At 42.8% G+C, this 55,557-nt stretch overlaps 5 protein-coding genes and 1 long non-coding RNA gene across 8 annotated transcripts in view; 2 read left to right on the forward strand and 4 right to left on the reverse strand.

The window, feature by feature from the left end:
• Nucleotides 1-2,702: 2,702 nt before the first annotated feature.
• Nucleotides 2,703-13,133, reverse strand: jmjd6 (jumonji domain containing 6, arginine demethylase and lysine hydroxylase). The gene is made up of 6 exons (XM_086290325.1): nt 12,689-13,133; nt 11,493-11,881; nt 10,106-10,392; nt 6,770-6,905; nt 6,474-6,612; nt 2,703-5,211 (listed from the first exon to the last, which is right to left on the reverse strand). Exons 1-6 carry the CDS (start codon nt 12,815-12,817, stop codon nt 5,080-5,082), a joined length of 1,212 nt encoding a protein of 403 aa, XP_086146451.1. The 5' UTR covers nt 12,818-13,133; the 3' UTR covers nt 2,703-5,079.
• On the forward strand, nt 12,711-16,744 carry mettl23 (methyltransferase 23, arginine). 2 transcript variants are annotated; one of them, XM_086290329.1, is made up of 5 exons: nt 12,711-13,172; nt 14,256-14,360; nt 14,717-14,954; nt 15,501-15,585; nt 16,358-16,744. In XM_086290329.1, the coding sequence occupies exons 2-5, from the start codon at nt 14,277-14,279 to the stop codon at nt 16,551-16,553; spliced, it is 603 nt and encodes a 200-aa protein (XP_086146455.1). In that variant the 5' UTR covers nt 12,711-13,172; nt 14,256-14,276; the 3' UTR covers nt 16,554-16,744. The 2 variants fall into 2 exon arrangements, with proteins under 2 accessions (XP_086146455.1, XP_086146454.1); XM_086290328.1 differs by lacking the exon at nt 12,711-13,172 and adding an exon at nt 13,247-13,513.
• On the reverse strand, nt 16,078-31,831 carry LOC147333257 (GTPase IMAP family member 4-like). 2 transcript variants are annotated; one of them, XM_086290327.1, is made up of 4 exons: nt 23,746-23,812; nt 23,289-23,374; nt 22,380-22,694; nt 16,078-21,146 (listed from the first exon to the last, which is right to left on the reverse strand). In XM_086290327.1, exon 4 carries the CDS (start codon nt 21,079-21,081, stop codon nt 20,317-20,319), a length of 765 nt encoding a protein of 254 aa, XP_086146453.1. In that variant the 5' UTR covers nt 21,082-21,146; nt 22,380-22,694; nt 23,289-23,374; nt 23,746-23,812; the 3' UTR covers nt 16,078-20,316. The 2 variants fall into 2 exon arrangements, with proteins under 2 accessions (XP_086146453.1, XP_086146452.1); XM_086290326.1 differs by lacking the exons at nt 22,380-22,694; nt 23,289-23,374; nt 23,746-23,812 and adding exons at nt 30,104-30,255; nt 31,716-31,831.
• LOC147333258 (uncharacterized) lies at nt 25,563-29,467 on the reverse strand. The gene is made up of 3 exons (XR_015128948.1): nt 28,980-29,467; nt 28,803-28,860; nt 25,563-28,654 (listed from the first exon to the last, which is right to left on the reverse strand). It is a non-coding gene; the product is annotated as an uncharacterized LOC147333258 (long non-coding RNA).
• Nucleotides 31,832-33,023: 1,192 nt separating the features above from the next.
• On the reverse strand, nt 33,024-34,481 carry LOC147333259 (GTPase IMAP family member 4-like). The gene has a single exon (XM_086290761.1). The coding sequence runs from the start codon at nt 34,464-34,466 to the stop codon at nt 33,684-33,686; it is 783 nt and encodes a 260-aa protein (XP_086146887.1). The 5' UTR covers nt 34,467-34,481; the 3' UTR covers nt 33,024-33,683.
• Nucleotides 34,482-48,628: 14,147 nt separating this feature from the next.
• The window catches only part of LOC147333260 (uncharacterized), an 8,044-nt gene continuing 1,115 nt past the window's right edge, over nt 48,629-55,557 (forward strand). The window contains exons 1-2 of the mRNA XM_086290762.1: nt 48,629-48,758; nt 50,307-50,388. Coding sequence (XP_086146888.1) covers nt 50,312-50,388 — 77 coding nt within the window. The 5' untranslated portion in view covers nt 48,629-48,758; nt 50,307-50,311. The remainder of the gene's footprint in view (nt 48,759-50,306; nt 50,389-55,557) is intronic.

The following is a 55,557-nucleotide window of genomic DNA, read 5'->3' on the forward strand; positions in this document are numbered from 1 at the left end:
GATAGGCCACCTCTGGACACACCCCTGCCTCAGCAGGTGGTCCCTATCAGCTAATTTGTCCCATGTGCAGCCAGTCCACAGTGGACAAAAACCATGTCACATAAAACACTAAAAACCATGCAAACAAAACGACACCCACAAACAAACACCAAAATCAGAACAAAAACAATATACAAGATAAATACAAATTTCCACTGTGTGACATGTACAGAAGAAATTTCTCTGTGCGATGAAATTCTTCCTTTGCTGTCCACACACACAAGTTTGGTAGGGTTGAAGGAACAAACTGAGGATAAAAATAAGACAAGTTATTAGGATAAAATAAGGATAAAAATAGTAAAAGACATGTAAATGAAGACAAGTGAGGTATGCAGTTGTCAATGTAAAGGCATGTACAAAGGAGCTTAGAGTGCAAATTGCAGTTGAGGTAGGTTCAAGAGTCTGATGGCTGTGGGGAAGGAGGAGTAGCTTTCACACTCCTAAACCAGAGGCGGAGCCAGACATTTGAAACACCCGGGGCTTAGCCCTAAAGGGTAGTATGCATGTGGGATTTTTAAATTTTTTTTGGGGGGGGGGGGGGGTAGAAATGACTGAAGGATTAATTGGCTCTGTTTTGAGTTTTGTTCAAAAAAGAATGACTTCATGTAGGGAAAAATATATATCACATGTGCAGGACACCTTAAACTAGTTTTTTAATTAAGCAGCAAGAAAGAACAAAGTCTGGCTGTATCAAGACACGAGGACTAAACTCCGATTCAACCAGACCCAGAACTGATCCGGAAATAAAACAGGACTACAACAGTTCAAAATCAGGACTACTGAGGATTTAACCAAGACAGAACCAGAATCAGAACTAGATGATAGTAGCACTAAAAATCATCATAGACCTGCACTACACTTATTTTTTAATTCTACCAAAGTACAATATTTAGATTGAGAAAAGTTTATATAATTATTTATCCTCGTTGTGCAAACAAGCTGCAGAACTTAATAAATATAGAGTTTGAAAAATAACAAACCTAAAAAGAAACACTAGGTACGAGACACATGAGGACCTGTGATACGCTGATACTTTTGGTAAACAACCATTTGACTAACATGTGTGTCTCACCTGCTCTTGTTCATCTGTTCTGTCCTCATTCTCCATCTCAATCTCTGTTCCTCTCTCCCTCTTTGTGCTGACAATCATCAAATATACAGATATTTACAAACTCTTCAGATAAAAACACTTTTTTAATTGTAACATCAAATCAGACTAAATGTTTATTTTTTTAGATTAATATAAAAACATATTTGTTAACTTTAAGAGTAAAGAGAGAAACTATCTGTATCTCTTAATTGTAAATGGCACCAAATTGTATTCAAACTGAGCCACACTTATGGAGCTCCACAGTTCTGTTCCTGGTGTTTTGTTGACATCTCTTGATTTTCCCATGTCACAGAAACAGGCTCTGTGTTTTGCCTTATATGCATCCACAGCTGTGCCACCAGTTTACTCACATGGACTCTACTAACCTATCAGAAGCTTCTTCAGCTCAGGATGGAATCGTCTGCAGTTTCTTATTAATTAACAATAAACTTAGTGTACATGTACTCCTAAATTTGATGAAAGTGATAATAAATAGACAGCTCTGTCTCTCTTTATTCTGACATTTAACTAATTCGAAAGATATTTCAATATTTATCTAAAATAAAAGTTTACTCTAAATTGATGTTGTACAGTAAAAATGTTTTCTCCATAAAGAGTAAATATCTGGTTACAAATGTGAATATCCTGCTGTGTACTGAAACCCCTCTTGTTTTGCATAGAAATATACTGAACAACATACAAAGCATAATATATAAAATAACATTTACCTGAGTTTTTTCTTTGAAAGAACCCTCTAATGTCCATTCTTATATTTCAGTACATAACTGAAACCGATTTAGTCGGGGAGGGTAAGAACTGAAAATATGAAATAAACACACGTAAGCTAAGACTCTAAAAAAATAGCATTTGTTCGGCTTTTCATTTCGCCATTTGTTGATTCACTTGAAGAGCGAGTAACGTAATATTGGTCAAGTGATCAGTTTGATATCAATCTTTCGTGATTCACCGTCATATTTACATTATTTGTACGGTACGAATGATTTGCTTTGGTACCTGGTCAAACTTAAGCTCTCCTCTGTCTGCCTGGCTCCGTCTCTACAACAGCACACTCACAGGCAGCAGCTGCCCCGCCCCCTCGCTCAGTCGCTTAGTGTCTGAGCTTGGATCATACCAATATCATACCTCTTCTTCCTCATGTCCACTATCATCTCCTTTGTTTTATCAGTGTTGAGGGTGAGGTTGTCCTCACACCATGACAGACGGGCCACCTCTCTCCTATAAGCCGCCTCGTCCCCACCAGTGATGCGACCGATCACTGCAGTGTCATCTGCAAACTTCAGTATGATGCGCAGGGTGTAGAGGGTGGGGCTGAGGACGCAACCCTGTGGAAGTGTTTGTGGTAATGCTGGCTGAAGTCCTGTTGCGATCCTGACACGGTTCTGTAGCCGGTCACAGAGCGTGGAGCGCAGCGTGAAAAGTAAATGAATGTGAAGGTTTTCAGTCATGCAGGTCATCGTAGTCTAAGGAGCTCCTTAGAAAAGTAAATGAACTTTATTTCAGTGATTTTTCAGCTGAAATCAGTTTTTACAGGAACAGAAAAAATGAGACGATGTTTCAATCATAGAAAACTTTTATTGAGCAACAATGAACTCAATCACACATCTGAGCTTCTCGTCATCGACACAGAACGCACACCTTCACTTAAAGGCACCGTGTGACGGCGTCACAGAGCAGCAGCGTGCCTTTGAGAACAGGTAAAACAGCGCCCCCTACAGTCAGTCACAGCACTGTCAGGCACTTTAACGCGACAGGTCGGCAGGAAGCGAACGCACAGGTGCAGCCGGCGATCTGACTCTGGTTTATTGTGTTTGATGACAGGAGATTAAACAGATCTGGGCTTTAATGAGACGTTTCTCTGATTGTTTAGAAAAAACATTTGATGAGGAAATAAAACATCTTTAGTTTCATTTCTGTTTGGTGATGTTTATATTTCGTGTCCAGTGTAGTGACAGGTCGCCCGACAAAGACTCAGAATAAAAGTTCCCTCCAGCCTGCAGTCACCTGCTGTGCTGGGGTGGCAGACATCTTTGCTTCTCCTGAACGTTTAAAAACCTCAGCAGCTCCAGACTTGCAGACAAATATCAGACTGCATGATTACAGATTACTCATTAAACCGAACAGTGACCGGGTCGAGATTTCTAAAGGTTTTTTTAATGGATTTTTGGTACTTGGAGCGTCACTGCTGTCATGGTGAAGAAGACAAACCTCTAAAAAAATATATACATAAATAAAAACTCTCTCACTTTGCTCTGAGGCGACAAACTCAGGACAGGCTGGAGGACACGTTGCATCACTGGGGCGAAACGTCCCTTTAAACAGCCGCACGCGAGCCCGTTTTCACTGTTACGATACGATTTTAGTTGCTGTGGTCAGAAAGTTTATGAATAATTCAAATGAAGCCTCAGCTGATACTCAACAACAAACTAACAGGCTCCTCCCACACGCCACCGCCGTCCACGACCTCTCGGCTGTTCGTCTCTTGATTTTGGCACAAAGTAGAAACATCAGCTGAGAGCTGCAGAGGTCCTGCTCTAATGTCATTAGTCTGTTTGGTTCGAACAGGAAGTGTCAGACAGCAGGCAGGAAGTCTCCGTCTGGCACGTTAAGGCGCTAAGTTGACACCTCCATGACTTCAGCGTCAGGTGGAGAGGAGAGGACCGGGCCTCGGGTCACATCTGGTTCTTAAGACAGTTTGCAAACAAACGAACAGAAACGAAGCGCCGACCTGAGACGTGGACGCCGCCACCCTCGTCTCTCCAGATAACAGGAAACAGCTGAGACAGAACGCTGACCCAGTTTCAGCTCGTGCACGTAGGCAGAAACGAGAGGGTGTGAGGAACATCCCAGCCTGTGGACGTTTATCTAAAACATTCATTAACGGTGTGATCTGAGCCCACGCTAACGGACGAGGTTCAACACTGTCAGAACAAAATACGTTTATCTAGGACGTGTTTAAAAGCGCCGCTCACGTCCTTCAATCAGGAAACTGTTTAAAAGGCATCACATCAGAAACTCATCGACCGCATCAGCGCACGAAAGCCAACACCAAAGGACCACCAGCTAACCGTGATGCGCTCTTATTTTGAAAGCTGAGTCCTTACCAACTAGCTAGGCCTGTCACTTCCTGTCTTGCTGTTGTGGTCGTTTTCGACTTCTTTCAGCTGCTTCTCCAGAGACGATCTCGCCCCACAGCTGCACTCCACCTCCTCCATCATGGACCGCAGGTGCCTGTTCTTCCCTCAGGCTCCTCTGAGGGGAAGCTGGGTGGGGGGTGGGTCACCTGCGCACACCTGCGCACACCTGCAGCAGGTGGAGAGTGGGAGTCTGTCCATGAGATAAGAGCTCACTGGAGAGGCAGCTGATTACTACATGTTTCATAAAAGGACATCGAGATCGGTTTGTGTCACGCTGCGTTCGGATCAATCGGGATTTTTAGAAACTTTCTCTGCTACAAACTCAAACTGCAAATGTTCTGTTATAAAAATATTCCACTGGAACCTTTGTGAAAACGTCAGGGGGACAATTACAGTCCCTTTAAGACAGCGGCTCCGGAGGCGTTCCCATGTACACCGCCCAAAGCACCAAAGAGCTCAGATTCACGTAGACGACCAGCGAGTCAACGGCGAGAAACCGGAGACGCTATCAGAGTTTGAAAAGCAGAAAACTGACATTGAAGTTGGAGAAATGGTGGAAAAGCTGAAGTGCCGGTGAAATCCTGCTCAAAGTGTGACGCCCGCCGGCAGTTCGTTTACAGTTAAACACGCCCCTCAAAAGCCGTCCAGCTCCATAAACGCCTCTTCACAGCCTCATCCTTACAGAAGCTACAGAGAAAAGCACAGTGGTGGCAGGTCTCCTCCTCCTCAGGGTTTCACACCTTCAGCGAGACGAGAAGCAGCTGGAGCCGTAGAGTCACCGCCGCCGGGCGGAGGTCATCGTGACGAGCTCCTCTCCTTGCTGACGCAGTCATCCTGGCTGCTCGTGTCTCCGTTGGCCGCCGTGCCACAGGTGCGTCTCTTCTTCCTTCGGTGAGACATGGCGTCGCCCTCAGAGCCCGACCCCGCCTGTGGGAGGAGACAGAGTGCACATGCTCAGACGGGTTCCACAGTGGCGACAAACTACAAGTACGAGTTTTTAACGTTTTCCAGAGAAAGTTTGTGTGTTTCCTGTTAGTCTGACGTTCACCTTTTATAAAAATGGAGTATTTGTCAGGGACAACTTTAAGGCGTGCGTGCACTCCCACAGACGCACCTCGTCACTGCATCAGTAAGAACCCTGCTGCCAGCTCAGGTGTGATGTGACAGCTGGGATCAATATAAGCCAGGACTGTACCTGAGCGATCACACTTTATATCCTGCAGCCAGGTGCCGGATCTCATTTCGGCATTCACCTACGTCTGCTGCTGCGAATATTTAAAAACACTCTGCAGGACGACCGCCCTCAGTGATTTGGATTTTCCTCCTTGGTCTAAAACTTAAACGCTTCACATAAACGTGGAAGATGAGGAGTGATATCGTTTCACAGGTGTTTCAGAACAACATCTGGAGCAAAAGTACTGTTGGACGCTTTGTCTCTTACAGCTCCACATACAGTAATCATTACCTTCTTCTAAACAGCTTCCAAGACCACCACTCCCCCTGCTGGTGGTGGTGAGTATTACATACAATAAACAGGAGAACACGTGTTAGCATAAATGTAGCTTCATAATTGTTTTTATAATTTATGAGATTATAAACTAAGGAGCACTCGTCTGCCCAGCTGGTGATGCAGCTGTGAGAAACGATGAGGCCACACGCAGCCCAGCCTGGAGTCTCTACAGGTTTGTCTATAATTCTGTGCAAAAGCCTCAGACTCTTCTCCTGCTCTCTGAAGGTCTTTGGCCGCTTTTTCACTCATTTTCAGTCCAGTCGTTGTACCTGAGCATTTTCAGACGATTGTTTGTTTGTAAAGCCTCCGAACTCGAGAATGAACCAGAGCCGAGTCTACACATAACAGACAGAACCAGTTTCATAGACAAAAAGGCAGAAACATCCGAAGAAGAGCTTGGAATAATCTGGAGAACTATTCCCGAAGATCCTTACAGAGATGAGAGTTCAGACCGAGCTGACGGTCAAATATTCAAAGCTCATCAGAACTATACACTCTGTATTGTGTTTACTGCATTTCCATGTTTCAGTAACTTGGTGCACATTTTCCTAACAAAATATGTAAAGAACTGAGGTCCAAGACTTCTGCACAGCACTGCACAGACATCTCTGTACACCTTCATATACACCTCCACTGCCTCCATCACAGGAAGTGTGTGTGTATGTGTGTCAGCACATACGTCAGAGTCTGAGTCTGACGAGCTGGAGGACGAGGACGATGACGAGTCACTGGAGCTGTCCGATGCGATGCCCGTGGACTCCTGCAGGTCCACTTTGTCTGCCAGCACCGCCAGGTCGGGCCGCTCCTGCTTCAGGATCCTGAAACAACAAAAGCAGCCACCGTTAGCGCAGCCTGCGAGAAGTCCTCACTCTACCAGCTACAGTTCACATTCTAGTCCACCCTAAAACTCAGACTGGGACCACAAAGAGATAATTCACATCTAAAGATGTCGTCCTCCTCCTGACCCGTCCTTACCGGTACCACTTCCTGGAGAGTTTGGGACGTCCTCGAACCGTTTTGTGCCACACGATGGGGAAGTTAACTGAGCTGGCAAAGTTCTGAGTGACGGCGATTGTCGTGTCCAGGTTGAGGACCACGTGCCACCATCCGCCTACAGAAAGACGAAAAAATGGTTCAACACCAAAAAGCAAAAAGATCTGAACAACCCGAACGTGGCTCTGCTCGATATCAGCTGCCCCACTGGGACATCGACCTGTTTCCACAGAAGTCCGACTGTCTTACAAACCAGAATCGACGACATTACCGACATAGCCGTTAAATGCACTGGGTGTCGGTTCGGCTCATCAGGTAGAGCAGGCGAGGCAAACACACTACACTCGAGCTGAGCTTCCACCTTTCTGCTCATCTCCGTCTCATTAAATTCAGTGTGTTTGGCACTTTGGTGAGGTGACACAACGGTCAGTGGGGACCTTTCAGGGCGATGTGGGCGCTAACAGACAGCACCTCCCTCCTGTCTCTGTGCTGTCTGTTAGGTAGGACTAAAACCTGGAGCGGTGCCCAAGGAGCAGCTGAGGGTTTAATCCGTGCTCATCACCATCAGCTCTGTCGGCATTACGTGAATGTAGGTCAGTGCGTTCTGAAAGGTCGGCGCCGCTGTCTGGTCACGGCTGGGTCAGCGAGCATTCCCACTCATCCACTGTAAACACTGAACACCAGCCTAGAGTCACTGACCGTCAGTGACATCACTGTCATCAGCACATGCGAGTTCCTGGATGGAACTGAAAGGCTGACAGTGCTCAAAACACGAAGCTTAGCTGCCCGACCAGTGCCTGTGCAAAATACAACAGCTGTGGATGAACGACATTTTATTCACCTTGATCTGCTGTGTCTGTTTGAGCGACTGTTCCATGTACAAGTTTTTCTTTCCCACGGTCACCAAAGTGAGGGTTTCTCTGAATTACTGTCGTCCTTCACCTGTGCCTGTAAAGCACCTGACTGTTCTTATGATTTGGTGCTACAGTACAAAAACACTGAATTAAAACAAAGACCCCCACATACTCATATACAGGTCATTTAACTGTAATAAGAATAAACATGACTCACATGCATACAGATTAAAAGATGGATTGAATAATGAAGCCAGTATGGAAGCGAATTCTTTTTAATGGAGGAAGCAAAACCCTGACGAGACGTCAGAAGTGCTAAACAAAAACCAATCAGATGCTCTGAACGTGTTCGAGTCAGTTTTACTTGTAAAGCATCAAATCACAAGAACAGTCACCTCAAGGTGCTTTATATCGTACAGCGGGATGCAGAAGTTTGGGCAGCCTTGTTCATAGTCATTATTTTCCTGTATAAATCGTTGGTACAATAAAAACATGTCAGTTAAATATATCATAGACACACACAGTGATATTTGAGAAGTGAAATGAAGCTTATTGGATTTACAGAAAGTGTGCAAGAATTGTTTAAACAAAATCAGGCAGGTGCATAAGTTTGGGCACTGTTGTCATTTTATTGATTCCAAACCTTTAGGACTGATTATTGGAACTCAAATTGGCTCGGTAAGCTCAGTGACCCCTGACCTACATGCACAGGTGAATCCAATAATGAGAAACAGTATTTAAGGGGGTCAATTGTAAGTTTCCCTCTTTTAATTTCCTCTGAAGAGTAGCAACATGGGGGTCTCAGAACAACTGTCAAATGACCTGAAGACAAAGATTGTTCAGCATCGTGGTGGGAAGGACACAGAAAGCTGCCTCAGAGATTCAAGCCGTCTGTCTCTACAGTTAGGAACATATCGAGACAATGGAAGACCACAGGCTTAGCTCAAGTTAAGGCTCGAAGTGACAGACCAAGAAACATCTCAGATAGACAGAAGTGACGGTGAGAACAGTCAGAGTCGACCCACAGACCTGCACCAAAGACCTGCAACATCATGTTGCAGCAGATGGAGTCGCTGTGCATCGTTCTAACATTCGGTGCACTTTACACAAGGAGATGCTGCATGTGAGAGTGATGCAGAGGAAGCCTTTGCTCCGCCCACAGCACAAACAGAGCTGCTTGAGGTTTGCTGAAGCACATTTGGACAAACCAGCTTCATTCTGGAATAAGCTGCTGTGGACTGATGAAACTACAACTGAGTTATTTGGGCATAACAAGCGGCGTTATGCACGGAGGAAACAGAACACAGCAGTCCAAGAACAACACCTGCTGCCTCCAGTAAAATATGGTGGTGGCTCCATCATGCTGTGGGGCTGTGTGGCCAGTGCAGGGACACATGGATTTCACTCAGTATCAGCAGATTCTGGAGACCAATGTCCAGGAATCAGTGACAAAGCTGAAGCTGCGCCGGGGCTGGACCTTTCAACAAGACAACGACCCGAGACACTGCTCAAAATCCACTGAAGCTTTCATGCAGAGGAACAAGTACAACGTTCTGGAACGTTCATCTCAGCCCAGACCTGAATATTATTGAAGATCTGTGGTGTGAGTCAAAGAGAGCTGTTCATGCTCGGAAGCCATCAAACCTGAATGAACGAGAGATGTTGTGTAAAGAGGAATCGTCCAAAATACCTTCAACCACAATCCAGACTCTCAGTGGAACCGACAGGAAGCATTTAGAGGCTGGAATTTCTGCAAAAGGCAGATCTGCTAAATATTGATTTCATTTATTTTTTTTGTGGAGCCCAAATTTATGCAGCTGCCTGATTTTGTTTAAACAATTCTTGCACACTTTCTGTAAATCCAATAAACTTCATTTCACTTCTCAAATATCACTGTGTGTGTCTCCTCTATGATATATTTAACTGACATGTTTTATTGTAACAACCAACGATTTATACAGGAAAATAATGACTATGAACAAGGCTGCCCAAACTTCTGCATCCCACTGTATCTATAATAATTCAGAGTAAACCCAACAGTCATGTGACCCCCTATGAGCAGCACTTTGGCGACAGTGGGAAGGAAAAACTCCCTTTAACAGGAAGAAACCTCCGGCAGAACCAGGCTCAGGGAGGGGCGGCTAACAGGTTGGGAGTTAGAGGGTTTAAACAGCATAACAGCAGCATGTAAACACACCGACACCACTTTGTAGGATTGACTGATCTTTCTGTATATTTTCTGCGTTTTGTTTTTGTTGATAATCTGAATTAGCCCTGCGACAGACTGGCGACCTGTCCAGGATGTACCCGCCTTTCACCCCATGTTAGATGTGATAGGCTCCAGCCCCCCTCCGTGACCCTGACAAGGACAAGCCAAAGAGAATGGACGGACGGATAAACTGAATTAAAAATGAATCAAGAGCATCCCTACGGACAGAAGCCATCACAGCACATCCTCACTGACCGGGCACGAACACCGTCTCCCCGGGTCTCTGCAGGATCTCCAGCGGTCTGAACTCTGCGGGCCAGGTGGGCTGCTGCGTGCGGGGATAAACCACGCTGAACCAGGTGACCGCCTCATCCTGCTGGTTGCCGCCGTCCTCTCTCGTCACTTTGATCAGCTCCCGTGGCGTGTTGGTGGGGAACAGACACCATCGCTTGTGTCCCTGAACCAGAGCGTTCCAGGCGCTGGTGCCCAGCGGGTCAATGTGGATGCCGGTGCCGGACCGGGCCGGGCCCATCACAAACCATCTGTGGGGGAAATTAAGCGAATGAAATCAGACGTCACAAGCTCAGAGAAACTAAAGATTGGCAGTAGCTCATGACTGCTACAACACTCCTTAAACTCCAGGCCTCTGGGGCCAGTGTCCTGCAGGTTTTAAAGCCTGGTTCAACACACCGGAATCAAATGATTAGTTCATTACCAGGTCATTGAATCAGCTGTGTTGGATCAAGGACACATCTAAAACCGGCCCTTGAGGCCTGGAGTTCGCTCACCCCTGCCTTAAACTTTCCCCCGCTTCCTGTTCCAATTTCCAATCTCAACTCAAGCTTTATTTAATAAGACCTGAAACCATAAACTCATCAGGAAAGTCATTGCAGAGGTCAGACACATTTTCTCAGACTATAACCACAGGAGTCGTTCCTGCTGGACCTGAGACAGAATGCAGGTTTGAGCCCCTCGGACCTGGACTCGTGCTGGATGCAAGAAGCTACCTCCTCTGTCTTTTTCTAATCACTTTGCCTCAGTGGAAAACGTCATGAGGTCAGGGAAAGGGCTGAAGTTATCCCGGCTTCAGAAAGTGACTGTGGATGATGCCGTCCTCCTCAGGATGCACTACAAAGCCCTCCTCTTTCATCTTTCACACATCAGTTCTTCCTGCTTTGCTTCATTCAAACTGAAAAATATTTCATTAAAAAATCCTAACCTTTGTAAAAGCAAACAAACTGAACTGAAGGTGTCCTGCTGAGCCGAGAAGCCTTCACATGAAATATAAGTGAAAGAGGAAATAGGCTGGAGAGGCCCAGTTTGCGCTCTGCTGTAGAAGGTAATAAAAGAACAGCTGTGGTTTCGGCTGCAGGTGCTTCACGGCCAATTATAGAAGTTAAAGACGCTGATTATTTTAGAGTTTAATCTGCCTCCAGCAATCAAGAGGGTTAATGTGGGTACTGGGACGACATATTGGTGAAATCTGAGGGCTCAAAAGCCAAATGAAACCGAACAAATCAAAAATATCAAATAATCCATCAAGAGGTCAAATTACAGCCAATAGAGATCTGACCAATCAGCTGATCAAATGAAGAGCGAGTGCTCCTGATTGGATAGAGACGGAGCAGATAAGACCACTCACCTGTAGGGCGGCCTGCGCTTCTCTCCTGCAAACTGGAAGAGGTCGTCCCTGAAGAAGACGGGAACATCGTAGTCCTCCAGCAGCTTCTGCCGCTTGGCGTGTTCACCGTAGCTGCTGTCAAAGATGTAGAGCGGGCTGTCGTCACGGGTGGACTCCAGGTACTCCACGTAGTACTTCATCTTCATCTTCACTGAGTAACCGTCATTATCCTCACCACACTTGAACTTCTGGTTGCGGTATTTGCGTTTTAAGCGCTCCAGCGTCCATTTTTCCCGTGCGGGCCAGGTCTCCTGACAGTTAAGGAGGACGACGGGCTTGTAGGGGCGCTCGAAGCGCTCGATGAACTCCTCTGTGGTCAGATGGAGGGTGTCCACGCGCTCCACACTGTCCTGAAACACAGCACAGAGTGCGTTACATATTACCATTATATGTCTTTTATAACAGCTGTAATGCCACTCCCGAACGTCACACAGCTGCAGCTCAGTTTGGTGTTTTCCTGCTTTTCATGAGATCAAACTGTGAAACCTTCCCATGTTTAAATCCTGCACATCGTTAAAATTTTAACATTTAATGGAGGGAAAACACTTCCTGTGGACCTGAGACAAATAAAGAGTATTTGTGCCCAATATACTTCATTCTATTTTGTATCATGAATATTTTACTATTTATCTTTGATGTATTAATCTTTTTACATTATATTACGGGGTCGTTATTATAACACGGTTATTTTAGGTCATTACCAGTGTATTGTCTTTTACTGTGTTTTGTGTTTCATCGTTTTCGGTTGCAGTGGCCACTAAATGTCTGAATTACAGTTTGTAAAAGTGCTTTATGAATAAAGTTTGGTCGAAACTTTGATCGATTTTTCTTCGCAAGTACTTTTATAAAATGTTAACAAAGTTTATTAAGAGAATATAACCGTCTGCTTCTGTGATACACCTGCTGTACTTCCAGCACCTTAAGTATGTGTTATTGATACTACCCCCGGCTATCAGCACTTTTACTTCGCCTGTTCCTCCACATTCGTGTTGGCTCTCGGGTGTTATATGTGTGATGAAGACAGACGGACATTAACAGGAGCTCATATCAAACATCTCACGTGCCGGCGGCGCGAGCAGCGGCGACGTCTCCCACATTGTGTACGTGACAAGCTGCACTCCCCTGTTAGCCACTGTTAGCTTAGCATCAACAGTTACCTTCACAGTACGGTGCGACAGGTCGAAGGTCTCATGGTAGCCGTGTTTTATCCAGTCTAGCGAGTCCTTCAGTTCGGGTCTGGCGCTGCGTTTCGCCTCTTTGATCCTCTTCTTGCTCTTGTGGTTCATTCCTCCGCCCGGCGTGTTTATCTTTGCTCAGCTAGCTGTCAAGCTAACCCGGTGATACCGCACAAACACATCCAACAGCCTGCGCTCTCACCCGGCTAACTGCGCTGTTCTCACACCTTCTCCGGGTTTCTCTGATAAAACGACACAGCCACCCGCCGGGTGTGTGATAAACACGTCCTCCGATGTGAGATGGTGGATGAGACAGAACTCTTAAAACCTGCCGGGCGGATAAAGTTTGATAAACAGCTAACAGGAGCAGCTAGCTGTTAGCTGTGTGACACAATGCTTTCGCAACTGATTACGCAATTAGCCACCGCCCCTCTGGTAGTTCATTGGCTACATAAGCTACCGGAAGGTAAGTGTCAATTGGTTGGGCAGTCGAGTGAACCTTCCCGCCCGTGATTTTCATTGGCTGTTTTAACGCCCTCCTTTCTGTTTTGGTCTGCGCGGAACTAGTTTCCAATGTGGCGTTAGCTGTGGCATGAGGTTTTCAGGGATAATAAAAATATGGGTTTTATACCTAAAAACAAAGAACTGGACTGATGGCAGGTAGATGTAACAAGGTCAGGTAAAAGCGTGTATGCTTACAGGATGGCCGACAGTGGAACCGAAACGCCGAGCATAGCTTATAAAGTGTTCACGTTTGAAGACGAGAGGAAAAACGCACGGGAGTCCCTCTGTGTCTCCATACCCGAGGTCTGTTCAAACCTGTAAATGTAACATTATACCGAGTGTATAGCAACAGAAAATACACTCAGAGTGAGAAACTAATGCTTCATTATAAATTAAATTCGTTGTTGTGCTGTTTAGAAATCGACGTGTTAGCTCCTTAAAAGTTGTCAAATTTAAGTTTTGTACAAATCGAGACTATTGTCACATTTTAAAATCCTCGATTTAATACAGCATACAGGCAATACACAAGCATATTTGTGTTTAAGTAAAATTTATAACCATTTAACCGGCGTGCTGTTGAATCACGCTTCATTGAAATTAACCATAGGTACATAAATAATACATAAGTTTTAATACGATACCTTCGAGTCCTCTGTTTTATTCGGCCTAATATATTTATTTTTGTAAACTGGACCATCATTGCTGATTTTCCTGGTTTCCTCCATCAGTTATATCACAGTAAGTGGAAGGCAGGAGGTAAATAAATGAATCCATAAAGTCAGGTTTCTGTGCGCACACGTTGGATTGACTCATTTGTGATTTGAAAAGCCAGAAACTCTAAAAGCCTTGAGTTTCTTAGATGTGGAATCAATTAGGACTACAGCTTTCTGTCACTTTAACAACTGATTAGTTCATTTTCTCAACTTATTATCATTACTGGCCAACCGGATATCAGAGGATAACAGTTAACAGATGACTAAAGCCCATGAGATGTCTGCATGTGTTAATTTTGTTCCACAAAACCAAAATTCTTTTGGTGCCTCAGGTCCTCGACCCGCAGTTCGGCATGTATGTGTGGCCGTGTGCGGTGGTGCTGGCTCAGTATCTGTGGATACACAGAGAGGAGCTGAGAGGGAAGAAGATGCTGGAGGTGAGCAGGAGCACACATTCAGACTCACACATGTGGAGATAGGTTACACTGATCCAAAGCATCGCAGAGCTGTCAACGATCCGTCTGAGGAGTCATTTGATGTGCAAACATAGATCAGTGGAACCGAATGAGGGTTCGAGGTTATTTTGATAAGACAAACCTTAAATTAATATTTCAGTGAAGACAGTTTAGTTTAAGGGGTTTAATTAATATGAGTAAAATCACTTTAGGTGCCAAATATAAACCTGAGACTATTAGTAGTGTGTAAGCCACTCTCGTCAGCATCAGAGAAACACGTGGTTTAAAGCGAACCAGCTGCAAAGCTGCCTAAAGGAGTCGCGTTAACGCTGTTTCAGCTCAGCGCAGGCGTGAGTCTGCCCGGCGTGGTTGCGGCGCGGTGCGGTGCCGTGGTGATCCTGTCAGATGCCGCTGACAGACCGGCGTGTTTGGAGAACTGCAGGCGCAGCTGCGAAGCCAACGACCTCAGCGACGTGCCGGTGGTGGGTGTCAGCTGGGGTGAGATCTCCCCGGACCTCGTCCTGCTCCCCGAGCTGGACGTCATCCTGGGCTCAGACGTCTTCTACGATCCCGAAGGTTCGCAGCACATTTTCCTGTCAGAAAGCAAAACAAAGTATTCAGACGCCGTCACGCTTTCAAACCTGATTGATAGAAATTTTCTAAAAATGTGTTTTTGATTTTGACAATGTTATAGTTGACTTGCATGTAGGTCAAAGGTCAGCTGCATAGTTTGGTCTCCAAAAGTTGATTCTGTTCATCTGGACGTAGCGTAGACATCATAGTTTGGTATTTCTTCATTATTTATATGTAGTTTTAAATTGTTCGGTTGATATTTCAGTGAAGCTGGGCGTGTTTGTAAGTCAGGTGTGAAACAGCTCAGTCACCTCCTGGACTGAGTCGACCGTCTGTGTTATCAGGGAAGAACAAAGTGCAGTTATTAATATTACTCCACTGTTTATAAAGTGCTCTGCTCCTGTATCAGCTTCTCTAAAATCACACTCGTATCTGACTGGACTGTTTTTCTTTGAGGACGTTTAGAAATGTGAAATATATTTCCACCAGGATGTAAAACGATTGTACAAACATTGTTTATGGAGGATGACGAGTTGTTGCCTGTTACAGATTTTGAAGACGTCCTTGTGACCGTTTTTTTCCTGCTGAGAAAAAACCCCAAAGCCGAGTTCTGGACGACGTACCAAGTACGAAGGTACGACTGCTCCTCTGTTTCAGTCTGTGGACGAAAACCTTCACCACTCTGATCACTACACGAGCCTCAGACCCAGTCTGTGCGATTTCAGTGATCAGAAAGTGGCATGAGATTAAAAATTGTTCTTTAAAAAATGATTATAATAATTTTAATTTAAAACTACCATTTGAATCATTTTAATGTATTTAGATATTTATTTTAAATAATTTGTTCTTCCACAGCCCACCAGGGGGCAGCAGCTCAGGAATCACTGATGTAAACAATCACATTTTTCATTTTCATCTTTTTCAATACAAAAAGAAGAAAACTGAAGCTGCTAAACTTTAATGTGGAAAAGTTTTTCCTTCTGTAGTGTAACAGTCACGTAAGGAGCTCTGAGAGACGAAGCACACGCTAACACCCAAAATGTGATCTCATTCATGATAATGTGCGCTCCAGGAACATCCTTCATTACACCAACAAAAATGACCATATTTACTCTTTTTTATTCTTTTTACTCCATTTTGTAAATACAATTATATTTCATTAAAATGTGCAAAATAACATAAAGTCACCGGACTAATCGTACATAATCATGAAAATAAACACTCGGTTGCAGTTATTTAGTGTTTTGTGTTGAAAAAGTCCTATTTTGGTTAAGAAGGAGCCAAAGGAGGTGTCACAAAGTCAGACACGTAGCCTGAGGGTTCGATACCGGATCTCTTCTTCAACTGATGACAAAGAGCTGCAGCGGAGCAAACAGAGTTCACAGCTTCTTCTTCGTGTGTTTCAGCGCCGACTGGTCGATCGAGGTGCTGCTGCACAGGTGGAACCTGAGCTGCATCGAGGTTCAGCTCGACCAGTTTGATGCCGACACACCTGAGCTGGCCGGGTCTAATCTGCCCGGCAACCACAGCATCCAGATGATGAAAATCACCCTGAAGACAGAGGATGCTGGACAGAAGGCCGTCCACAGAGCTTCACCATAACCTCAACCACACCAGCAGCACCCAGGCTAACCAGTGACTCATGGTGTCTGGTCAGACCTGCTGTCAGGGCTGCTTTTCCAGTCCTGACAGGCTGAAGCTGGAGGCTGTGCTTCCTGCTGTGAGCAGCAGAGGGCAGCGTTTCACCGAACTTGACACCTGAGGTCACAATGATTAAACTTCCTCGTAAGCGAGCCATTCCTGCGTGTGGTTTCTTTGTCTTATTCATGAGTTTAACTCTAAATTCACTCATTTTAGTGCAGCAGCTGGTTTTGCAGTTTACACACACGTGTGTGAATGATTCTGGTGGATTGCTTAATCTCACCCTCACTAATACAGATGTGGATTCCAGGCCTCACAGTCGTGTTTGCTGTGAGCTAAAGTTCACACACAACAGCACATTTTAATGTCTCGCACTGTGCCTGACTGTGTACGGCTATATCCAAACCACATGTGATCCGCACATGGATATATATGTTGTATGATAATAAAATGATGTTGTTTTGGATTTTGTGTCCAAACCAGAATGAAAACATGTCAGTTAATCTGAAAACTGCTGAGACGATGTTCACTCACCTGACTGCACGCTAACCCAGAGCCGTGTCAGCAGCTCACAGTCACACTTTAGCTATTACACCAAACTGGAGCTAAATGAGGAAGACTGCAGCCCTTCACAACCAAACAAGTTAATCTGCAGCAATGCTGTGCTGGTCTGTTGAACAGAGAGCTTGCTGTTCATCTACGTTCACCTTTGGTCACAGACACAGTAGTGACTGAAAGGCCGTCTGAGACGGGATGAGGGGGTTTGGGAGGGACTGAGAGTAGCACCACTGCTCCTCCATATCAGCAGAAAGGTGTGTGACCTGAGCAGAGAGAACACAACAACCTGGAGTCACTGAATTAACCAGACCCTGATTTCTTCATCGGCCTGTTTTATACCACATCAGTGCCCATAGCAACCACTTAGCAACCACATTTCCTGTCTCCACATCTCTGATCTCGGTCCATCTATGAGACGGACATGTTCCTCTGCTAACACAGGGAGACGTCTGCAGACACGTCCCACTGTCTGTCTGCATGTTCACATGTGTTTGCTGCTCAAAGGCACAAGGTCAGGACTTCCTGCACAACAAGTTCAGGCACAAAATCCAAAGCAGAGCTGGTACTTAATACAACACACAATAACAATAACAGTCAGACATCATTTAGACTGTTTACCAAACTCCTCAGCACGAGCCTGTGGGTTCACATCAGGACAGATGTGACTGTGTTATATGTGCTCATGCTCTGGACTACAGAACATGCTCTAACATATACTGATACAAGAGTACAAATACTGGATTACATGTGTATAATTATTATATAATATGAATTCCCCATAGAACTCCTCATGGTCTACAGTTTCTAGTTAGTGCTGTCAAAATTAATGCGATAATGCAAATTAATCCGCCATCACGGTCAATGCGATTAACATTTTTAACACTATTAACCCATCTGGTGTGCAGAATGACTGAAAATCCCTGAAACGTTTCTGTCAACACTTTTCATCGTTTGAACTACAGCTGGTTAAAATTGGAAATAAAGCGCTGTAGTGTATCGTCCACCTGGCCTGAACAGCATGTTTTTAAAGTTCAGCGACTTTTTATCCTCGACTTTGAAGCTGTCCAGACTGGTTATAGTCGAGGATTTTAATATACACACTGATGATGACTCTGACCTGTTTGGCAGAGGTTTCCTTAGAGTCATGGATTCTTTTCTTTGTACACAGCATGTGTCTGGCCCTCTGCCTTTGATACTGTGGACCATCATATTTAGGTTTTGACCTTGACTTTCAGGGCTCTGCATAGACAAGCACCAACATATATCAGTGAACGTCCATACATTCCCAGCAGGTCCCTGAGGTCATGTGATCAGGGCTTGCTGGTTGTCCAACACACGAGGCTGAAAACAAAAGGCGAGGTTTTGTAACTGTGGCCCCCAGACTGTGGAAGTCTCTCCCTTTGAGCCTGAGATCTGTGGATCTGTGGTGGCTTTTAAAAAACAGCTAAAACAGAAGTGGAGGACGCAAGAAGAATGAGTTCAGTAAAGTTTGACTTGTTTTGATTTGTTTTGCTTAATGCGCCTTATAATCCAAAAAATACGGTAACTTCTACCTTGCTTTAGCATGTCCAGAAGTCCAACTTTTTGTGTGATGGTTAGCATCTTCCTCTGCCTCTTGAGTGCTACCGCAGGTGCCTTGCAAGGCATGGAGAAAACGTCAGTACTGCACTTCAGAGTCACACTGCTAAGGATCGATGTAGTGATTCTGTACTGTACAGGAGAGAGGGCACGGAGGAGATGGACAATGGTCTACAGTCGATCAGGACGCAGAACACAATGATACAAAAAAAATTATGCAAAATTGCACACAAAAAATCAGCGAAACAGCGAGGCCGCGAAAGGTGAACCGTGTTATAGCGAGCGACCACAGTATGAGTAAAATTAGCATTGCCATAAGAGTGCATATTACATATTAGAGTATAGGTAATGGATTATATATTTCTATACAAGTTCAGGCACGAAAACAATATATATCATATATATCTATATACAGGTTTAAGACACCGAAGTGTTTCCATCCACAAACATGTGAAAACCATCTGCACTGAAGCTGAAGCACACATTTGCATTTGTATCAGGAAACAGTCCTGTAGAAACTCCTAAAGTGAGAACATGGAGTTTATCCAGGAGAACAAACACAAGAAAACCCTGAAACCCAAAAATCCTTTAAAATGAGAACAAACTGTATGAATGTAGAACAGAGTCTGTGACGGCCAGCAGGATCTAACCTGATCAAACTGATAGATTATCGATCTGTCCAACACACAAAAAGACATTTAAAGACTGTGTGTTATCTCACAGATCACCACTGGATGTGAAAGCAGTCACAGGTTAATGAAGATAAAAGTTCACTTAGCATCCAGCAGGTCACTGCAGCAGATCCAGAGTTGGGCTTCACCTGTTTTTATCCTGTTTCAGTTGTTTCAGACTCACAAGAGGAAACATCGTAAAGCCAAAATATTAGAAACATCATCTGAATCTAACATCTAGTTTTTTATTAACATGTGGCTCATACAAAACCTGAACCCTAAACTCTGGTGACCTGGTGAATGTTCAGTTGTATATAATAATGTACAATGATGATGTGTTCATGTACAAAAAGCTCCCATCTGGCAGGGTGGTGGTGGAGTCCCACAGCGTGGAGCTCAGAGCCTCCATTCATTCAGCTGCTTTTGGAAACTCGTACAATCGAGCTCTGAGACGTCAGCAGCAGATCCAAACACCGCGGTCGTTCTCCTCCTCATCACTCTCTGCTGAGCGCCTCACAGACTTTCTTTTAGATGCTCCAACACAGCTAAACATCTGGTTCTGGTCAGGTTTCCAGACTGTCCACTTCCTGTGATATATTCACACCTGACATGAGTCATTATTATGAGACATTGTCTCCTGTGAGTGGTACTTTCATCAGGTGGAAACCTGCTTCCAAAAGGAAAGTGATGTTCTGTTTTAGGTTTGTTTCCCAGTAATGAAAGTATCCAGTAATCGTGTTGCCCTCCCCTCCACCAACACCGAAGCGCCCATGGTAGTTAGTACTTATTTCACTGTAAACTACTCTGCAAACCACTGACTCTGTCTTAAAAACCCTTCCTGAAATATGAAAATTAGATGTGGTTAACTCAGTTTGAAGAGCTTAACTAAATCAAAATCCCCCAGTAGGACTAAAAACTCACTTTTTGCAGCATTTCTCAGTGAGCATTTTGGCCTTCATCGCTAAAGCTGTTGTTCCCATCGACAGTACTGAACCCCCTAAAGCTCCCAGTAAAGCTCCCGATGTAGACGTCAGCTCACCACCTCCAAGTAAATATCCCCCCACAGATCCCAAAATGATTCCCACCAATCCAGTCCTTTCCAGAAGCGCACGCCTGCCTGTTGTTTCTGCTGTTTTTGGTTTTTCGTCCTGCTCGTCCAGTTTTCCAGCCTCTTGGAGCATGTCAGGAGTGTAGAAGTAATCTTTTCCCATCGGTGTTATCTTCTTCAGCAGCTCGGTGACCTGAGCAGGACTTTTGTCTTCAATGTTAAAAGCAAAATATCTCCACTGGCACTGCTCAATGAGTTCTCTGAAATCCTTACTCTCGATCATAGCCTCCTGTATGTTAGCTTCATAGTCTTCATCTTCATTTCTATGGGTGAACACCACTGTTGTGTAGGCCAATGCACGTCTGCCAAAGGTGCGCACAAAAACCTCCAGTACCTCTAATTCTTCAGAGGTGATCATACCGAACCTCAGCACCAGCAGGAACACATGAGGACCAGGACTGGCAAGATCAATGGATCGCTTGATCTCGTTCACCAGCTCATCTTCATGTTTTCCAGGTTTAAACACACCTGGAGTATCAACAACAGCCACTTTTTGACCTTCCACAGTGCTGTGGGATTTCTGTGTGCGATCTTTGGACGAATCCTTTGAGGTGAAAGTCTCTGTCTTCCCCATGATGATGTTTCCTAGAGTACTTTTACCAACCCTGGTCTTCCCAAACAGCACGATCCTCAGGTCATCTGTTGGAAGAATATTAGTATGTGAGAACTGTCCCAGTCACCATCTCTTACACTGAAAAAAATATGTTTTACTTAATTCAATGGTGGACATTTGTTGCACACAGATGTTTTGCTTCGGCAGCAACTTAAACAATTGAGTTAAATTAACACAATTTATTCATGTTCAATAAACCTGTGCAATTTGTGTTGATAAAATGTGACTTAAACATGTTTTGATGAAGTAATTTGATCTCTTGGAATATTTTAATCCTTCACAATTTTCTCACGTTATCCCAACACGATTCAATAACTTTTACCCAATACTACTTGGTCACTTAAATACTACATGTTATCTTCAAATTACATTTTGCTATTATATTCTAGTATCAAATACACAATTTTCAAATGGAGGCCTTATAACAGATTGTATTGTTCTCTTCCAAGATGGTTGCTGGCATCCACCAGTAACCTTTCAAAACAAAATGTCTAATTTCACTGCAGTAGGTAAAGAATTAAACTGACTTTACTCCTCCACTGAATCTACATAAATCAACAGTTAAATAATGTCAGTTCTTCCGTGTTCTCTGGAATCAATCACAGTAAAGAAATTAGACTGTTTCTTTTGAAAAATGTTGGGAAAGAACAAATCAAAACATTCTATTTAAGGCCTCTGACATCAAGATTCAGTTAAACAACAATTATAACTAAACAATTTGAGGTAATGTTAGTTTCCATTAACATTAAATTAGGTTACTGAATTGGCAAACACCTTCCTATTAACACTACCCATTTTACCCCAATAACTAAAGAAATTAGCACTTGCAGGTCAAAACCTTTATTCAAGAGACGCAAAAATAACATTGATACAGTGACTGTCAAAAAATACAGCACTGATCATACTGTGACATCTTGGTTCAAAACAGCACACTTAGAAATATTCAATGTTCTTTACTTCAACTGAATGAAATTGAAAATACCATTTCACACGACCCATATGGGATATTTAGACTGTATAACTGTTCACGCTACATCTCTTCACTAGTAAAAGAAAGAAAAAATACAAAGACAAATTTAAAAATGCTGCCAAACAGACAAACAGAACTTGTACAGAGCAAAAGGAAAAACAAACAACAAAAAAAACGGCTTGTCCTCATGGCAGTTGCAGAGTATATAAAAATGAACCCTGCGATCCGTTTCTGGAATTGAGCTTCAAAAATGCAGCAGAACAAGTGTGAGATTTAAATGTCCTCTCACCTAGAGCTGGTCACCTCACATGCATAACAGTGAGCTTCGTTGCAGGAGCAGTTTTGTCTTAGTTGTGAGCTTTCCTTGAGAGCTGAGTTGCATCCAACTCCATTACCACCCTTTGAATCACCTCAAAAGTGTAGCAGAGTTGTGATGGGTAACTCATGTTGAAGGAATAAAAAAGGTCCAAACAGCATGGCTACTGCAAAGGTCACGTTATCCAGATCTTGAAGAACAACATCAGAAAAGTCATTGCCTGGCGCATCTCTGGAGACAGATGTTCATTGTGGTTTTCTCAATCTGTGCAGTGGCCTCAGTCAAGTCCTGGTTAAACACAAAACATTTCTTTAAGATTCCTTTTTAAACTCATCTCTTTTGAATCTACCAGTTCTAATGTTAGAGTAATTTAAACCAATGCAAGCAACATAGTAAATAGCTATAGCCAAAGAGTGGCCTGCCATGCTGCCATTCATGGTCTAACAGAGTTTCTAAGAGAGGGTGAAAAACATAATAATTTCAAATGCTTTACATTAGTTTTTGTTAGAAAGACACCGGCCCATCAGAAATCCAGGTTATGTCACTCAGAAGATGTTAGAATTTAGACTTTCAGCCCCACAATTTGGTTAGCTGTTGGTCAGTTGGTCATTTTTTCAAACAAAAGCTAATGTAAATATTGGGGGGATTTTCCTTTGTTCACTAGAATGACAAATTTAAAGTTTTTTCACACTGATGTGACCCCTAATACAGGGGTGGGGGTGGGGCCTCAAGGGCCGGCGGCCGAGTTTACTACCAGGCCTCATGTGAACTTCAAATTATTAAAGAGGACTACTGGTCCTAACCAGTCCAATGAGGATCAAGTGGATAACTAAATGCATTTTTAAATGTTGCAAATCCACAATCTACTCATAAAACACTCACCATGAACTCCTGCACCAAGATGTTGCAATTGTCTTTCACACAGATGCGGAGCACTTTGATGAGGGACTCCGAGCATTAATGTCATCCTTGAGTATTATAACAAAGAAAACAGAGATTTGTGAACTTTTCAGTAGCACAGAAGAAAATGATCCCAGACAAAAACTCTTGACTTTTTAAACCAGTCAACATGCAACACCAGCATCTACAAAGCAATATCAAAAGTTCCTGTTTGACATCAACTTTATGGATATATAGTTTCCAGAACATTTATTTTTAAAAAAAGATAATTTTTTCTCAGTGGGCCAGTAAATGCATGACGAAAATTATGGCATCCTTTTAGTGGAATCGGTACTCACAGGTAATAGTTGACGGTTTCAATGGATGTAGCATAAAAATCTTTTACTGACCTAATGCAATACATATACACTTTGTAGTTCAAGAATTTTAAAGTTCTTACTGTCATAATGGCAGCTACATCCTTTAGCTTTGTGCACTGTTCCCCCGATCACTTTGCAAACACTTTCAGCAGACTGTCAGAGAGAAACTCAGCTCCGTCAGAAACCTTGACTGTAAAGGCATGGTTGGGATGCACTGGAGTGCTGCATTTTATCTGAAATAACATAAAATTATTTTGAAATAACAGCAGGCACTGTGCTTGGTTAATCAGTAATGTTTTGTTGAATAAAAACTGTGTTTCCAGATCTTATGGGATTAAAAAAATCCAAAGATGTTTGTTTCTGATTTGCAACCCAACAACCCACAAGTTACAACCTCATTTCAGTTCAAGTGTGCATTAATGCGAGTCCAGTAATCACCTTTCTGGCAATACATACAGGTATAAGATAAACCTATGGCAGATTTTGGATTTCTCAGTTGTATTAATAGGGTGAGTATGCATGCACCTAATAATTATAAAAAACCTATTATAATTAAGTTACAGAAACGAAAATAGAATATACTTTCTTACCATAACACCTTGAACCCACAATCCATCAGCTGACTCCTGGTGAAATGCAGAATAGAGGTCATCTCTCAATGTGCAGCAAAAAAAACAAAAACAAAAACAAAAGGACAGCAGGTGAGGGCAGGAGGGGTAGGGATGTAAGCTAGCATAATGCCGCTGATGATATTAGCTAAAGCTGTTCAATGTCCAAAATCTCACTAACACCACGGTGCAGTAAATACACAATGTAACTGAAGAGTCAGTTGACAAATCTATTCACACAGAAAACCAAATTATGTTGAGAGTGCCTCGTAATTAGGTTTAATGTGATATTACGGCTCTTGTGCCAAAGACAAATTCAAATGAAAAAGCGCCAATTCTTTGACAACAGATAAAACAGCAAATAAGCTAACGGCTCTTTTTTAGCATGTTACATGGCGACACTCTAGACGTTTAACTACATTTGGCTGAAATATGGTAAAAATTAATTCAAAAAATCAAGACATACCAAAAATGTAGAGTTGGCTGCTCGACTTGACTGAGATGGATGCCTTTTTTAAACCACGATCCAAAGCCCGCGAGATGAAATCACACGTGGTTTCACGAGATTTAACGTTGCTATCTTATTAACTTACTTCACCTGAACATGATATGAACAATTTAATACACCCTTTCTGCATATCATGTAGTTTTTACACTATATAGTTACATTTAACTTTAAAACATGAGGCAATTGTGTTAAATACATGCAAGATGCTTACATAAATCCAAGAGATGGCCAGTCCCTTTTTTTCAGTGTACAGCATTGACATAAATCATAAAGCAGCTGCGAGGAAGGAAATATAAAACATGAAGGCAGGAGGAATGAACAATCAGCGTTTATTAACAAGGAAACACAAAGTCTAAGGAGCTTAGAAATTCTCAAAAGAGGATCCTCTCTTTTGAGGATGCCAATGTTCACATTTTGGACAGAGAGGACAGATGGTTTGAAAGAGGAGTGAAAGAAGCCATCTATGTCCACTGTGAGCGACCATCTTTGAACAGAGGCGGTGGTTTACGACACCAACTCTCTGCCATCTATAATCCAGTTTTGAGATCCCTCCCAGACGCCTTAACGCCCACTCACATCCTGGGCCATCTGTCCTCAGGAAATCACATGATAAGGTGGGGCCAGGTTTCACAATGAACACACCCGAAACTCTGGCTGATTGGGACCCACACCCAGTTTCACACCTTGGCTCATGTGCTTTTCACACCTTGGCTCATGTGCCACTGGACTTAAATCTGGGACTCTCCACCATTTGACCTTAGAACTGAAGAACCTTCTCGGATGAGAGGTGAAACGTCTTCAAGCAACTTAAGAAAGTCCAGAAGCTTTTCTTTCTAAGCTCCTTAGACTACGATGACTAAGAACGTTCACAGACAAGGAAACACAAAATCTTTCAGCAGAGACACAAAAAAAGATTGCCCAAAATCTCTCGTGCTCGTATCTCATGTTTCGGAAGAACAACCTCTTGAATCTCAAATGTACCTTGTAACTGCCAATGAATCTTCCAGCACTGTGGAGGAGTTTTGGCCCACTCATCTTTGGAGGGTTTTTGAGCATGAACCAACTTTTTAAGGTCATGCCACAGCATCTCAATCGGATTCAGGTCGGGACTTTGAGGTCACTACAGAGTCCTGCTGCAGAACCCAAGTGTGCTTCAGCATGAGGACAAAAAGGTGTGGCTCTAATCAGGAATGGATATAGTTAGAGTTTGGAGAAACCTGGAGTCGGGATTAATTTCCTGGTCAAGTAAAGTTAGCTGACTTAAAGCTAGCAAAGCATGCTGCAACCAGCAACTCTAAGCTGCTGATTAATATACTGATGTTTTCTTTTTTGGGGGGGGATGGGGTCAAACCCGGGCTTACTGGGCTTAAGCCCGGGTAATCTTATCAGAAGCCCGGGGTCTTGGAGTGTTATTTGTTTCATAGTTAGATGCCTGACTGACAACTGTATAAAACAAAAACTACATGACGCACAGTCGTAAATCCCCCCTAATTTTGGTATGATCCGAGCTCAGGCACTGGGCGACTGAGCACTTACACATGTGAGCGAGGGGGGAGAAGCTGCTGCCTGCGAGTTTGCTGCACAGAGGAGAGCTTAGTTTCACCAGGTACAAAAGCAAATCATTCCTACTGTACAAATAATGTAAATATGACGGTGTATCACAAAAGATTGATATCAAACTGATCACTTGACCCATATTACGTTACTTGTTCTTCGAGTGAATCAACAAATGGCGAAATGAAAAGCTGAACAACAACAATGCTGTTTTTTAGAGAGTCTTAGCTTACATTAGGGCTGGGCGATATGACCCAAAATTCATATCTCGATATTTTTTAGCTGGATGGCGATATAAGATATATATCTCGATATTTTTTTTAAAGCCATAAAGTAAGAACAAACAGAGAGTTCTTAGTCAAAGCTGTGTCCCAGATGTCACACAGGCACTTTTATTAACATACAGCATAGATGTACATGAAAAAAACTACTCAAAAATAAATTATCAGCATTTATTAAATAATAATGCTCCATAAATAAAAGAAAACTGTTGTTTTTGTGCATAACAAAAAGCGTGGCGTTAGCGTGGTTAGCTCGTTAGCGTGGTTAGCTTGTTAGCGTGGTTAGCTCGTTAACACGTTGATGCCGTCCAGCCCCACGCATGGGGCGATGCGCAGTAACTCGTTAACGGAGATTTGCCGTGTCCATCTTGTCATTGCCTGCAGGTGAAGCGATGGGGAAGGAGGGGGAGTTGTGTTCAGTGAAGGAGAGGCAAGGTCGAGTAACGTTGTGTAAAGACAAAAGTGGATGAAAGAGAGGCAAACTTGTGGCTCCACAACTATAATTATAACGTAACATAGACTATATCGATATAAAAGATATTGTCACATCTTATATCTCATATAAAAATATATCGATATTTTTAAAAAACTCGATATATCGCCCAGCCCTTGCTTACATGTGTGTTTATTTCATACTTTCTGTTGTTACCCTCCACGGCTAAACAAACTCTCTAAATCGGTTTCAGTTATGTACTGATGGAAGGGGAAAGGAAGTTAGGAAGTTTTAAAGGAAGTTAGCTCGCTAGCTTCCATCTAAATACAATATAGCATGTCCTGACTGAGGGGGTTTGGAATCCCTGGGCTGTAGCTACATCGTAAGGTTAAAACTGTTAAAACTATTGTTGTTGTTTTTTCTGCATATGTCTGAAATAAAGATACAATACAATACAATACAAAAAAAAAAAAACTGAGCTTAAATAAATGATTAGCGGTAATAAAAGCCGAGGGAGGTCAACAGTGATCACTGACTGTTTTAGGAGCTTTTTGAGATTAAATTGAAGAAAATACAAAACATTAAACATGTTAACAACACAAAAGCCGTATTAAACGCAGACTACTTTAGGCCCGGAAGTAGGATTTGTCACGTCATCACTTAAAGACCGGTTAGGGCTAAGCCCGGGTGTATAAAATGGCTGGCTCCGCCTCTGGTGGGGTCCTGTTGACCGGGCATGCTCTGGTGCATCTGCAGATGTAGAGCCCAGTTTAGGCTCCCAACTCTAACCAAAAATCCCAAATAAAATATGGCACATGGTTTGGCAAAGATGGGACAGAGATGGCCCAGAGTTCAGTATTTATCACACGACCTGTTTCAGAGTGACATCCAGACACAACAATCTTTCTATTGAGTGTCTCGTCCTGTAGAGATACACTTCGGCCATGAAACTGTTTATGGAGTCCCACTGTGGCTTAAAAGACAAAACAAAATGAGAATCAATAAAAATGGTCTTATTTTGACACTGTCTCATAAAAAACATTTAAAAGGCAGAACCTTTAGACTTCATGATATCGCTTTTGTTTGAAAATAGAACAAATTTGATTTGCCCATATGACGCCTGTTATCTTCATCTGCTCTTTAAATAAACGGAGCCGATGATGGAGCTTCTGTAAAAAACAGACCCGAGACATATGAGGACAAATCACACTCATTGTTTCACATGGATATAATCAGGTTTATTCATAAAATATAAAAATGAAGGGATGTGGTCACTGTTTGAATTCAGTGTTATTCAATAAAACTACAAAATGTCACTGTTAGGATTGAGATCAACATTTGAAGAAAGGTTTTTGGACTGAATGTGACATGGACTTCATTATTTTTATGTCCTCTGGAAACTTGAGTAAATCGATGGCACACAGATTTAGCTGGGCGATGCTGAGGCGGAGCACAGGTGTGCACATAGAAGCTTCATTCTGGGTCATCAGTACAAACAGCTGCTATGCCAGCAGGTAACGGCCACTCATGAAGTTTAATGGAAGGCCTGGGTCTCGTCTGTGGACAGCTACCAGCTGTTTAACGTATCTGTGATACACTGAAATACTGGGAGTAACAGATTTAACAGGAAGTGTTTCAGAGAAGCGTCAGAACATGAAGCCGTCACTGTGATCCTGCTTTATATAACCTGTGTCTGTAAAGAGTCATAAAACCTCCATATAAGTTTGTTCATGTCTGAGAACTTTGCACTCACCAAAGGAGAATTATTTCAGACTCGGTTCCACATCGCTGCAGACTGAATCTGATAGAAGCTGCAGAGGATTAAACATGAAGAGGAGTCAGGACTTTTTACATGAAACATTTAGTGTTTACAAAAATATTCAACTCATGATCTGAAAATTATTGCTGAAAAGAAAGTCTGCATCCTTACCAACGAGGAGAGAACTGCATCTAAAGACCGACAGACACAACAAGGCAGTGAAAATGAGAGAACTGGACCAAAGTCAGGTTTAAAAGTTCATTTATAGCATTTGCATATTACAGTTTATTAGCTGGATTAACATCAACACAAAAGCTAATGCTACTGATACCAAAGTAAAGCTGGTTAACTGCTCGCTGTCACCCTCGTTTATTTCATCATATTAAAAATCAAACTGTTGTTAATAAATCAGTTTACTTACCAGGAAGTTTGAACAGAGGTGAAGAAGTCCGAGTGTCCAGAACCAAATATGAAGAAGCTTCAGCTTCACTCCAAGAACAAAGACTTCAGTGAATCCACAGAAACTGATTTCATCACATTTATAGTTTAAAGTCGTAGATGTGACGGATTTAACCGCACAGGTTCGAGACGTTTAGAGGATCGCAAGGAAAATGGCGGCGAAATGCTGTCACGATAGATTTGAACTGACTGAAACAGAAAACGTCCAGAAATACCAGAATAAAAAATCATCTCACCATCATAAAGCCTCCTAAAATATCAGGACTGAACGCTGACTTTATCACCTTTACTGTCAGATCACCTGATGATGATTTTACAGCTCATCAATAGTTTTTCTATAAAATGAAAGGATCTGATTATTGAACAACTTTGTTTTAAAAGTGCGATAAAAATATTCACATTAAAAAAACAGAAACTGTTTTATTTCATGAGCAGATGATACATTTAAAACTTTTATTAATATCAACTCATCAGCTCAGAGTTTTATAAAACTTGAATTATTATATATTTATAATTTCTATTATTGACTCAAATATTAAGAGTCATATGAGATTCATTTGGTTATTTTCCTCTTATCTGTGATATAAAATCTTTACAGCTTAAAAATCAGAAATGATTTCTTTGAGTGCAGCTTGGTGCTGATCAAGCTTTAGACTGAGAGTAAATGAACAAACCTAACATGTGTGAACTAAAAAACATTTCAGACTGAAACTGAAATCGTGTCCCAGTGATTTAAGCAAAGAGCTGCTCCTGTTTTATGTTTCAGGAAATAATGACTGTCCCAAAACTCAAAGCACACACCAGCCTGAGGATCACTGCAGGACAAATACACTCACCCATGGGCTGTGGATCAATCGGTACCTTGGTCTCCACTGCAGCATGACCATCCATGTCTTCTTCTGACTGTTTACATTTCCAACTCACCTCTATATTCAAGTCTGCTCCTGGTTCCCTCCCCTAAACTTCAGCTGTCCAATCAGAAGTCCGGCTGAAAGAAACCAATCAGAAGGCTGAAAAAAGTGCATCATCAGAGTGCATTTCCACAGGTCTGCCTCCTCACACTTAACCTTCTGACGACAACAGGAAACATCACAATAAAACAGCATTAATGTGTTTGTTATTCAGATCAAATGTCAGGATGAGATGAACCATCAGCACTGAAGCACCAAAACCTGCAGTTCCTCTAATGTCCAGCAGAGGCTCCTGCACTGAGCTTTTTACAACGCACCTGCTTCAACTAAGGCTTTAAGTCTGCATAATTAGGGGCGTGGTCTCTTTAACTGAGAGGTGGATGGTGACACAGGTGACTGTAGCTGTTAGTGAAACGTAAACTAAAAGGCAAGGAGGAAAAACAAACACCAAAGATCACGTACACTCGGTCTGTAACCCAGGTTATTAACCACAGCCAGTGTCCTAACGCAGCCTTTTCACGGAGCATTTATCTGTCAGTGTTGGATAAAACCATGGTGGGAGACTAAAACCTTGCTCAGAATCAGAATACTTTATTAATCCCAGAAGAAATGATATGGTTATAGTTGCTCCAAGACAATAAGAACAGACTGAACTAAATCAAATAATACAAATATTTTACAAAGAAACTGACAAAATTTAAGAAATATAAATATGCAAAATATTACAGAGAGTAAATATATATGATTGACATTTTACTCTAAACTGTAGAACTTTGTTATTTGTTATTTTTACAGTCGAGCATGTGCAAGAGGGTGTACTGCTCTGTGTGCTGTGCATTAGGTGAACTTTACAGCTCCATCCCTACAACATTACTGCATTTTGATCAGTTTATTGAGTCTGTTAGCATCTGTGACCCTTGACCTGCTTTCCCAGCATGCAACAGCACAGATGATGGTACTGGCCACAACAGACTCATAGAAAATCATAGAAAATCCTGAGCATTGTCCGACAGATGTTAAAAGACCTCAGAGACGATTCTGGCTCTTCCTGTAAAGTGCAGTGGTGTTTTAACTAGGGATGGGTATCGTTTAGGTTTTATCCGATACCGGTGCCAAACCGGTACTTTTGAAACGGTGCCGGTGCTTAAACGGTGCTCAAACCGGTGCTTAAAGAATGGAGAACACAAACTTTGTCCAAAAACCTCTCATGTTCAGCTGTTTTTTTGTAAAAATATAACAATGTTAGCCTTTTCTGCAGCTATGGGGCATATATGGTATCACTCTTGGCTGGAAGCAGTGCTTAAACAATGGAAAAAACAAACTTTGTCCAAAAACCTCTCATGTTTAACTGTTTTCCACTTTTTCTTTGGTCATTTTAGCCTTTTTGGCCAGGGTGAAGGGAGCATCTGCCATCAAACAAGAAGACAGCCGCATGTAGCTATGATGATGTTTGCTAGTTCACCTTACATGCATTAATGTAATAACGTGGTTAGCCTACTCAACGTAAATTACACACGAACAACATTAAGCTCCTCACGCAGAGAAGAACGGCTGCTGCTGCATCATCATCCTCATCATTCCTGCTACACTGGCAGGGCTAGGGGCCAGGACTCTCCTCTTCGGGTTTTTGGGGGATGTTGCTAACTCCGGGTCCGATAACAGGCATCAGGTGGATGATGGCGTCCTCAGCTCTGAGGGGGATCCTGATGGGGTCTGACAGATCTGGGGGTCAGGCAGCAGTGCCACATTTAGCTGATTGACACAGTTGCCACATCCATCCAACCATTTTCTGCCTCTTCTCCAGGTCCAGATGATGAAGGCAGTGGTCTCAGCAGAGATGCCCAGACCTCCTTAACCCAAGCACTTATTTCTAGCGAGACACCAAGTCACCCAGAGACATAATTTCTTATGTCTTCAGGAGCAGTGTCCTCAGTCTGCCCAGGTGTCTCCTTTCATATGGACATGCTCATAACGCCTCACACAGGAAGCTGCCAGAAGCATCCTCGTCAGGTGCCCAAACCACGTCAGTGTGCTGCTGTTGACTGAACTCCTGACCGCATCACTCCAGAAAATACGGCCATCCTCTAGAGCAAACTCATTTCTTGTATTCACACTTTCATTTCTTCACTACCCAAAGCTCATGAGCACAGATGAGACCAGGAACAGGTAAACTGACAGCTTTACTTTCCCCTCCTTGCTTCACCACGACAGACTGGAGCAGTGTCCACATTACTCCCGCCCTCAGTCATTAACAATACTCGAACATAATTAACATTTGTTATGTTTGTATGGACAGGCAACAGAGACATCACTAACTCAGCAGAGCTGGTCTCACAAACCTCTGATGCATTTTAGGACCTGAGGCATAAACATGGAGCACTGAGGCTGTTTCAGGTCACAGCAGGAGGACAGGAGCTGAGTCAGAGCCTGAATGTCTCTGTCAGTGCTGATAAACTCCACATGATTAAATCTCAGCTGCTGCTGACTCTGAACCGCAGAGCTGAAGAGGACTCGTTGTTTGTGTGTGAGAATTGTTCTTTACAAAATTAATCAAGTTTATAGAAGTGAGGCTAACGATCCAGTCTAATGCATGCCTGTGTGTGCGCTGAGCTATATGAGCTGTGGACAAGAGGGGAAAGAGAGGCCGTATCAATGCTTTTCAAAATAAGAGAATGTTAGCATTGGTAATACAGCTGCAGCCATAAATACCTGCACATAAAGAGCTCGTTCCTTTATACTTACATCCCAACTAATGCTGGAATAAAGTTGCAGCACTCGGCAATCTAACGTTATAACAGAAAAAAAACAGCACACGAGTAGAAAGAGAGTCGGGACAGGTGACATTTAAAAGGCCAATTTATTTTAATTTGGACATTTTATCATTGTTTCTGCAAATTTAACAAACTGTAGAAAAAACATATAAGGAAGCAACTTTAACAAGTCCTGCAGCAGCAAAAATGTTCACAGTTTTAATCGATCAAAAGCATGAAAGTAAACTGCCAATGTGTCCGAACCTAACTCCAAAAACATTCAAATGTGAAGAAAAACAGAAGGGGAACATTAAAAATCATGAAGAATACATATGAAATGACGATGTCAACACATCTCAGAGGTACTGAGAGGAAACCGCTGGTTGTCTCGATCAGGGTGAGAGACGCAGCGTCAGAAATAAAAGCTCACCAATCAGCACAAACCTGCATCTACAAACTGGAGAACAATTTCAGAATAATGCTCATCATCAGCCACAGCACAGTGACATCAACACTCAGAGACGCTCTGTGCAACAACATCGTTCATCAGGTTTGGACGCTCGTGATCTTCGGGCGGCGCTGCATTAAAAACAGGGCTGGATGGTCGTTAATGCATCAAAGGATGTTTAATGTCGTTTCTTCAAACTCAGTCTGAAGGCTTTAAGTCACATAATCAGTTTAAGAAAAAGTCTCATGACCCTCGCTGATCCTTTTCATCGTGCTGGATGTTGTAAGTGGCTGTTGCACGGCTACAGTCAGAGCCATTCATCACACTCCTTTGCCAGGTAAGAATTAAACTGTATCACTTTCTGAGCTAATTCTTCACCCAGCATAGAAGCTAACAAGCCCCCCACCACAGAGGTCAGGTCCCTGTTTGCATCACTGACCTGATATGTTGGTTTCAGCCTGTTCTTATGTTCTTCCAACATTTCCTTGGTGTAATATTCTTTGCCCTCTGCCTTGTTAGTTTGCATCACCTGATTGATTTTGTCCACCAGCTCCTTTACCTTTTCAGTTTTCTGGTCTTTTTCACCTTTGTTGTTAAGGACACAATAGTTCTCTGTTTTAAAACCAACTCTCTGAGTAAACTTTGTTATCTTATCCTCATCCTCAGCTCCATCTACAGTCATCAAGAGGAAAAAGTAAGGCCCTGACGCGTCGCCAAACATCTTCTTCAGGGCTTCCACTCGTTTCTCGTCTTGTGTGTTATCTCCCACCCATTTTTGCACATACAGGAACACATGAGGACCCTGATCAGCCTCAAACACGGATGCAGTGATCTTATTCAGCACTTCCTCTTTTTTATAGTTGGTGTGGCACAGACCAGGAGTATCAACTAAAACCAGTTCTTGGTCTCCAAACTGTGCCGTCTCCGTCTTGCACGGTGTTGTATCTGAGAGAAGGCGGTTCTTCTTCACAGCAGGTTTACCCAGGAACGTGTTGATGGTTGAAGTCTTCCCAGCTCCAGTCTTCCCAACGAGGATAATCCTCAGCTTTGTCGGCCCTGTTTGAGAATTTACACGACATTCATCACACATCAACACTGCAGCAGTCACAGTGTGACTGATCTAGACAACAACAACTGACATTAGCTTAAATTGATCCTATTTGCTTCCTTTGCTTTTCAAAGACATGATCAGTTAGTCTGGGTTGAACAGCTGACTCCAGCTTTGTAGAGTCTCACTGAGCTAAACGCTGCTTTGCTGATGACTCGGTGCTCTTTATGTCTAATGCTGCAAAACACCTGAAAGGCTTCAGATGGTTTTTAAGGCGTCTCAGTTCTGCAGCAGTCACCTGCCATGTGAACCAGGCAGCCATCTGTTTAAAGAAAACCCTTTCAGTATAATACATGGATAGAAATGAAAGTAAAGTTTTATTTAAGTATGAAAATAATTTTAGGAGCATTAATGATGTTCACGCCTCCTGGAGCTCTGTCCTAAGAATACAGTTAAACAGCTAAAAGGAAGAAAATGTCTGAAACTGTAACTATTAAACTACAACCAATGATAGTAAAGCACTCCATTATAAATATAAATAAATAACATAAATTACATCATGTCAGAAACAAAATGACTTTCTAGTTTTGCTGAAACACCAAGTTAGTAAAACATCTGTAAGGGACCTTTGAGTGAAACTCTAAACTTTAAACATTTAGTTTAAATCGTGCAGTGAACATCTGCAGCTGAAGTCTTTAAACTTCACTGAATTCTCCAGATGAACTGCTGTTCTCTGTGTTTTTGTCTAATAACATGAACAGTATAACGAGCAGCTGTTGTGTGACGGTGGAAGCGTCACTGAATATTGGCAGCATCTGTTGAATGTGACAAGAAAGCTGAGTTTGACTAAAACACCAAAGTGTGTGAGAAATGTAAAGTTACTTTCAAAGTTACAGGTAACTCCACAGGCTGACAGTTAACATACACGAACGTAAACCTGGAAATATTAGTCTGAGGAAGAGAACGAGTCCTCGCTCTGCTGGTTCATCCAAAAGCTCAAATATAAAACGTTCTTACCATCATTTGCATGTTTGCCGGCCATCCTGCCTGCTAGATGTGGTTGGTGGGCAGTCACGAGTGGGTCCTCTTCTTTGTAACTTCATGTTTTTATAATAACGTCTGTATAGTTCCCTCCCCTTGAACACACATCACCAAACTGGTTTCCGAAAGAGCCGTCCAATCACAGAGCACGAGTCAGAATGAGATGCAGACTCAAGGACCAAAAAAAGAAAGGTTCAACCAACAGGGTGCTGGGATTTTTCACTTATTAAAATTTAATTAGTTTAATTCTTTTTAAGAAAGTGGGACGTGGTATCTAAACAGTGTGTACAAAAAAAGATGATGCAAGCACCTGAAAATAAAATGAAGCCGTTCACAAAGATCCTGCGTAGAGCTGGCAGAAGTGCACATCAGTACGACGACCTTTGATAGAAAGGACACGTCCTTTCTTTTACACAGGAATCAGAAATATCTATTCAAAAATGAAACATGTTAGGCGACTATTTCTTGTCTTGAAATGTGCATTTCTCCTTTGTTTTTACTGCGGATCTTCCAGGTCAGTAATCAGACCAGAAAACGCTCAGACAGGTGGATGGTGACACAGGTAGCCGCTAGCAGTCTTCTAGGCTTCACCTCAGCTAACTGGAGTCCCTGAACTAGATCTCTGCACAGTGTTTGTGCTGCTGGAGCATTTTCATTGATATGACACATCGTCTGTGAGGTTACTGTACTAACAGACCCTCTAAGAAATCTGAGCTTCAGTTTTGTGAGTGAATTTCCAGGACTTTTATTGGAGGTTATATGTTATTATAAGCTACCAGCTGCAGCTTCAACGACCAAGCTGTTCTCAAACCCTTAAACTCTTTTATCATTAATGACTGAGAAAAGTTGTGGGTCAGAGTGTGGGCGAGAGCTATTTTGGCTTTTGAAATGAAAATCTTTGACAACCTCTGATTACAACAGCAGCTACATCAGTGTGGTTGAGGTAACACTTTAAAAATCACAGCTTTAAGGCTTAAATCACTCGTGTTTCCCTGTGATGCTCAGAGGAGCAGTGAGCCGTCCTGACTGAGCGCGCTCCTCTCCTCACTTCTGATAACCCCCTCCTCTCTGATGGTCCAGCTCCTCCCCAGCACTGAGCCCGCCTCCTGGTTTGAGGATGTTGGACTCTGAGGAGCAGTGCAGCTGTTTGCTGAACGTCTGCCCTCTGGTGGCCACAGGAGAAACTACACCTGCTGGTCTGTCTGGGTTTGAAACGTCTGACACAGGCTGTATCCCAATTCAGGGTCTGCAGCCTTAAAGTACGCAGCCTCAACGATCCTCAAGGGCCGCGTACTCAAAGACCGCTAAGGCCGGAAGTACGAGGCTTGTGTAATGGGACGGTCTAGCCTCCGTTGCGCTGATACTGTTGTTTGTCAATAAAGTTTAAAAAAAAAAGCCTCTGTTGCGCTGCCCAGGTTGCCTAGCAACCATGATACTAACAGCTGGAAATGTGTCGTACAGCTGTGTTTGACAGAAATGAAGTAGAAAATCTTTTGTTCATTTGTTTGTTTCTACATGAGCTTTGATCATTCTCTGTAGGATTAAGCTCAGCTATTGAACGGCGTATATTTTAAAGTAAAGGCTTTAAAACCAAGTTAGTACAAACGTCACTAATGTCACATGACTTTGCTGACATGTGGCCAACAGGAATGTTTAATGTTCTTCGTTATTAAACATTTGCACATAAATAAGTGACATAATATTCAGTACTTAAAGTTTACTCTTCAGCCGCCCCTCATCCGCCGTTTTTTTCGGCAAATTTATCCACACCCACCGCCGCGCTATGCATTCTGGGATATGTTGGGCCACGAAGTCTACACTGCCACGTCCTTAAAATTCAGGGAAATGAAGGACGCATTTCAGGGCCGCATTTCGAGCAGCCTTTGAATTGGGACAGCCTTCGGCGCGCCGCTGTGACGTAATCGGCCTTAAAATGCGGCCTTTAAGGCTGCAGACCCTGAATTGGGATACAGCCACAGGCTGAGGCTAAAGGGTGAAGTGACCTGAAGTGTCTGCAGCTACGATGAGAGCTGATCCCCATCAGCTTTACACTCCAAGACTCACAGTCTGAAGACAACATCTGGTTAAGTTCAGCTCGGTGCTCTCCAGACCCAGCTGTGAGCATCAGTGTGATGGATCCATCACAGTGTGAATCACCTGCAGCAGGTTCATGGCTGTGATGCAGAGGAGCAGAAAGCAGTGCTGATGCCATGATGTTGAATCTGTTTCTGATCTGGTTCATCTCATGTGGGATAGATTGATGAAAAGTCTCCTTTTACTTTTACTTTACTTTAAATTTAAACTTATTTAAGTTTGGAAAAGGTTTTTAAAATACTTAAAGTGCCTGGATCACAGAGGCTTTCAGGATGCTAATTGTTATTTATCAATGCCTATATTACCTCTGATCAGCTATGACATAAAAATAATACTTTCTATATGCCATTGCTATCCGGGATTCATTACCTTATCAAGGTGGAGGGGTTTGTGTGTCTTGTGGGGCTTTTTGTCCCCTGGTAGCGTCTCCCATGGCCAATTGGTCCTGGGTGAGGGACCAGATGAAGAGCGACTCAAAAACCCCTATGAGCAGAAGATCCAGGAAATAGTTTGCTCTATCTGGGGTAGAGTTACTGATCTTCAACACCCACCTGCAGCAGATCTTTGACAGCATTGCAAGGGCGCACTAGTCTGAATGGACCCTGTTCAGCACTTCCAGGTGGTTGGTGTCTGTCAAGGTGGTAAGCCCCGAACCTGATGGTGGACATCAGAGGTGAAAGGGAACCACCAGCCTGAAGAAGGAGTCCTATCGGGCTTGATTAGCCTTGATAACTTCAGAGGAAGCCAACCAGGAACCAACAGGCTGAACAAGGCTCGGGCAGTGGCTAAAGCAAAAACTCATGTGTGGGAGGAGTTCAGAGAGGCCATGGAAAAAGACTTTTGGACTGCCTCGAAGAGATTCTGACAGACCATCAGGTGACTCAGGAGGGGAAAGTGCACATAGACTATAGTTGATTGATTTAAGCCTTTATTTGTCCCTTGCAGTTGCCTGCAGCAAAATTGGACCTTTTCTAAACGTACATACATCACATTGGGGAGGCAGGTCACAACAGGTAATGTAAAGAAAACAATGAAATGTATAACAACAATGGACAGTCGAGGAGGAACAAAGAAACTCTGCTCAGAAAACAAAAACATCACAGCACAAAAGTGCATGAATCTTCACACCATAACACCATGAAAACACATGACAAGCAACAGGGAGTGAGCCGAGTAAGCGGCATCAGGGTCGCTGCATCACTGCACATTCCAGCTGACCCACCGTCTGCGCCGGATGGGAGGCAAGTATCGGAGGAGTTTGGAGTGGGGAAGGGGAGTGAGTGTGTATCTGTGTCAGTGTGTGTGTGAATGGGATGCTAGGCTCCCTATTTCCATCATTTGCAATGGCAGCAGCAAGCTTTCGGCACTGGGATCCCATTCCTCTAACCAGTTTCTCCGTTTTGTCCAGTCTTCCGCAAGATGTAGCAACAAACCCTGCCGGCACCGAGATGCCAGTTTCTCTGCCATCTTTCCTGTCTTTGCAAAGCACCAGCGAACTTTCATGGTTCGGGGATACCAGATTCTGTCCTCTATCGCCCCTTTTAAGACATCCAAACCGCACAATGCGCCTAATTCTTCATGGCGTCCCTTCACTTTTCATGTGCTTTCACTAGCATCATCTAGCATCCACCCTCGACACCGTCATTCAAGACCGCTCTCTAAGCCAACTCACAGTTCTGACTACGTCTAAACATCTTATCATCTCCCATGAAGTTTGGTGGACTCGCACTCTGCTCTCTGACAATTTGGGGGCTGATCATTACAGAAGGCAATTTTCCTCCAGTCAGTGTTTCAATTAATCAACCCTTCATTTGATCTCTTCTCCAAACATTCCTTCCTAATTGTCCGAGCTCATCCACTCCACTTCATGAAATCCTCGACTACTTTACTGAGGGCTGTTCATCTTCGCTGGCCTGCCACCAGTTATTTCCCTCTCCTTTCGGTGGGGATGTCACTCGGCGTTCGCTCTCCCTGCACTTATCTTTGTCCTGTTCTCTCTCTCTCACCCCAAAAACAGCAGATGGCCCCGCCACTCCGTGAGCCTGGTTCTGCCAGACATCATTGCAGGGTCTTTAGGCGTCTGTCACTGTGATTTGGTGCCGTATAAATACGTTGAATTGAAAATCAAATTGTTACTGCTGAGATCTTCGACCTTCTAGGGGACGCCTTCTTTGGGGATCTGCCAGGCATGGGAGCCGTCGCCAGTCCCCTTCGAGGCCTTCCCCAAACCACAGCTCAACTCATGTCCAAGCATCACCTTTACCTACTAAAACGCTGTCAAACCTAAAATGAGGATGTGGGCCCAGCTAGTGAAAAAAATAAATAAACACAATGCTTTGGTTCTATAACATTTTTTCTATCATTGCTTTATTATGGATCAGGTGCAAGAGTTGTTAAGTGTGGATAATAAATAATCGATCAATGCAATAGCAAATTGTGTCTTTTTCTCAGATGAACAGAAAGTGGAGAGTGATGAGATATGAAAATGGAGGAAAGACAAACTCCACGTCTCTCTGGACATCCTCCGTAATTATATCAAAAGTATCAAAAGTCTGTTAAAGCTGCCAAATCTGCCTTTTTGTCCAGCATTATCATGACTAATAGCCACAACCCCCGAGCCCTTTTCAATACTTTTAACTCTGTGGTAAACCCTAGCACTATCACTTATAGGGATGCCTCCCCTGCTCTTTGTGATAAATACTTAAAGTATTTCTCTGATAAAATCTCAGCTCTAAGGGCTTCTCATCCATCTCATTCATCGTCAGTTTTAGACCCAGTTCCAGCCTCTGAATGCTTGACTGTCTTCCAACAGTTTGAGCCAGTGTCTTATTCTGCTTTAAAAGACATAATTGATCATCTCAAAATCTCTGGTTCCCCGCATAATATTCTTCCTTCTCGTTTCTTTAAGGAAGCTTTACATGTTATTGGTCCTTGTATCTTATCTCTGCTGAATGCATCATTGTCATCAGGTTGTGTACCGTCTGTCTTTAAGCATGCTGTTGTGCAACCTATTATGAAAAAGAAAAATCTTGACCTAATTGGTCTCACTAACTACAGGCCGATCTCCAAACTCCCTTTTATTTCCAAAATATTGGAAAAGGTAGTTCTAAAACAACTTCAGGCCTTTTTAGATGCAAATGGTATTAATGACAAGTTTCAGTCTGGTTTGAAACCTCGCCACAGCACAGAGACAGCCTTACTTAGAGTTGTTAATGATCTTCTTTTAACTGCTGACTCTGGATACTCCGTGGTTTTAGTTTTACTTGACTTGACTGCTGCTTTGGTTAACCACAACATTCTTCTGTCAAGACAGGAACATGTTGTTGGTCTCAAAGGTACGGTTTTATCTTGGTTTAAATCCTACCTCTCAGAGAGGTCGTTCTCTGTTGCTATGGGGCAACACTCCTCAGCTTCTGCCCCTATTTACTGTGGTGTGCCTCAAGGGTCCGCGCTCGGTCCTGCTCTCTTCTCTTTGTACATGTTGACGTTGGGATTAATTTTTAGTAAATACAACATCTCCTTTCACTGTTATGCTGATGATATCCAGATTTATTCACCTTTGAAATCCAATGTGTCTGCTTCTTTGCAACCTCTGTTCAACTGTTTGCATGAAGTTAAATTTTGGTTATCACATAATTTTCTTACACTGAACGAGAATAAGACCAAAATCATAGTCTTTGGTAGTCACACTCTGCTAGACCAGTTAGCTGACGCCCTAGGCCCTCTCGCTAGCCATCTCTCGCTCACTGTAAGGAACCTGTGAGTGTTCCTGGATGGCTCTTTAAAACTTGAGAAACAGGTCTCCACTGTGGTAAAAAAACAGCTTTTGCCAGTTGCGTCAGATTTCCAAAGCAAAGCCGTTCCCTCCTTTAAAGGACCTTGAAAAGCTTATCCATGCATTCATCACATCCAGACTGGACGACTGTAACTGCCTCTACTCCGGCCTCCAACACACTTCTCTTTACCGGCTTCAGTTAATTCAAAATGCAGCTGCGCGTCTTTTAACAGGTACGAGAATCTATGAACGCATCACTCCAATTTTAGCCAAACTACATTGGCTCCCTGTTAAATATCGCATAGATTTTAAAATTCTTTTGTTCACTTTTAAAATTCTAAATAATTTAGCGCCCAGCTATCTCTCTGAACTCCTCCACTTATATAATCCTAACAGAGCACTTAGATCAGGGGTCTCGAACTCCAGGCCTCGAGAATTTGCATAATTAAGTTTAAGGAACTGACCTCCCAGCCCATTGTCCCTTCACTGGGCTGGTTTCAGTCATTATGCAAATGTACTGTTTATAAGATTGAAAGCTGCAGTCCGCTGAGACTGAAGACGTCACCTGGATGATGACGAAACGTTTCTGGAGCTTCACAATCACCGTGGAACGCCCCTCCCAGAGTTTATGTGAACGTTAATGGAGCAGCTCTGGATGCCACACTAGATACAGGTTAGTCTCTTCCAGCAGTAAATGCAGACCTGTTGCCTGAAAAAAAAAAGTCATTAAAGAATCTGTGGAATTCTCCACCCATAAGACTGGCCAATGGCACTAACTGCAATCCATTAGGAATAACCTGGTTAATCATTGGATTTATGGGCAAGCAAGTCTATCAATGGTTTGTGATAGTGCAGGACCTGACATCCCCCTTGGTTCTTGGGATGGACTTTATGACTCACACTTCACTAACAATACGTGTCCCAATGAGAACTGTAATTATGGATGATCTGTGAAAATGGGCTGCTCCCATGGTCACTGTGAACAAACCCCCCCGCGAACCACGGTTCTGTGTTGACTTCCATGGTCTAAATTAGCTGACCGCGAAAGATTTTTACCCACTCCCGCAAGTGAATGAAACACTGGACTTTTTGTCAAGAGGGAAGTTTCTCACAACACTAGACCTCGCTCAAGGTTTTGAGCAGGTCCCCATTGCTGAAGAAGCTAAACCAAAGACTACTTTTATCATGCACTGTGGCCTGTTTCGTTTCAGAGTCCTTCCTTTTGGCCTGTGTAACACCCCTGTGACTTTTCAGCAGCTTATAAACAATGTTCTAGCTGGCCTGGTTTATAAGTCCTGCGCGGTGTATCTGGATGACATTGTTGTCACACCACGACTTTTGAGCAACACCTGCTTGACCTAAAAGAGGTCCTTGGTAGGCTTTAGTCCGCTGGCCTCTCTTTATAACCAAGCAAATGCCAATTCTGCCTTACAGAACTCACCTTCCTTGGTTATTGGGTTATGCCAGAGGGGATCCATTCTGACCCTGACAAGGTGAGAGCTGTGAGTTCAAAGTGCCACAACAAAGCAGGTGCGACAGTTCCTTGCCCTAACTGGCTACTGTCGCCGCTTTGTACATGGCTATGCCCGTCATGTCCTCACTAAAAAGGACGAAGAGTGTCATTCCAGAGTGCCGAGCAGCTTTAGACTTTCTGAAACATTCTATAGCCTCAGCACCAGTCCTCAGGTTCCCGTCCATTCTTCATTCACACTGATGCATGTGATGCTGGTCTTGGAGCAGCATTAATGCAGAAGTATTAGGATGGCAAAGATGTTGCTGTGGCTAGCCATGCCTTGCACAAATCAGTAAAACCCTACTCGACTCCAGAGAAGGAGTGTCTGGCTGTCATCTGGGCCTTGGACCCTATGTCGAAGGCTTGCACGTAACTATTTACACTGACCACAGCAACTGAAAGTGGTTGATGTCTCAACCAAACCCCTGTGGCAGGCTTGCTTGGTGGTGTCTTCTCCTTCAAAACCTTGAGTTCAGCATTATCCACAAACCTTGAGAACGTAATAAGGTGCCTGATGCCCTTTCATGTAATCCCCTCCCAGGTGTGGAAGCCCCTACCGATCTTCTCCCTCCCTATGCCGTGATTGGGAGCATGGACCTTCGTGCTCTACCTTCTGCAATTGTTTCTGACCGCCCGCATGTTCGTCAGTTGCAGCTTGAGGACCCAGTCACGGGCTCATTGCTCAATCAGCTCAAATGTCAAAAACAAACTGTGGAGGATAGTCGGGATCTGGAGAAGTACGTTGTACAAGATGATCTCCTCTATTTCCTCAACCAAAAACAAAATGTGGTCTCCATCCACTCAGCCCTCCTGTTAAAGACTGAATGTCCACGAAACGTCTTACTCAGATAACCTGAGAGCTTCACTTCAGGATGCTCATGAACATGCTCGCTTGGTGCTCGCAGAGAGTCATAAACGGCGAAAGCACTACTATGATCTGAGACGTCGCGCGGTCTCTTACGATGTTGGAGACCTAGTCAGAGTAAAGTCACACCCAAAATCAGATTCATCGTCCTACTTTTCTGCAAAGTTGGCCCCTTTTTACACTGGTCCCTACCTTATCCCCAAGAGGAGGTCTGAGGTGAATTACTGTCTCACCACAATGGACACTGGAGAGAAAGTTTTTCATGTTGCAAACCTGCAACCATTCTACAGATTTAAAGATCTCCAGACACCCTAATCTTAGGGAGGTGACGGGCAGTCACAACTTTTCTGGGAGAGGGGCAAAGATGAGCTGGACTGAAGGTGTAGAGATATATGATATGCTGTGGATGTTCTTTCTTTGAGACTTTTGGGAAGGTATAAAATAGTTCAGGGCGGTGTCCTTCCTCAGAAAACTGTTTGGTGCTTAATTTAAACTTTTTCTCCACTGCAGTGTTTTTCTTTTTCCTTTTTCTTTCATAAACCTCACTTCAAAGACACTCAGCTGGTGGTTGCAGTTTTATTTAAAGTTTCCGTAACAAAAGCTGAAGGCTGCAGCAGCTTTGGATCTCAGTCTCTTGGACAGCAGCTTGCCTCCTGCTCTTCCAGACCCAGACTGTAGTGACTTGATAATGTTGATACGAACACTATTGTCTCTAGCCACACCCCTGCCGAGATTGACTTTGACCGTACTGACACTGTCCCGCTTTTCGTGGACCAGAACTCTTTCCAAGAGACTACTGACATTGCTCTGGAGACAGAGGCGTCTACTTTAAACAGACCTGGAGTGTCAACAACATCATATTTTTGACAGTCAATGATCTTTCCTTCCTTATGGCACTTCTTTAAGTCCTTATCAGAAGTGAATATTTCTCTGCTGCCCATGTTGATGCCTCCTAGAGTACTTTTACCCTGTCCACTCTGTCCATACGGGACGATTCTCAGCTCACTCGCAGAAAAAATATTTGCATGTCAGAATTTTCCCAGTCATAATGGCTTCAAACTCATCAATCTCTCACTCTCAAACCTGATTCAAACTGTGGAACATATTTCATCATTTACAGTAATGTATCCAAAAATGTATTCATCAAGTCATTAAACAGACTTTAAAAGTACAAATGCTGCAGTCAAAGGAGCTTGCAAAGAAAAGCGTCTGGACTTCTTTAAGTTGCTTGAAGACGTTTCACCTCTCATCCGAGAAGCTTCTTCAGTTCTAAGGTCAAATGGTGGAGAGTCCCAGATATAAACCTAGTGGGAGTTTCCCCCCACAGAGCGACAAAGGACCCCTGATGATCCTCTAATCACATGAGCCAAGGTGTGAAACTGGGTGTGGGTCACAATCAGCCAGAGTTTCGGGTGAGCTCATTGTGAAACCTGGCCCCACCTTATCATGCGAATTCCTGAGGTCAGATGGCCCAGGATGTGAGTGGGCGTTAAGGCGTCTGGGGAGGGAACTCAAAACTGCTGCACCAGCTCACATACACATATTTTTATAAATTAAATAATTTGATTTTATGTATTTTTTTCTGAAACCTAAATCAGTTAAAATGAAAAATAGGAATATTCTGAATATCGATTTTCTATATCTATCTGGGTTTGCGTCACAGCTGCAGCGGTCAGAGCAGAGACGCCCAGACTTCCCTCAGCCCAGCCACCTCTTCCAGTTCATTCATAGTCCAAGAGCTCTCCTAATCAACCATCCCAACAGGAGCAGCAGCTCCACTACAAGTGCCTCTCAGATGGCTGACCTCCTCAGCCTGCCTCTAAGGAAGAACTCCTCATTCCTTTGGTCACAAAACCACATCAGAGTTGGAGGCCACCACCTGATAAAGCATAAACAGATAAACAGAACCACACCATGGTAAATGGTAGCTGCAATGGTTCTTATGCAGCGCTTACTCTGCCTGTGCTATAAAGTGCTCCTGAGCTACAGCCACTGCTCATCTGCAAAAAGTAAAGATGAAATCCTGAGGCCACCAAAGTGCAGTCCTTCCACCACCTATGCTATTCTGTCTATAAAGGTTATAAAAGCTCAACACTCAGTGTCATATTTTTCCACTCTGGGTCTACTTCTGCTGGATTGATGGATGTGCACCGCTCTGCCTCTCCTCTGTAAGCCGACAACACTGGTGAGACTGTGCTGAGTAGACCTCATACTGGACTGTGTTAATGGTGAAAACATTTTAATAATTTAACCATCATAGAAAGGAAGAGCTTTCTTTTACCAGATCTTTGTGTGTTATTAATCTGCTGATGTTCAGTGAGCAGTTTCCTGCTACTGACTGACTTGGTGATGGTTGAATTTCACTTGTGTTAGCTAATATCGTCTAAAAAAACCCCAAAAAACAATACAGGGTCAGATCTGCTCTGAAAAACCAAAAGATTCGTCCAGGAATCGAAGTTTAGATGAAACTGTCTTTCTTCTGTCTAATGCTGACAGGAGGATCTTCTAATGCTGTATAGTTGTTACTGTACTGCTGCTGTATAAATATGTTTAAATGTGAGTGAAACACCAAAGAGTAAAATGATATCTGATCTGTTGTTGCCTGTTTCTAAACTCCGTGAATCATTGCTTACTTGTGTGCTAGAGAACATTAGTGCCTGTACTACGCCGACAGTGTTGGAGACGAACACGCGTGTTACTGAGACGAACACGCGTGTTACTGAGACGAACACGCGTGTTACTGAGACGAACACACGTGTTACTGAGACGAGTGTCGTCCTGTTGTGTGGGCGTGCCGTCACTGAAAGAAGGAAATCTGCTGGAAACAGAGCAGTCTGGAGCTTTTGCCTCACATGGATTATTCTGTATACCTCTAAACTATTAGTCACTTTTAGTCTAATTTGACCTCTGACCTTTCTGATAGCAGGTGTGGTTCCTACATCACCGTTAAAGAGAATCATTTCTGTATCTTTGACGTGTAGCGAGTTCAGTTTAGGTGTGGACAGCTGTCAGAGGCAGAAACGTTTCAGTAACCTGAACTATTCCTGCAGGGAGATTAGTCTGCATGACTCAACACGACGATAATTATTAGTTGGATTTATTTTCCCACAAAGACTCTCTGAATAAGCTGAAATACTTTGATGTGTTAGCTTTTTGTCTCACCGTGTTCACTGTGACATGAACAGTGGTTTTCCACGCTGCGTATTAAAGTGTCATGTACACAAACACACCGTCGGGTGAGCTGACGTGATGTTTTTTAGACAAAAGTATGAAATAGTAAGTTTAACACGATCCAGCTTGGTCAGCAAGCTGCATCTAATCAGATGATCAGATGACAACACAGTTCATCACTGACCTTCACCCTCCAGCAGTGGATAAATAAACGTTTACTGCTTTCTGCAGATACTTTTAACCAGGCAACGGGACTTGACACATCACACCTTAACAAATGTAACCAGGTCATAAATTACATATTGTTATATTTACACAAAATATGTTTTAAACCCCAAACTGTCCCTGGTAAACCTTACCGTTAGGACCTCCAAGTCTGTAGCTATCTTCATCATCAGTTAGAGCCCCTCCTCATCCTTTTCTTCTTCTTTGGTGCAACCCTGTAAATTTGGGGTACCCCTTTGGCCTCTCCCCTTTCCTACAATTCCCCTGTGGGAGAGGTCGGTGTCATTTCTTGTCCTACACTAATAATATCTTTATCCACCCTGATGTTTCTGATCATGTGTTTTATTGTCATCATTGCGCCTCTCTTTGCTAAATGCTGAGTATGTGGTACGTGTGTGCTGTGTATGTGTATAGGCGCTGATCATGCTAGCATGAACAGTCTTGCTAGCTTGGAGGTTGTAGTGTGTTGAGCAAACTCTCGTCCTAACTGTTCATATTTGGTCATAGCAGGTCTTTCTGTTTACCTTTCACTGTCAGAGACAACACAGGAACACATCGGTTACATGTACAGTGGATCACCGACACCAACTCAAAGACTAAAATTAAGAGCGGATCCATACAAAGAAGATCCACACACTGCTGTGCAGGTACGCCCACACTGTGCGTGCAGACCTGACTTTGTTGATTCAAAAAAATCTTCCTTCCTGTTAGATCAGTCTAAAAGAATCCACTGCCACAAACCTGAGATCTATCCCAGTGTCTGGTCTTTCGCTTTGTTATTCACACGATCCTGTACTCATCCACACGCTTAGCATGCACAGGCAAACTCGCCACACACCACAAACATGTGGCTGCTTGATGCTATAATACTGCTTAAAGAAGATAATGATTGTCACCGCACCCTGTGGTTAAAAACAGCACAGGAAACAAAGGCTGCATGGAGAAAACTGCTCTCCGAAGAACAAATGTTCACAATCTGTTAGAGAGAGGACACACGTGAGCCCGACTGGAGTAACTGACAAAGCTTTAAGACACCAACAAAACGCTCCGTCTTTCTTCTCTCTCACGTACACAAATACACTCTGTTGGGTTTTATATCTTGTGGGGACATCTAACGCTTTCCCCAGCCCCTCTCCTTAACCATAACCACCAACAATGAATGCCTAACCTTGAACCTAAACCTAGCCATAACCCATCTGTAACCCTGACACTAAAACTACAAACTCAAAAATGCCTTCACACTTGTGGGCACCAGGATACACACACACACACACACACACACACACACACACACACACACACACACACACACACACACACACACACACACACACACACACACACACACACACACACACACACCTCTGTTGCAGTTTGTTACAGTATCTATTTGCCAACTAAATGTGTTACAATTAAAACAGCAGAAAATGCTAGAGGAGAAATTATTTGAGGCAGTTTCTCTGAAAGTGACGCCCAGCTCTTTCAGTGTGAAAGACGGATCCTAAATGGTTCAGTAGCATCCGTCCTTTCAGCCCCCTGTACTTTCACTTTCAGGGTATAAAAAGAGGACTGTTTAGTAACACAGCTACACCGGGAGGACGACCCATGTGGACACTGCTTATTGCTTTTATCTGAACTCATCACGTTATTGTAAGTCAATTTTTCATTGTTTGATATTAAAAAAACTAGTCTTAATTTAGTCTTGTACGTACAGCTTCCTCTGATTCACTGCATTTTCTAACGTAGGGTTTCAGACTGTGTGAGCCTCACTGTGATTGGACTGTTGAAACAGAATGAGAGACAGAATCTGAACTTTGTAATCATGACTTTCAAAGGGTGGAAATCATAAAAACACGGAGAAACATTCAGTAAAAAGCAGCAGAGGCGGAAACTGTGACCACAACCTGATCGAAGTTTCATCAGTGGTGAAGCCGGAAAGTTTTCAGTGGGGTGTCCAGGATGGATCTGTGATCATTATGGGATGCCACACATGTCTCACAAAAACACAGGGCTGTTTAATCTAGACTATGTTTGGAATGCAGATCAAATAAGATTCAGTGTTTCCAACTTTTTCCTTATTCTGAGATCAAGAGACAAAGAAGCACAAGCTGCACACAGTACTGTAATACTGTAATACTGTACAAAGTACTGTAGTACTGCACACAGTACTGTAATACTGTAATACTGTACAAAGTACTGTAGTACTGCACACAGTACTGTAATACTGTAATACTGTACAAAGTACTGTAGTACTGCACACAGTACTGTAATACTGTACAAAGTACTGTGTGCAGTATTACAGTATTACAGTACTGTACAAAGTACTCTGTGCAGTATTACAGTATTACAGTACTGTGTGCAGTACTACAGTACTTTGTACAGTATTACAGTATTACAGTACTGTGTGCAGTACTACAGTACTTTGTACAGTATTACAGTATGTTGGATTACTGCTGTAGATGTTTACATGCTTGTACATTTATATATATGCTTTATTCTTTTGAAGGTAAGTTGATCTACAGCATTAGATCGTATTTCATAAAGATGTTTAAAGTTCTGCGAGATGCATTTAACAAAGATCAGCCTGTTTAAGGCTCTGACGTCTTTTATATATGACTTCAAACAGTTATGATAACACGTGTTTTTCTCACCCAGCAAAGGAATATTTGCTATACAATTAATCACGGCTTGTGATCAGCATTTTAAGCTTTCAGGTTGAGGCATCAACACAGTAAAGGAACAACATTTGTCTCTTTCATAGACAATTCATCCGTATATAAGCTGTAAGAGATATTTGCCTTTGAGATAAAGAAGATATCAAATGATATGAAATGTAAATACTGAAGCTCAGTGTTTGAAATTTAAGTTTCACTGCTGTCATTTTTTAAAATAAGTACATTTCATTTACTAATACAATGAATGTAACGTTGACCTGTGTCGGCAACCTGAGCAGTGCTTGGTGTTGTAGACCAGAGCTCTAGGCTACATTAAACAGCCGCTCACTCCGGCCTTCACAGCCGGGTCCTTCAAACAGTGCAGCTCCTGAACTGAGACACAGCTACAGCTACTGCACCAATTATCTGAAGGCAGGATGTGTCCACAGTGCACAATTGTTGATGTGAAAGAAAAACCTCCTCACATCTGTCACCATCCAGCTGAGTCCCTGAAGGCTCAGTCGTTTTGTTCTTCTGCTTGCAGACGTCATGGGTGCTTCTGACTCTCGACAGTGTGAAGTTGTCTTTAGCAATTACAGCAAGAACTACTCGCTGCGCAACCCCAGGTGACTCCTTACTCAAACACAATCACTCACATTTCATTTTTTCTGCTGGTTAGTTCAAAGTGCTTCACAGATCATTGACATGCTGTTAATAACAGAACTATTAAGCAGATTAAAAATAGAGACATGAACGACATGAAATTAATTAAAAGGTAAAAACATCATAAAAAATGTAGAACAGAGTGTGAATGACTAACAAAGACCAATATAAAGCATGTTAGGGGTGTTCATCGTTCGCCTTGGAGCAGCTTTCACAGCAGAAACGTCTTCATGCAGCTCTCAGTTTCTCATTACACACACTCACCTGTGCAAAACACACTGCAGCAATCAAAATTTTTGTCCTATTTGTCATGAAAACTCAGTCAATCACTTCATCTCTGATCACTGAATTCAGATCCTTTCATTACATTTTTGAGGCTTTTATCAAAACTTTTCTGACTTTGGAAAAATATTGGCCTCGTGTAGAAAAGTGTGACACAAAAATAAAAATCTAATTACTGCTTGTTTTACCTAAAACTCTTCTTAGAACGTGTTTATTTTAAAGGCAAATTCACTGCTGTTCATGTGTTGCTATGTTTGCTCTTTCATACACGTCTGAATAACGTTTGAAGTGATTTGATTGAAATGCAAACAGTGCTGAGGAAAGTGAGAGAGCTGTGCTGTTCAGATGAGAAGCATACTGAGAAATATGTTGATGCACATATTTCACACAATGAATTATGACTGATGTGAGAACTGCATTAAGAGCAGTGAGAATAACAAACTGTGAGTGGTGTTTAGGGCGGGGCTCTGGACTAACTGTTTGCCACTGTTTCACTGGTGCACCTACATTTTTTTTCTTCGGCGCACCGGCACAAAAGTTTGGAGCACTCAGATTTTTCAACCGCACCGCTTCACACCGCAGTTTCACATGTGCACTTTTGGGGGGGAATTGCTGACCATTCAGACAATATTCATTTGTAAATGATTAACTAACGATCGTGTGCTTGTGCTTAAAGTGCGTTGGCATTCTGGTAATATTGTAGACAATGTTAAACTTAATCATCACATCGGCCTCTGACGACCTGTTTGCTGCTGCACAGCTGCTGAAAGGCAGTGAGGAGAGGGGACACCTGGGCATTTACTCTTATTATCATGATTCTGATGCGTCGGGTCTGCGCTCTGTGTTTACATCTTTGTGTGGAATCTGCTCTCATTTGTGTCTGTTGTTGACCACACGGAGACTTTTTGTTTTTTTGTTACTCGAACAGTTGGTCGCACCGGTGCGACCTAAGATTTTTTTTAGTCGCACCATTGAAAATGCGATCAAATTGGCCGCGCTCTAGAGCGCTGGTGTAGGGATCTGCATTTTTAAATGTTGCCTGAAACTGGAATTTTATGCAAATTGGGAATGGTTGAGGAAAAATGTTATTTTCTAGGAATTTGCTGATTGGATGGAATCACTTGGCACTTGTTTAGTGAGCAGAACTGAGCTTCCAGAGCAAATTTACCCACGAGAGTGAGAATCTGCTGGAAGCTCACAAAGCCTGCCCTGCTGCATGTGCAACAGTTTCTCTGTGCTTGGATTCAAAACTCTTGTGGCTACATACACACCACTAAATGGACAAGCTACACAAAGACACGTACATAATGTACTGCTGCTAACATGGGACCGGGTGTGTGCTGAACAGGGCGTGGACACAGATGTAGGACTCAACAGACAGATTAAATTCTAAATCCAAGCGTTTAATTTCTCTGCATCTGAGACCACAGTTATAACAACTTCTACTGTTATAACTGCACATTACTTCTCTCAGCTTATATATACACTAACTTATTGGAAGTTACATGTCTACTTTTTAATGCACAGATACAACACACAATCTGCACTTTTCCAGTTATTCTAAATATTCTTAACTATTTAAACATCTTTCAGTATCCTGCTCTGATTGCACACTACAACCTGGGTTTGCCACTTATCTGTACTCTAATTTTAATAACTGTACAGTACTCTGATTTGGTAACTACTGTCCATGATGTAAATATGTAAAAATTTTGTTTCTGTGTGTATTTGTGGGGGTTTTGCTGCTGTTATGACCAAATTTCCCCTTGTGGGACAATTAAAGGATTTTTCTGTTCTAAATGTAAATCATAAGTCCAAAGGCAAAACTCATGACTCAGAATACTGGGTCAAAGTCCCAGGACCATGACAGCTCCAGGCTCAGAAGTTGTTAGTTGTTCCTTGTTTGAGCTCAAAGACCTTTCAGTCTGGAGCAGTTGGTGGATCAGCTCCCAGGTTCTACAGTCCTTATGTCAAATTCAATTCAGTTCAATTTCATTTATATAGGACCAAATCACAACAACAGTTACCTCAAGGCACTTTATTTTGTACAGTATATCCTATAATAATAGATACAGAGAAAAACCCAACAATCAACAAACTCCCTAAAAGTAAGCACTTTGGCGAACCAGGCTCAGGGAGGGGCGGGGCCATCTGCTGCGACCGGTTGGGGTGAGAGAAGGGAGACAGGATAAAGACATGCTGTGGAAGAGAGACAGAGATTAATAACAAGGATGATTCAGTGCAGAGAGGTCTGTTAACACATAGGGATGATCTGATATCGTCGTGTTGGTGTTGTTCCCACATCATCATGAAAATGTTGTTCCAGGTTCAACATTGCAAGTGACCAATCACATTCTTGTGGCGTTATTCTTTTGCGTGCCAAGCCATTCGTGCATTTATGAAATTCCAATGTTGCAAGGACAATATCAATTCTGCTTACCATTTATTAAAGGGTTAGGGTCCGTTGATTGGCGGACAGAGGCGGTTTCTCGCAGCTTAAGTACAGTTTTTTGTTTTACGGCGTTTTTTCCCGAAGTCGCAAAAGTATGACGTCACAACATTCTGATTGGCCACTTGCAATGTTGATCCTGCAACAGAAGAAACACCCAGTGCATCATGGGAATCCCTGGCAGCCTACGTCTATTGCAGCATAACTAAGGGAGGATTCAGGGTCACCTGGTCCAGCACTAACTATATGCTTTAGCAAAAAGGAAAGTTTGAAGCCTAATCTTGAAAGTAGAGATAGTGTCTGTCTCCTGAATCCAAACTGGAAGCTGGTTCCACAGAAGAGGGGCCTGAAAACTGAAGGCTCTGCCTCCCATTCTACTTTTAAATACTCTAGGAACAACAAGTAGGCCTGCAGAGCGAGAGCGAAGCGCTCTAATAGGGTGATATGGTACTACAAGGTCATTAAGATAAGATGGGGTCTGATTATTTAAGACCTTGTATGTGAGGAGCAGGATTTTGAATTCTGGATTTAGAGAAATCTGCTCTCTCTTTCTAGTCCCTGTCAGGACTCTTGCTGCAGCATTTTGGATTAGCTGAAGGCTTTTCAGGGAGCTTTTAGGACATCCTGATAATAATGAATTACAGTCGTCCAGCCTGGAAGTAATAAATGCATGAACTAGTTTTTCAGCGTCACTCTGAGACAGGATATTTCTAATTTTAGAGATGTTGCACAAATGGAAGAAAGCAGTCTTACATATTTGTTTGATATGTGCGTTGAAGGACATGTCCTGGTCAAACATGACTCCAAGGTTCCTCACAGTGTTACTGGAGGCCAAGGTAATGCCATCCAGAGTAAGAATCTGCTTAGATACCATATTTCTAAGCTTTTCAGGGCCGAGTACAATAACCTCAGTTTGATCTGAATTAAGAAGCAGAAAGTTAGCGGCCATCCAGGTCTTTATGTCTTTAAGACATTCCTGCAGTTTAACTCATTGGTGTGTGTTATCTGGCTTCATGGACAGATAGAGCTGGGTGTCATCTGCATAGCAGTGTAAATGTATGCTATATCTTCTAATGATGCTGCCTAAGGGAAGCATGTATAATGTAAACAGAATTGGTCCTAGCACTGAACCCTGTGGAACTCCATAATTAACCTCAGTGGGTGAAGAGGACTCTCCATTTACATGCACAAACTGGAGTCTATTAGATAGATATGATACAAACCACTGCAGCACAGTATCTGTAATACCTACAGCATGTTCTAATCGCTCTAATAGGATATTATGGTCGACAGTATCGAACGCTGCACTGAGGTCTAGCAGGACAAGCACAGAGATGAGTCCACTGTCAGAGGCCATAAGAAGATCATTTGTAACCTTCACTAAAGCTGTTTCTGTGCTGTGATGAGCTCTGAAACCTGACTGAAACTCTTCAAATAAACCTCTGCAGATGATCTGTTAGCTGTTTGACAACTACTCTTTCAAGGATGTTTGATATAGGTGACAGTGACAGTGGCAGAGAAAAGGACATTAAAGAAACTGATGGACATTATGGACAATGCCAGACATCCTCTGCACACGGCCATTAACAACCAGAAGAGTCTGTTCAGTGACAGGTTGCTTATCCCAAAGACAAGAACTAACAGACTTAAAAACTCCTTTGTCCCACACGCCATCAGACTGTTTAACTCCTCCCTGGAGGGGAGAGGGAGGGGAAACAGGAGGACAAAGGAGGGGGGAACAACTAAGCTGTAGTGCCTCTTCACCTCACTGTGCAATACCTTTGTAAATAGTCAACGGTGCAATAGACTCAATACTTGAAATGTGCAATTCACTTGTATTTTATTTTTTATTCCTATTTATTCTACTTATCCCCTTCATATATTTTATTTATATTGTCTCTGTATTTATATATGTGTGTGTGTGTGTGTGTGTGTGTGTGTGTGTGTGTGTGTGTATATATATATATATATATATATATATATATATATACATATATATACACATATATATATTCTGTAACTCTGTAACTTCTGTCGGTGCTGTGCTTTTTTGGAAATCGAATTTCCCAGAGGAACCCACCCGAGGGATTAATAAAGTTCTATCTAATAAAGGAAGGTTGGAGATTGGCCTATAATTAGCTAAGACTGCTGGGTCTAGAGATGCTTTTTGAGTAAAGGTTTAACTACAGCCAGCTTGAAGGCCTGTACCACAGGCTGAAGGCCTCTCATCCAAGACGCTTCATAAGTTCTAAAACCAAATGGTGGAGGATCAAATGTTTATTTATCCAAATATATCAAAAAGCCAAACACTACTATTTTTTTATAAACATTGTGGGAAATTTGTTAAATCTTTTTGTATATCAGGATGTGATATGGAAAGTGTCGTGTTGGAAGTATTTAT

The sequence above is a fragment of the Aulonocara sp. 'chitande type north' Nkhata Bay genome, linkage group LG4, assembly GCF_057382095.1.
Source record: "Aulonocara sp. 'chitande type north' Nkhata Bay isolate Kocher_YH1m ecotype deep benthic linkage group LG4, A_spYH_male_GT1.1, whole genome shotgun sequence".
In the NCBI taxonomy this organism is placed as follows: domain Eukaryota; kingdom Metazoa; phylum Chordata; class Actinopteri; order Cichliformes; family Cichlidae; genus Aulonocara; species Aulonocara sp. 'chitande type north' Nkhata Bay.

Coding starts and splice junctions, on each gene's coding strand:
- mettl23 (XM_086290328.1), top strand. CDS start 13,409: ATGGCCGACAGTGGAACCGAAACGCCGAGCATAGCTTATAAAGTGTTC. Junction 14,361..14,716: donor GAGGGAAGAAGATGCTGGAG/GTGAGCAGGAGC, acceptor ACGCTGTTTCAG/CTCAGCGCAGGCGTGAGTCT. Junction 15,586..16,357: donor ACGACGTACCAAGTACGAAG/GTACGACTGCTC, acceptor CGTGTGTTTCAG/CGCCGACTGGTCGATCGAGG.
- LOC147333257 (XM_086290326.1), bottom strand. CDS start 30,158: ATGGATGGTCATGCTGCAGTGGAGACCAAGGTACCGATTGATCCACAG. Junction 21,147..30,103: donor GATTGATCCACAGCCCATGG/GTGAGTGTATTT, acceptor TTCTTCCAACAG/ATGACCTGAGGATCGTGCTG.
- LOC147333259 (XM_086290761.1), bottom strand. CDS start 34,466: ATGTGTGATGAATGTCGTGTAAATTCTCAAACAGGGCCGACAAAGCTG.
- jmjd6 (XM_086290325.1), bottom strand. CDS start 12,817: ATGAACCACAAGAGCAAGAAGAGGATCAAAGAGGCGAAACGCAGCGCC. Junction 10,393..11,492: donor AAGCGCAGGCCGCCCTACAG/GTGAGTGGTCTT, acceptor TTTCCCCCACAG/ATGGTTTGTGATGGGCCCGG. Junction 6,613..6,769: donor CTCTCCAGGAAGTGGTACCG/GTAAGGACGGGT, acceptor TTGTTGTTTCAG/GATCCTGAAGCAGGAGCGGC.